The sequence below is a fragment of the Artibeus jamaicensis genome, unplaced genomic scaffold (genome assembly GCF_021234435.1).
Source record: "Artibeus jamaicensis isolate MK-2021 breed Jamaican fruit bat unplaced genomic scaffold, CSHL_Jam_final contig_432, whole genome shotgun sequence".
Lineage (NCBI taxonomy): Eukaryota > Metazoa > Chordata > Mammalia > Chiroptera > Phyllostomidae > Artibeus > Artibeus jamaicensis.
Window position 1 is genome coordinate 9575803 of NW_026521828.1, and position 63632 is coordinate 9639434.

Consider the following 63632-nt stretch of genomic DNA (forward strand, 5'->3'; position numbering starts at 1 on the left):
CAATCGAACAAGTCGCTATGTTCTTCTCCTGGAATTACCAAGAACTCACAGCCAGAATTTCCACCCAACTGCACAAACTCTTCCCTTCTGGAGTTCTGATTTGAACTTTTATCTTTCTGTTAATTGGCTTCTTGTAGATATCTTAAAGGCAGAGACTTTCAACCTTTTCCATCTTGTGGCACACCAACTAGTAAAATGCTGACAAAAAATAAGGTATAATTTTAATTCATTCACGTTGGACGAGTATTATCGCGTTAACTGTTGTCATTTATTTTATTTGACAATCTTATGGAAATGAGTTCTGTGCCCCTGATGAAATAGTCGGGTTTTGCACATTTTAAAAATTCTCGCTGCACATCAGAGTGCCCCAGCACACCGGTTGAAAATCGCTGTTTTAAAGAATCTCCAAAGCTAGCGAAGTGTCCAGGAACACAACGTTCAAAAAAATACTTGTTGGGACAGCATTAAACGGGGCCAAAGAATAAATCCGCAGTGCGGGAATATGACTCCACCAGTCATTTTGTACCTTGACTGTAGGAAGCAAGAACGCCTGAACCCGGGGCTGCGCTCAGGCAGCAACAGGTCCTGCTGCCCCAGGCGAGGTTGGGAGTAGAATGTTCCCAAGACTGTCGGGCTCATCAAAGCCCTGGGGCGGCGGGAGCAGCGTGCTCTGTGCGGCCTGGGCCTCCGCGCGCGCCGTAGCAGAGGGCCCGTGGAGGCGGGGCTCCGAGGTTAGGTCCCGCCCCCTTCCCGGCTACGGCGTGGGGCTGCAAACGGTCTGCCTCGGTGACTCCTTTCCTTTTCTCTAGTGGCCGGAGATCATGAGCCTGGAGCCGCGCACGCTACCGCCCTCTCCTAACTGGTACTGCACCCGATGTAGTGATGCCGTGCCCGGGGGCCTCTTCGGGTTCGCGGCGCGTACCTCCGTCTTCCTTGTCCGCGTGGGCCCAGGCGCGGGCGCGATCCCCGGGACGCCCCCATTTCGAGGTAACTCCCTCTTCTTGCCCCCACTTTTTCTGCACTTCTTACGTTCCCTGGAGGTACCAAGAGTACGTCTTCAGACGTGCTGAGGGCTCGAGGAGATAAAATGACTTATCTGAAAGCACATGGCAAAGCTAGTACCAGCATTGGAGATTTCTGATTGTGAGTTCCTGGATATTTTTGTTGTACCCTAAGTAAGATCCCTCTACAGATGGAGAAACTGAGGCCCAGGCAGAAGGAAGAGTCTGCTCACAACCCCTAAGCTGAGTCGCGTTCCGATCTCCCAATATTGAGCTACACAACGTTGTGGATGAGCTGTCCCGCCTCCTGGCGCTCTCACGTGGGGACTCCTCGCTTGTTAGAAAGTATCCCTGTGCAGACCCAAGTATTTTTAACATCTGCGGCCTCCCTCCCCCACCCAGTGCGCACAGACCCCTTATGATCCTTTCTTGCGTCTGGGAGCTGCCTACAGCACCAGGCCCTAAACAAGATCCTACGAATGTATGACACTTATTTCTGTAAAATGAATGAATCGAGCCAAGTGCTTTTAGGCTCCAAATGAGGTTTTGATTATACTTGGGATGCGGCATGGCAGATACCAAGCGCTCTCTGGCCAGATCTAAAGAAGAATCACAGTCTTCATTTGGGCTGCTCCTCACCCGTGTGAACTAGGCATATCACGGACTTTCAACAGCATTTTTTACTCTTGAGATGACTGAGGCTCAATGAGATAAAATGACTTAGCTGGGGTCTCATGGCAGAGCATTTGGGGTTGCTGACTGTGAGTTCCTGGACATTTTTGTTATACCACGGAATAAGAGAAATCCCATTCACCATCTAACATTAGTATGATTTGGCCAGAAATCTTAGGTAGCACTTTAACCTGGAGTCTGGTTCTGCTTGCAGTCATAGGGGAGCTGGTGGGACACACCGAAAGAGTCTCTGGCTTCACGTTTTCTCATCACCCTGGTCAGTACAACCTTTGTGCCACCAGCTCCGACGATGGGACTGTGAAAATCTGGGATGTAGAGACAAAAACAGTTGTGACGGAACATGCACTTCATCAGGTACCATGGCTTACTGGTTTCCCAGACTGTTGTTATAGATCTGTGCTGCAGTTTCTTTTGTTGTTATAGATCTGTGCCAAGTACAGTTTTGCTAGTTGAACTGTGCAAGGTAACTTTTATAATTGTGTCCATTAATTAGTTAATAAGCTCCATATTTTAGGAAACATTTTTGGAAGGCAACACTTATAAACCAATGTTCAGCAAACTACATTGTTGCCTCTTTTTTTGCAAGTTGTTTTAATGTAATATAGCCAGTCATTCATTTAAGTATTGGCCACAACTTAAGTATTGGTTGCTGGTGTGCTACATCCACAGAGCTGAATAGTTGCAACTGAGACAATGTGGCCCACAAAATCTAAAATATTTACTCTCTGGTTCTTTACATGACATAGATTCCTGATATAAACTATAAATCAGTAAATGAAACTTGCTTCTAAACCAGATTACCTGATAAACCTGCCTTTTGAGAGAATGTAGGAAAGGAAAAGACTTATTGACTCTAAGAACTTTTCCATTAAGCTATTAAAGGAAAAGAATATTGTAAATGGTTCTTTGATGCTCAATAGCCTAAATTCTCCTACCATTTTCTATACAAGTGGTGCTAACAGTATTTAGTAGGCATCTATAATGTGCCTAGTACTATACTGGTTAAAAACTAAGTAAAATTCAGCATTGACAAATGAGAAGCAAATGCATTTCTGTTTTGTTTTAAAGCACACAATATCAGCATTGCATTGGTCTCCTCGAGTAAAGGATTTAATAGTATCTGGAGATGAAAAAGGAGTAGTTTTCTGTTACTGGCTGAACAGAAGTGACAGCCAGCACCTCTTTATAGAACCCAGGACGATTTTCTGTCTTACTTGCTCACCTCATCATGAAGATTTAGTAGCCATTGGGTAAGTACCGGACTATCTGTGTTGATCATTTATTTTTGCTTAGGATCATGTTTTGCATTTGCTTTACCTTTTCCTGTCCCTTTATTCTTCAAAGGAAACCATTCGCAGGTGGTAAGCACTCCCCCTGAGCCCTTGGGATCATTTATTTATTCCTGTGCCCTCCAGGCCCTACTGTCTCTCTCACTGTTTTTAATTCCTTGGTTTCCATGGTATTATAGTTTCCTCATTCTTCACATCTCATTTCTCCAGTCAACCTCCCAATGTAGGAACCACCCTCTTTCACCATTTTCTCCCTCTTTGCTGGCCTCTGGATATAACTTTTACTCCAGGAGAGTCAAATGACCCAGCTCTGTCTCTGGTTTTCGGCTCTAGATTGGGAACGTGATCTGGTGTTGGGTTCTGTTTCCTTATTGATCACCAAGGTTGTTTCACAGGAGCTGCTCAAGTGGGCCTCCCCCTTGCCCACGCCACTCTATTTACTTCTGTCCCAAAGACGTCCCTTCCCTCCGGTTGAAGGATTGGATAAAAGAAGTCCGACTGGAGAGGATTTAGGAGGTGGGGTGGGGGAGATAAGGTAATGAGTATGTATGGACACAACTTTCTCACAAAGTTTGTTACAAAAAAAAATGTGCATAGACATGAAGCCAGGCAGTATCTGGGGGTCAAGAGAGTATTAAATGGGAGATAATAGGGTGTGTTTTTATGCTGAAGGAAATGAGGCAGGAGAGGGAGAGCTTCTTGTGGGAGTAACCCATGTAAGTGCAGGAGTGATGTGGAGAAGTCAAGAGGGGACTGAATCCAGATCACAAGTAGAAAGAACCCCTGAGACTATGGAAATGGGTGTGGATAGGTTTGTAGATCTGGTTGGGAGGAGGGTGCTTCATTATGATGGCTTCAGATTTTCTCTGAGGCATAAGTCAGAGAGGAGATGGAGTCAAGTTCAGGGTGGTGAAGGGCATGGATGCAGGAATAAGGTATGAAGACCGTCACCTTAGAGCATAGGAAAATGAACTTACTGAGGACAATTGTATGTCCAATGACCCCTGTTGAAGGCCAAGCTAAGGACGATCGTCATGACTTTATCCAAACTGGTTGAGAAAGGAGATTGTTGAATTCAACCAGGTTTGAGATTTTGTGGTACAAGGGAGAGGGGACAAGGAGATAAAGTTATATTTAAAGGAGCGATTATAATGATGGGTCATGAAATCTGTGCTGCACTAGGGGAAGGGTCGGAAGACAGGGGTGGGTGAGTAATGGTGAAGACGCAAGGGGCCTGGCGACTGGCCGTCTCTGTGCAGTGGGAGGGCTGCTGCAGTGGGGGGACTAGAGAGGGAGCGGGAAGGGTGCTGAGTAGGGGTCAGAGAACATGAAATCAAATTGACCTTGAAAGATGAGCTGCCATTCACAAGAAGAGAAGAGTCTCTCAGGTACGTTCAGACACAAGGTTAAATGAGAATGATTTGTATTCCAAGGATCTTCGAAATGGTGATTATTCCCTAAAAGCTCAATGGCCTGGGTCTTATACTGTGTAACGTGGTGATTTTCAAAGTCCATGTCTTCAAAGATGGATATATTCTATTATTTTAGTTTTTAGTAAAACTATAATGGAAAAAAATATTTACAAAAGGAGAAAACTAAATAAATAAAGCTGTCAATGGCATTTTCCCCTGCAGAATTGTGTAGCGTGTAGGAAATACAAAATACGGGAGAGCAGTTTTGCATTTTTCAGTAAAGTGAAGAGGTGTGTGCCTTACATCCTGACAGCTCCATTACTAGGCATCTGAAATTGTCTTGTGTGTGTAAGAACAATAATAGCAGCACTTTTTTGTTTGTGATAGCTAAAAATGTAAGCCCTTCAGAAGGGAAATGAACAAAGAGACGAGGTGTATTCACACAGTGGAGTCTGCACGGTAGTGTGAAGGGCTGGCCAGGAACTGGGGCCGGTTGCATTGTCAGCGTGGCCGACGTGCAAACAGCCGACGTGCAAACAGAATGAGTGAAAAAAGCAAGCCGCAGAGAAACAGACCATGTGATACCATTTATACAAAGTTTAAAAGCACACAAAATAATTCTGTATCTTATTTAGGAATATAAACAAAAAGGCTAGGAATGGTGAAACACAAAATTCACAATTATCAGTTTTCCTCTGGGGAAGAGAGGCACAGAGTTTGGTCAGGGTGAGATACACAGAGCACATCGACTGTATTAGTAATTATCTTAGGCTGGGTGGTAGATACTTTATGTCTAAAATACTTTATCACTCTAAAAAAGCTATTAGAATGTCTCAGTTTCTTCTGAATGCAATAAATGATAGCCTTGGAGCATCCAGGTCTACAATTTCGAGTTCTGCCGCTTTTGTTAACTTTATCATTAGAACGGCAGGATCCATTGGTAAAAAGGTGGTGTTTTCTGAGCATATTAGGAGAGTTCATCTCTAATTGGAGGAATTGCCGGGCGCCTATAAGAACTCAGAACTCAGGCGTGCTCCAGCTTGAGCTTTGTGCCGGGCAGCATGCACACTATTACGATGACAAGAGTGGGTCGTGGAAGAGGGTTTAAAAAAATCAGGGCGCGTGAAATGAACACTTTGGGAAAAGGACAAAGTTAATTAATGCTTTCTTCTTCCCTTCCCCCCAACCCCTAATGCGCTTAACTTTTAAAAATGCACATAACTCCTAAGACAAAATTTTTCCCGGAAAACAAAATATTTTTTAACTCTTGTTTTTCAGCTACAAGGATGGCATAGTGGTTATAATTGACATCAGCAAGAAAGGAGAAGTTATTCATAGGCTTCGGGGCCATGACGACGAGATCCACTCCATAGCTTGGTGTCCCCTGCCTGGTGAAGACTGTTTATCCATAAATCAAGAGGAAAATTCAGGTAGGGGTCGTTTAAGGGAGGGATCTATGGAGCTAAAGAACACAGTGGGTAGAACTGTATCATGTGAATTATATTTAAAACGTTAGGTTTTACAGATGAGGTCTATGAAAGGAGAGCTAAGTTTCGGGAACCCTTGCAAACTGTTTTCCTCTGAGATAAGTGCCCGTTCCATGTAAATTAAAAACAAAATTTCTATTTCTATCCTAGAAGAACCTGAAGTTCCTAATGGGAAAATTAGGGCACAAACTCCAGTGGCAAAAGGCTGCTACTTAGCCACTGGAAGCAAAGATCAGACCATTCGAATCTGGAGCTGCTCTAGAGGCCGAGGTAAGATTGATGTTCGATATTTCTTTTGCCTCATAACCTATATTGATCTGGTAGAAGCAGAAGGTTTTTTATTCTGCCTTGTTGTACTAAGAGTGTACCACCCATCAAAAGCAATTCATTAACTTTACTATCCACAGAGTTGTTTCCCAGCCTGGCCTGGACTAGAACTGTCTGTACTTAATATCTGGCTTTGGTGTTGGAGATGAAGTTTTCTGGTACATTCATAGAAGGATCTCTAGTTGGCAAAAAGCATAAAATGTTTGCCATGAGATTGGAAATACTGGAATTTGGCAAGGCCCAGATCAGAGGAATAGCAAAGACCACTAGAGCTAGAGTTTTTAATGCACCAATCAGAATAAATAATATATGCCCAATAGAGAAGTGCATGTTTAAACGCACTGTTTAAAAGTTCAGTTATCCAAATTACAAGACCCTCGGGGCATTCAGCCTTCCCAGTCATTTCTTTGAACAGCACTTTTGCCTTAAGATTGAGAGAAACTCCACGCAGAGTGGATGTTACCTGTATAGTACAAAATCTAGCCTTTCTCTTTATAGCAGTCTTCTTTCTCCACTTTATTTAAAACTATAGAAGTCTTGTCATCTTTGTCCAAATGAGTTAGTACATGTAAAGCAAGTAGCACATTTAGGGCTTAGTCAGTAGTAACTAGTAGCATAATTGTCTGTATTTTGGGGACACAGAATATTTTAAGGTTTGTGGATAGCTTTTAGACATACTTTGGCTGATTCTCCCAAGTGGGGACAACATCAGGATAAGAATCTGCCTAGACGGCCCTGGCTGGTGTAGCTCAGTGGATTGAGCACAGGTCTGTGAACCAAAGGATGGAGGTTGGATTCCTAGGCAGGGAGTCGGACTTCCCGCTCTTGTAATACCTGGGTCTCAGGCCAATTCCCAGCAGGGGACGCACGAGGGCAACCACACACTGACATCTCTCCCCCTCTCTTTCCCTTCCCCTCTAAAGATAAATAAATAAAATCTTAAAAAAAAAAAAAAGAATCTGTCTAGAAGGGTAACTTCTAAACTTACGGACAACAGTCTTCAAATTTACTAAATCAGAATCTCTAGGAGTCGGGCTCTGGCGCATGTATTTTTAGAAGTCCCACCAGGGTTCTGATACACCAGAGGAACTAAGAGGCTGGTTAAGTAGCAGGACAGGGGGGACTTCCCTGCCCCTGCAGGTTAGCAACCACATGCCCTCTGTGCCTTTTGTCGCATTTCTTGTCAACTAGAAGAAGGAATCCCACCTTCTGTCCCTCCGACTTTAGAGAATCAGATTGTGTTACCACCTGGGTAACCTGTTTTCCCAACCAGTATTCCTGATGTGTCTGAGTTGCCCAGACAGCCTGTAAAAGCTTGCTTGGCTTAGAGTAGCTAGGCTTGTATTAACCACTGTGCATAATAGTGTTACCATGAGAAAACGAGGCCTGAATTCTAAGTAACCAAACTAACAAACTTTGAAACCACAAACCCTACAGTAATCCCCTCTTATCTGACAGTAATATGTTCCAAGAGCCCCAGTGGATGCCTGAAACTGCATATGGCGCCGAACCCTATATATATGTATATATATATATATATATATATATATATATATATATATATATATATATTATGCCTTTTCCTATGTGTACCTACCTGTGATAAAGCTTAACTTATAAATTAGGCACGGTGAGAGATTAATAACAATAATGTTAATAATAAAATAGAGCCGTCATAACGATATACTGTAATAAGTTGTGTGAGTCACTTGGGGGGCATTATTAGGTAAAGCGTTACTTGAACACAAGCCCTGGGAGACCACAATAGTATAGCTGATGACCTAGATGGCTACTAAGTGACGAACAGGTGGGGAGCATGTACAACGTGGACACATTGGACAGAGGATGACTCGTGTCCGGAGCAGGACAGAGGAGCAGGATAGCACAAGGTTTCACCATGCTACTCAGAACAGTGTGCAATTCACAACTTGTGAATTGTTATCTGGGTTTTCCATTTAGTATTTGCAGACTATGACCAACCACAGGTAACTGAAACCACAGACAATGGGGTTACTCTATTGTGTCTGTATTTTGCTGTGTACGATGCGCGCCCACGTTTCTGTGCACATTATACACAGGGTTATTATGCCCACGGTATGTGGTCATTATACACAGCAAAATATAGTTGCCTCATTATCTTGAGTGCCCATGGACCTTCTTTAAACTGCAGGTGTGATGACTTTGAAACTGCCCTTCCTAAAGCGAAGAGGAGGTGTAGACCCCACTGTGAAAGAGCGCCTTTGGCTGACACTCCACTGGCCCAAGGATCAGCCGACACAGCTGGTATCTAGCTGTTTTGGGTAAGTCTTTTTCTGGTTCATGTTCTTTGACATATTTTTTCTTCTATAGGCTCAGGAATTCCTAGACTTCTTTTTCTAGACACAGAAGAAGATGGGGAAAGCAATGGCCGAGGCTTATGGCATGACAGGCCTTTTGTCATGGGAAAATCATGAGACCAGTATCTGTGTTGTCCAATAGCAGAGTTGTATGACGATCAAGTAAGCACAGGTGGTAAGAGTGGGACCTCTTAAGTCAGGTGGAACTGAATTTCCGAATCAGTCTGTGACTGACTGACCGGCTGTGTTGTTGAGTAAGACCCTTCAGTTACTTCACGTATAAAAAGGGGAGGTTACAGTATTTCCTATCTCTTAGGATGTTTATAGCCATTCATTAAATAAATTTGAGCACCAGCTTCTAGTTGCTTGAGATAATAAGTGAATTTAGCCCTGGCCGGTGTGGCTCAGTAGACTGAGTGCTGGCCTGCATACCAGAGGGTCGCCAGTTCAATTCCTGATTAGGGCACATGCCTGGGTTGCAGGCCGGATCCCCAGTGGAGGGTGCATGGGAGGCAATGACACATTGATGTTTCTTTCCATCTCTCCCTCCCTTCCCCTCTCTCTGAAAATAAATAAAATCTTTTTAAAAAAGTTAATTTAACAAAAAGGCCCCTGCCTGTAAATGAAATCATACAGGTAAAGCATATAAAACCAAACAATGGCCGTGACCCTTCACCACCCCCCAGTGACTCGGAAAGGAGATACTATGTCTTAAAGCTTCCGGGACTGGGTGGCATTTGCTCATTAAAGCTGTTGGGGAGATTTGTTCAAAGGGTAGTCTAGCACAGTCACTGGTCCCGGGAGAAGGAAGGACCTGGCAAAGTGCCCACTGCCTCTGGTCCCCCGAGCTGCCAGGCCCCCCCCCCCCGCAAGGGGTGGCTCTTTGTTTCTCTGCGTGCTTCCGGCGGTATTCTGTGCGTAGTTCAAAATACACGGTTTTTGTGCCCTTAAAGGAACATCGAACAGAGTTATTTTGTAACTGAGGGCCCATACTCCGTGCCCAGAATGTCTTCTTTCAGACTGTCTGTGAAAGAGCGCTGATGCATGTTGTTTCTTCGCAGAGGCGAACTGCTGTTGTGGGACCTCACTCAGTCTTGGAGACGGAAACACACGCTTTTTGGTGCTTCGTCAGAAGGGCAGAATCATTCGAGAATTGTGTTTAATTTGTGTCCTTTGCAGACTGAGGATGACGAACAGCTGCTGCTCTCCACATCAATGGACAGAGATGTAAGAACAGCTTACTGCACATTCAGCGCCCTTATGACTTAGATGGGATTAGAGGGTTTTTTCCAACCAATCGTCAGTTCTCATGCCGCACCTTGCCCCCAGTCCCAATTTCACAGCTACTGTTACTGATGGGCACTAAACACATTAATGGCAGAGAGGCAGGGGGAAAGCCAGGAGCCACCGAAGTGCCTGTTTGCTAAAGCAGACGCGATAAAGAAGAGTGGTTGGGCCTGCGGGAGGATGTGTGAGGTCATCGAGCTTCAAACCATTTGCTCTTGGTGGAATATCTTTAAGGCTGAACTGGCTGTAAGAGCCTATGGCCTTACTCTTGCAGTTAAGTTAGGCTCATCTGATAGACTTTTTCTCCCAAGTCCCTCTGTTAAACAAGTGACAATTAAAAACTTAGCACTGCCCTGGCCTATGTGGCTCAGTGTATTGAACGTGGGCCTGGGAACCAAACAACCATGGTTCGATTCCCAGTCAGGGCACATACCTGGGTTGCGGGCCAGTTCCCAGCAGGGGGCACACAAGAGGCAACCACGCAATGTTTCTCTCCCTCTCTCCTTCCCTTCCCTTCCCTTCCCTTCCCTTCCCTTCCCTTCCCTTCCCTTCCCCTCTATAGATAGATAGATACATAGATAGATAGATAGATTGATAGATAAAAACTTAGCACTGGTCTTGGCTGGTGTAGCTCAGTGGATTGAGCTCAGGCCTGCAAACCAAAAGGTTGCTGTTGGATTCCCAGTCAGGGCACATGCCTGGGTTGCAGGCCAGTTCCCAGCAGGGGGTGTACGAGAGACAACCATACATTGATACTTCTCTCCCTCTCTCCTTCCCTACCTCTGAAGATAAATAAATAAAATCTTTTAAAAACAAAAAACTTAGCACTGCTCTTCCACTTGGTATGAAAGGATATTTTGCTTTTTGAGATAACTCTGATTTTTCCGCTGTCCAGAGGCCATCTTTATTGCTTAGAGTTTGCCGAAAGAGGAAGTTGGCAGTGCCCTAATACAGGAGAGTGGAAGGGCCACTGAACTTGTGAATGGCAGGCCCGGGTTCCGGTTTATTAATTGTATGGCCCTGAGTTCACTTGGCATCTCTGGGAATGAATGCATGCCGAGAGATCTTTGAGCTCTACAGTCTACTAGCTGGTTTTTTCCCCAAGAGATGCTTTTCCAGTTCCTATTAGAATAGTTACATTACATTATAGTCTCTGAACCCATCTTGTTTGCAGTGTTGATTTTTTTCCCCCATTTCTCTGATCCTGTGTATATTTAGGCCCTAATCCTCCATCCTTTCAGGTAAAATGTTGGGACATGGCTACCCTGGAGTGCTGCTGGACCCTGCCCTCCCTCGGCGGCTTTGCCTACAGCCTGGCTTTCTCTCCCGTGGACACAGGCTGTTTGGCCATAGGCGTTGGGGATGGGATGATCCGCGTGTGGAACACACTCTCCATAAAGAACAACTATGATGTGAAAAGTTTTTGGCAGGGTGTCAAGTCCAAGGTTACGGCGGTAAGGATACTTTCTTTAAGCTTGCTGTGAACTTTTTTTCAAGTAACTAATTCTTTTAGAAAATACCTTTTCACTTAAATGAATTCTACTGAGAATCACAGATTGTTTAGTAGTATTTCCAATAAAGTTTGAAACTAGGAAAAGAGAAGGACCCTCTCTAACCAAACCCATTATCTCCAAATTTAGGATTTAAAATTAAAGCTTTGTTCAAGTCACCATGTTTTCTCATAGGAAGAAATTGGAAATAACCTGGATGTGCCTCATGGAAGATGCATTAAGTTAAAATATAACCACATGTCGGAGTGGTATCAAACTTTTCAAAATGATAATGCAGGTCTTTTTTTGATTGTTAGAAGCTCTTAATGACCCATGAAGAATGCAAATTACAAAAGAGAAAGCACATTACAAAACCATATGTATCATTTTTTTGTTTTTCTCCAAAGTGAGACATCTGTTGTAGCCAGTTAGTCTAAAAGCAATCTTTTTGGTTAAAAAAAGAAAACCAAATAGTACTGGAGGTTAGAAAGCAAAAACTTCTCCTGCTCTACTCTCCAGTCCATGCCCCACTCCCGTAATCCAGAGAACTGCTGTGGGCCATTTGTGACGTGTCCTTCCGAATGCTCTTAAGTACTAGTAGAATCATGTTTTCTGAATTGTCCTAGCATCTTTTCTCCCCACTCAGTAGTGTATCATGTCCGTCATTCACACGTTGGAACCTATTTTTTTCCATTGTATGTATCTTAAGTTTATTCACAAAAAATACTCTGGGAAAATATAATACTGGCAATAGGAGTTTTGGATGGTGAGATTACAGGTAACCTTTTCTTGCATTTAATACATCTGTGTTTCTTTCCTCAATAATGAGAATTTATAAAATTAGAGACCCTAAGAGCAAGGAAGTTTTCTTCCTTGAACGCCTGCAGGATAACCTGAGAGCCCCCTTAATGGTCCGCCCCTCACCCTGCCCTTTGCAGCTGTGCTGGCACCCGGCCAAGGAAGGCTGCCTGGCCTTCGGCACCGACGACGGGAAAGTGGGGCTGTACGACACCTACTCCAACAAGTAAGAGAACGGGTGGCTCTGGGGTCAGGCCGGGGACCGCGGTGTCAGTGACGAGGTCTGAGTTCAGAGACCCGGACATCATCGGAATTAGCCTGGGAAGCATCTTGAAGATTTTGGCTCAGAGTCTAAGGCTTAAAACTTGGAATTTAATTTAAAAAAATATTTTTCAGGTGATGGTGGTTCAGCCCATCTGACCTGTAGGAATAAAAGCTATTTGCTTTTCTTTTCCCTCAGCTTTTGTTTACAGAAGTTTTCGGGCATCCAGGAACACTGAAAGTCTAGCCCAAGGAACACCACTGTTCCTTCGAGGGAGATTCACCAGTTCACGTTTTGCTGTACTTGGCTTTATCTATGTAACTTAATAAAATTAACAGTAACTCCATAATATGATTTCATATCCAGCCATAAACAAATCAAACAGTTTTGTTGGGACCCTGCCACACTCGCCTGTTTTATATCTTATCTGGGGCTGCGTTCCGAGCTCCACAGCAGAGTGGACTAAGCGCAACACCAGCCACATATTGCAGAGGCTGGAAGTGTTGGGCGTCTGGGCTTCGAGGAGATAATCTAAAAATCTTGTCTTAGTTTAAGAATGCGATGTTAATGACAGGGTAAACTAAAAATAAGAGTCTTTTACTTGAATATGTGGTGAGTACATTTGCACGGTGCTGCTTAGCAGTAACAGCTCTGGACTGAGCAGTTTGTATTTTCTGTGTAGTCCTGTTTTTCTCTCATTGTGACAGCCTTTACACTGCTATATAGTAACCGCAGTGATCGTAGAATATTTGACATTTAAATAAAGTGGGCAACTCAGAGGGCGAGATAGGGGAAATGATTACAAATTGGCCAGATGAGTGGGTCGGGAAGAGGGAGGAAGATACCTTTTTTTTTTTCTGGGTAAAATGTGTTTGAGACTTACTCGTTTTGTTAGCAAATGTCATTACAGGGCATGTGATTTAAGTATTTGCTTCTTTACAATCAGCTGTTTGGAGAAGGGTACCATTAAACTGTTTTTCTCCAATATCAGCAAGTAAGTTTGTAATGGGGACCTTTTATGCAGGGGGGAAAAAGGCGTTTTTCCCACTATGCCTTTTTGTTTTAAATCTTTTTATTTGTAACCCCCATCTCCCCAGGCCACCACAGATTTCTAGCACTTACCATAAGAAGACTGTGTACAGTTTAGCCTGGGGGCCACCGATACCCTCCATGTCACTTGGTGAGTGTCTTATAAACTCTGGAGTATTCTCTTTGTTTCGTTTAACCCTAAGGTCTTCAATAGTCATAAATATTTCAGTGCGGTGACTGCTCGTGCTGTCTGCCATGTCCCCAGGGAACCGCGAGGGCAGCTGTGCTGGGCGATAAGTCGGGAACCATTCACCCATAAGTCTCCTTGAGCGCTAAAGCAAACCGAGAACTTCTCACATGACCCTGTTGCCTCTCGTATTCTGACGCCTTCCCTCTTGCAGCCCCTCAGCCTGATCGTTCTTACTCCTAAAGTGACAGTTCTTTCAAAGTATCTTTAAAATGTGTGTGTTCAGCAAAAATCTTTGGTAAACTTTCTTGGCCTACTATAAACTTCCACAGTAATTGTGTCGCCAAGGGAAGAGCGTGTGAATCCTCAGAACTCAAGCAGCACCGCGGCTGTAGTTCATTCATTCACTCAAGAGAGGTGGCCGGATCCCCGACTTGTGCCAGGCAGAGTTCTAACAGTGGTGAAAATAAACTTTGCCCGAACAGAAAACCATCGGAACTGCCGTTTGCTTCCTAAAAATCAACAGGAGGGTTATTATAACACTAAAGAAATCACTGCTTTGAGGGCAGCTCCTTCTAGTTAGTCATAGAAAGTCCTGCGGCTTCATATATTTAATTGCCCCACAGCAGAGAACTTACTTCCTAAAGGAAAGGTGAATTCTTAAAACCTCTGAAAACTTTTCTGATTCCAGCTTTGGCACTCCTACCTACTATCATGAATGAAGCAGAAGAATATTTAAAACAAACACGCTGCTTTATAAATATTAATGTAGAATTATTAGTATACTGATTGTACTCCTACTCCCAGCAACTAGTTTCAGATGTAAAGAACTGTGGCTTTATCACAACGTATTAATAGAATTCTATTAAAACAGTCGATAGTATGATATGGCTGTCCTGCAGCTGGCAGAGTGCAAAACAGACTGGCTTTCTTATCTCTCACAGGAGAAGGAGACAGGCCTTCCCTCACTTTATACAGCTGCGGAGGGGAAGGCCTTGTCTTACAGCATAACCCTTGGAAGCTGAACGGAGAGGCCTTCGACATCAACAAACTCATCAGAGACACCAATTCCATCAAAGTAAGTTCTTGCGGTCTGAACTCTCCTCTCCATCTCTGTATCTTGGTTTCCCATCTTACATAATAAATGTCATTATCAGAGCTATCCATTATGCTTAGTCAGATTTCTTAGACGTTCTTTCAAAACTCAGTGAGTTTATAAGTTATAACACATGTCTTAGAATTCTTTACCCTTGAGTAAAGGAAGGAACTTAATTTAAAAAATGTTTCAGTCGCAGTGGTGATTTAATAGAAACTTTCAGATCTTGGATATAAAAGCATCTTTTGCACTTCCTCCAGAGTCACACCTTGGCAAAAATAACCTTATAACGTGGTGTCCCGGTATGGCTGCAGGGTATGTTGCTCAAGAAAGAATTGTCATTTGTTTTTCATTTTTTAGTGAAGTAATTACATATTTACGCAAAAGCTACAAAAATAATACAGACAATTCCCTGTTGTCCTTGACCCGCATTCCTGCATTTAATCCCATTTGCTGTACGAGCCTATCAATATATCTGTACGCCAGAACTGTCTTTTGAAGTGAAATCATAAATGCAGCTATTTCCTTAGCCTTTCAAAAAGAGCATTTTACTGTTGCTCATTATTTTTGGTTTGCTGGCATAAAAATAACATTTAGTCATAAACTGAGTTTTTATTGACTACATTCCTCCATTGTCTTTCATTTTTAAGATTTTATTTATTTATTTTTAGAGAGGGGGGAAGACAGAAAAGGAAACATCGATCGGTTAAGAGGGGGAGAGAAGTCTCCATCGGTTGCCTCTCGAGGTCCCCAACTGGAGACCTGGCCTATAATACAGGCATGTTCCCTGACCGGGAATTGAACCAGTGACCTTATGGTTCGCAGGCTGGTGCTCAATCCACTGAACCACACCAGCCGGGGTCCTCCTTTGTCTTAAATATTACCTGAACACTAACATTCAGCAATGAATTTTAAGAGACCAAATTCCTGTTCCTGATGAGCTTCGAGCTTTGTGGCAGTTGAATGTGTGATCGGAAGCTCATACAAGGAGTTTGGGCTAGCAACAGAAGTTTAGAATCCCTTTACATGAATGGTAGTTGAAGCAGCCGTGGGCATGTTCAAGGTGATCTAAAGAGACAAGGGGAGGGCCCAGGCAGCCTCAGCGAACACCAACACAGAGAGTTTGGGGAAAGTGGAAAGAAACAAACGAGACAGGAAGAAAAAAGGACATTGCGTGTGGTTTCTGCTAAGGAGACCACGAACCCAGTGTTGGCAGAGCCAGCGGGCACATTTCATTCTTCATTGTGGGTTAAAAACTGTTTTGACGTAGGTCATTTCATGAAGTTAGACACGGTAGACTTTTAGCATTTACTGGCTTCATTTTGTTCCAATTAGGAAATTATAATTAGAACATTGTTCTTTGATTAATTTTGTAGATTATTTATAAGAATGGCTGTTGTATAATTTGAACATTTTTAAACTCTGGGGATTTATTTCCAATGCTGCCATCATTGATTTGTAAGATACATGGAGAGAACAATGTTTCTAGTCAAGATCGGTTTATTTTGCTTTCTAGTACAAATTGCCTGTACACACAGAGATCAGTTGGAAAGCAGATGGCAAAATCCTGGCTCTTGGCAATGAAGATGGGTATGTGTTTGTTTCTTTTTTAAAAAGACTTTGTAATTGTACATATATTTGGTCATAGGCCGGCTAATGCCATGTGTAATTTTAGTTGGGGAAGCCCAGTTGTAGTTGATACTCTGATTTATCCTTGATATCTGTGAATGATCCAGGAGCTCTCTGCATCTTTGAGAATTATAAAATCAGTTGGATGTTTTCATTCCAAAGAGAGCGTTTGCCTGCTCTGTGTGTGGCTGTTTTATGCTTCAACGGCGTCTACAGTGAACTGCCTACGTCTCCCTTCATTTTTCGACAGCGAGCCCAGGCACAGGTCCTCTGGAGGCCTCCCCATGCCGTCCCCACGTCGTTCATAGTGACATGGTCCTAATTCAGCCATTGGTCCGTTCATTCTTCTGTTAGCTTCTCCCTCGTACTGTTTATTACAAGAGCCTGATAAACACAACTTCCCAGAGATTTGGGGGATTTTTTAAGGCTGAAAATTTCTGTTTGAGAGACAACCTTTTGTGCCTGGTTCTTTGTAAGACACTGACCTTTGCAATAATAGGGTTATCCTGTGCCTTTTCACCTTTCACCTTTCCTTGGTGGCGGGATGAAGGAGATACCCATTTGCCGTGGCTGTAAATTGATTATCCGTCTTTCTTGTCTTGGTGTCTTTCCCGTTGTAGGTCAATCGAAATATTCCAGGTCCCCAACCTGAAGCTGATCTGCACCATCCAGCAGCACCACAAGCTTGTGAACGCCATTCGCTGGCATCACGAGCACGGCAGCCGGCCGGAGCTGAGCTGTCTGGTGGCCTCCGGGTCCAACAACGCTGTCATTTACGTGCACGACCTGAAGGCGGTCTTAGGTGACTTCGGTTCTTCTCTGCCCGGTGTGCTGTTGTGTGTGTAGCTGCTTTCCATTCCGATCTCTGAAGCTTGTGACTTTCGTTTGGCCACTAAAATAATGTTATTCTTACTCTTATTTTTTTCTGTTTTCAAAAGTAATATATCCATTTTATTTAAAATAAGCAAAATTTCAACTGTGACTGAAATGGTAACTGAGAAAGGAAAGTTCCACCTTGGCTGGTGTGGCTCAATACATTGAGTGCTGGCCTGTGAACCGAAAGGTCGCCAGTTCAATTCCAAGTCAGGGCACATGCCTGGGTTGCAGACCAGGTCCCCAGTAGAGGGGTGTGCGAGAGACACACCCACAGGTACATCAACAGATTGATGTATCTCTTGCACATCGATGTTTCTTTCCCCCTCTTCCTCCCTCCCTTCCCCCTCTCTAAAAATAAATACAATTAAATAAATATATGAATGAGAATTCCAAGAATGGTTTAAAAACAAAAAAGTAAAGTTCTTCCCATAATCTCATCCCTCAGTAATGAGTATTATCAGTTTGTTGCATGTTTTCTCTAGATTTTTTAAAGATTGGTTATTGCCTAGTGACCCTCCAAAAACACTGTTCCAGTTTGGACCCTCTTCCCTTAGTGCTCGGGTATTTACACACGACCCAGATCCCGTCCACACGTTTGACCGCAGTCTGCGTGGCAGGTTTTGTTATCCTCGTTCCCCCTTGTCTTTCAGAGAGTAATCCTGAATCTCCAGTGACCATTACAGAGCCCTTCCGGACCCTCTCAGGGCACACAGCCAAGATCACCAGCCTGGCATGGAGTCCGCATCACGACGGAAGGCTGGTGTCTGCCTCCTACGACGGAACTGCTCAGGTACGGCCGCGGCGCTGGGCTGTGGGCCCTCGAAAGGCGCTCTAACTGGAGCCCTTCCCTTCTCTCCCCGGCCGCGCCGCGCTCCTCCCCTCGCTGTTGCCTCCTGTGGAAAGGGCTGTTCAGGGGGCAGGAGGCATTTTACTTTCGTTCCCCATACCCGGGCCTTTGGCAGGCAAAGATTGGGTGTTTTTTTGTTTTTATTTACTTAGATGTAAAGTATAAATAGAAACTAGCTAAATTCTAATGTATTTCTTTAAGATTTCATTCTGACTTGCTGTCAGTCTGATGGACTTACAAATTGATGTGCAAAGTACTTGTTGCTGTTCCAACACAGAAATATGATTTCTTTAATAAGAAATATAATTTCTTATTAAACAATTTTTAATAAGAAGTTGCTAAGCCAGAAATCTCCAAGTCCTAAAAAACAAAGACGAGCTGCCATGCTGGAACTATGAGGTGAGAGTGTCGAGTATCAGACCAGAAGAGACCTTAGGACCTGGCGGCAAACCCCTGTGGTGGGCGTCTCTCCCAGTGCTGAGCTGCAGCTGAGCTGTCTGCACAAAGCTGAGAGCCAGGAAGCATGCCCTCTGTGAAGTGAGGACTGGTGTCATCCTGGTCAATTGCCCAGGCTTTACCAGGGGACACAAGAATCACCAGTGAGAAATTAGAGGCCTCTGCACACACCACACGTGCAGGGGCAGGCTGAGTCGGCCCCCCTTCGTGAATGACAAAGCACTACTTCAGGACTCAGAAACCCACAGGCTGCCCTTAGAAGCTCGCTCAAAGCCACCTCCACGGAAATAGCACTCTCTGGAATTGAGCTCCTTAGAGAAAATTACAAATCACAAGAGGAAATAAGTGTGCACAGATTTTTCTCACTTATCCCATAGGACAGCAGAATAACCGTAAATCATCTGTCTGTGGCTTTTGGTTTTAGGTGTGGGATACTCTGCAGGAAGAGCCTCTGTGCAATTTCCGAGGACATCGAGGGCGACTGCTGTGCGTGGCATGGTCCCCCTTGGATCCAGACTGCATCTACTCAGGGGCAGATGACTTCTGTGTGTACAAATGGCTCACTTCCATGCAAGAGCACTCCCGGCCTCCTCAAGGTCAGTCAGAACTTGGAGCCCGTGAACGCTTGCCCACCTCTCACTCTCCCTTCCTCACGTTGCCCAGGCTCAAGCAAGGAAGACATTCATGCGAGTCCTTAATCTATTCGTGAAAACATAGGGCAGGAATCAAAAGTTCCAAGTCAAGAAATCAAAGGAAGGAAATCAAAGGAAAACTGGGCTCGTTCCGAGCTGAAGGAAGCTAGGGAGATATGTGACTCCTGTCGCTCTGAGACTTTCTTGGTTAAAACTGATGAAACGTGAATGAAGTATGTGGAGTAGACGGTAGTAATGCATCGGTGTTAATTTCCTGATGTTAATGTGCTGTGATGATGGAGATCATTTGTAGGGCCCACACTAAAGTATTCAGGGGTAATTGGGATGGTATTTATGATTTAACAAAATCCCCAAAGGGTCTGGCTTTGTTCGGTTAACATTCTGATAACGTAACTAAAAATCATGAAGGAAGGGAAAGGGTAAGACTGCCATCCGAGGAGAATAATGAGGGACTGGAGGTTGTCTCCTGGAGTGGGGTATTAACAAAGAATATGTATGTTACTCTCTTCTTTGTTTTTCTTTCATTGCGATTCCAATAGGCAAGAAGAGTATTGAATTAGAGAAAAAAAGGCTCTCTCAGCCTAAACCCAAGCCCAAAAAGAAGAAAAGGCCCACCTCGAGAGTGCCCGTGAAGCAGGACCTGTCTGATGGGAATGACGAAGAAGGCCTGAGGGAGAGTGCGGGGCCTGCTGAGAACGGCAGCGTGTCCGACCAGGAGGGCGAGGAGGAAGCCCCGGAGCCAGAGTCACCCTGTGGTGTCCCCGCCGCCGCAGTGGGTACGTGCCACGTCACTAACTCTCTAGGACTGAACAGTCATGACCAGTAAACAAAGGCCCTTGTTTAGTGTGAAACTTACGCCTCTGACCTACCTGGCTTCCCAGTTCCTTAAGTGGCATTTCTAGTGCCCTTGGAAACTACATTAGGTTTTTTTCAAAGGGCTCCTTTAAGCCTCTAAATACCTTTAAGGCATTAAAAGGGATTTAGTGGATGATTGGGGCAGAAATAGTGTAGTTCAGTAGGGAAACTTCTGATCACTTTGGGCTGGGTAAGCCCGTGGGACAGAGCAGAGCTGGGACTATATGCAGAAACGTACGCAGGAAAACTCGAACAATTTGACATCATCACCCACGTTTGTTGGAAGAAACCACTGTTCCTGACAAACGTCTGACCTGGGAGCTGCTGCCACCTTGGGAGTTGGTAGGGCTTTGCCTTCCTACTTAGGTTTATGCCTGTTTGTTTATTTGTTTGTTTGTTTGTTTGTTTTCCTGGAAAGATGTGCTAATTATGATTAAGTTCTTTCAGTCTGTTAAGCTATAGTTGTTAAGCTATAGTGATAGTCTCCAGATTTCTCACAAAACTGTTTTTCACTGGCTGGTAGCTCAGTTGGTCCCGGTCAGCCAAGGCTGTGGGTCTGATCCCCAGTTAAGGCTCATACAGGAGTGAGGGGAACGATGAACCGATGTCTGTCTGTCTCTCTCCCCCTCCCTCTCTTCCCCTCCCCCTGCTCCTTCCCCCTTCTTCCCCCCTCCCCTTTCCTCTCTCTCCAAAAATTATAAATAAAAAAATAAAACATTTTAAAACTCTTTTTCAGTATTCCATCACTGACTTCTAATAAAGCAGTCTACTAATTTGAAGGGAAAAAATGTCAATCAATAAAATTCTAGTAACTTAATTCTTTTATGTATTTACCTTAAAGCTCTAGTGCCTATACCTTTAAAATGAATGACTAAATAGCGAATAATGTAAATAGAAGCAGTGACTCATGTTTAATTCTAAAACCATATGCCGACGAGACAACATTAAAGTGGCCAGAAAGCATGGCACGGTCTGTGGGACCCGTGGTTTGGGTAGCTTGATGGATTATTTTTTAGGTTCATCAAAACACCTTTTTATCACAAAATGGCTGCACAGAACACACCCTTTACTCTGTAGATCACAGCTTGTTTTGCTTTGTTTTGAAGTTCATGGTTTGGTATGTTTAGGATTGTGACTCTGTATCACATACCCTCAACCTTTTTTCTGTTAGCAAAGTTCTTCCTTGTTTGTGTAATTAAAATGTAGTCAGTACTTTGTCATCTAAATATGTTAAAAGTCCTTTGTCACCTGAGCAACATTTGGGAACTCCTGGGCGTCTGGTACAAAGCTGTGGAGGCTGGACACTTACAACTTCTCAGGTCAGTCAGTCAGTTATAAGCAATAAATTTTTACAGAACCCTGGAAGGATTATAGAAGTTTGTGAGGTGGGAAAGACAGGGTACCCATGCCTCCTTTCCAAAGCACTTTATCTCATATTTTGGGTAACAGATAAAATTGCACCATTAAGCCTAGTATAGATCTTAATTTTTTAAAAGAATTAGATTCTACACTGTTCTTATCCAAACTTTCTCTTTTTTTCCTCTATGATGTAGTTTCTAGAGAACCAGTTATCTGCCCTCCAGTTTCCTTAGGCTTAGAAAAGCCAAGAGTCATCGTTAATAATAAAGTCACTTTACCGAAAAAAGAGCCGCCTAAAGACAAGCCAGGTTTGTATCTAATCATGGAAGTACTTTACTAAAGCCTCCTCAAATGTACCTGCAACTCAAACTCAGAAGTGGGGGGGGGGGTGTTAAATATTTCTGTTTTGATTATATCTCCATTGTGGGTCATGTTTATTAAACATTTGTTAGTACTTGATAAAGTGGTGTCTGCAGTTGTTGGTGCTGCTTCGTGAGTGTTCGCAGGGTCATGTGTGTGTGTGTTTGTGTGTGTGGTGAACACCGCCTCGAGCTGACTGAATTTAGAGGCGTCTTTACAATACCAGAGACTTCCCATCTACGCGTAGCAGCGCCCCTCCAGCACGTTACAGTCACACACTGGGCGTCCGGGGCATGTTTCCGATCAGCTGTCCTTAGTCTGTACTTGTGTTACTTTGCAGAAGCCTTGCTCAAGAAGCGCAAAGCCCGTCTCATACTTCCACTGAGTGCGAGCCTGGACCACAGGTCCAAGGAGGAGCTTCATCAGGACTGTCTGGTGTTGGCAACTGCAAAATACTCCAAAGGTACAAAAAGACACTTCCTGGGCCCATCCGTAGTCTTCTGGGAACCGGCACACAAGAGGTGCTTGTTCATTTGTTGAACGAACGTGCAAACAAATATCCAAACTCGTTTGTCTTCCTCCATTCTTTCCCAGCCTTCCCTTCCCCACATCCCACCGCTGGACTCCCCTTCCTAACCCGCTGCAGCCCTCAGAGCCTTCGGTATCTAATGCTGCTACGGTTGTAGGTCAAGTTCTAGCAGCCACGTGTGCCCTGGGACTGGCATGAGGGCTCACTGTCTCAGCGCCACTCAACAGTGTCTTCGTGTAGAAACAAAATTACTTGCTTACCAGAAATATACCATAAATGGCAGTTTCTTTAAAGAAAATTAATAAAGTTTTAATTTACAGAGGTTTTTTTTGTTTTAAAGCTCTCATCTAATGCTTATTATTTTATATTGGAGCAATTATATTTTTTTAATTTGTAATTGATGTTGAAAAGGGATATACATGATGGAATGAAATTCGAACAGCATGAAAAGAGAGTAAAACCCTCCGAACACCCCCTCTTCCATTTCTCCCCCGAGGCCACACCACCATCAGTCTCCTGTCTTCCTCCAGAGATGCTCCACGCTCTTACGGACAGAGCCCTCTTCTTGGAACTTTGTGATGAGTTCTTATAACTTACACAGTTAACCGCATAGTTTTTACATTATGTCCCTTATTGGAAAATTACGCACTTGACTTTTATAAACAGAGAATGAATTTTGAATCCCTTTGTGGTAGATCCTAGTGAACATTAAGGGCATTTCTTTACTTGTCAGGGGGTTTTTTTGTTTGTTTTGGATTTTACTGCATGTAAATACATGTTAAATTTTGGATTAACTTTTTATGTTCCTTTTTTTCCCCCCTAAAAAAATCTTTCCTTGAGCAAACTATAAACTAAATTGTCTCATTGGGCTGGCCCAAGCTAAGCTTGACAAACAGGAGGCATTTTCATATTTTGCTGCCTTCACAACCAGCAGGGGTCTCTCTAAGAGCAAACAAAGGCACAGGACTCTTTCTCAGGATCTCAAACTGCTGTTCTGGGTGTAACTTTGGGAAGTAATTAGAAGACAGTAACGTATGTACTCACTTCATCTGATTACTCTGTCTTTTTGAATTAACAGAACTAAACGAGGGTGTGTCTGCTGATCTGGAGGAAAGAGTCCACCTGGGGCTGTTCACAGACAGGGCTGCCCTGTACAGAATGATGGAGGCTGAAGGTGAGGCAAGTCCCGTCCACACGGCCCCTCCATCTTTATGGTTCCCGAATGCGTTTATTTTTGTTGTTGACACTGTTGCAGCCGTCCCCATTCCCCGAAGCTCTGTACGTATGTCTTCTGTGGCTGCCATCCAGTGGCCTTGTGATGGTTAGTTGTGCATGTTGACTACCTAGGTTTTGAGCTCCCCAGTCTCATGCTCACAGATGCTCACAGATCCCTTGTTGTCTGTCACCGGACCTTAACCATACAGTGTCCACTCTGAGTGACCAAGTGCACAAGTGACTGAGTGGGCTTCGGGCCCCATTATGAACACTCTGGGAAGCGACTTGCCCAGCAGCGAGTGGCTACATATTGTAGGAATTTGGTCCTCTCTTTCATCCTACCTTTTTGTAGAAGTTAGCATAGACAGAAGTTTCTGAAGCACCTTCCAAACATTATCTCTCCTCCAAACAGGAAAGGGTCACTTGGAAAACGGCCACCCCGAGTTATTTCACCAGCTCATGCTTTGGAAAGGAGACCTAAAAGGTGTTCTCCAGACTGCGGCAGAAAGAGGGGAGCTGACGGACAGTCTCGTGGCCATGGCACCAGTCGGTATGTTCTTTTCAGCAAAATCCCTGTCATCGTCAGGATGTGCCCACTAATGGCAGACGATGTCTCAAAGGGTAATTCGGCCACACCTCATATATTAACCTGCACATGACCCTCGACTCAGCCATTCCAATTGTAGGGACTTCACTGCATTCACACGTGGAAAGTGACATATTTATCGACTACTGTTGCAGCATTATTTGTGATAGCAAAAGAGTGCAACAACCTCTGTGTCTGTCAGTGGGACACCACCTACTTCTACACAGTGGAAACTCAGGAGCTGCACACACCTTTGCGACCAGGACCCTTAACCGACAAACAGCACTGCCAGCACCCAGGGGGCTTCCCTCGTGCGCCACCTCATTCAGTGTCCACACACCCACACGGGCAGCTGCCCTCCTGATGTCCACACTTTTTATACCTTTTGAGTTTTGTGTGTGTTACATAATAAAAGAATTTATGTTTCAAAATGCTGGTGTCGGGGAGAGGTAGGTGAAGCAAATGATCTATAAAGGCAGTTGAGGTATCCAAATTTTCCACTTAATACAGTGACTGAAAAGGTGTTTCCAACCCAAATGTACCTATGTACATGTTTTTTCCCCTTAAACCTGCTTCTTATTTAACCACCATTTTTCTTTTCTTTTTTATTTAAAGCTGGCTACCATGTGTGGCTGTGGGCTGTGGAAGCTTTTGCCAAACAGTTATGTTTCCAGGATCAGTATGTCAAGGCTGCCTCTCACCTGCTTTCTGTCCACAAAGTATATGAAGCTGTGGAGCTGCTCAAGTCAAACCATTTCTACAGGTCTGTGAAGCCCCTACCGTAGCTGAGCCAACAGTTGGACACAATGTGAAATGAGTCTCCTTAACAGGTCTAACGTAAAACCTTGTGGTCAGTAAACATGTGAGATACACAGAAGCACAGGTATGCTAGCATAAGAAACATCGGTGTACCGACCACCTCTGCTTACCATCTGTTAACTATAATCAGTATCTGCCACTAATCTTTTTTTTATCTACTTTACTTTTGTAAACTGTGGGGGAGCTCTGCTTCCCCCGCCTGTATCAGCCACAGATGAGACTGAGTCTGCCAAGACGTGATCTGTTTGGGGAGGAAAGGTGGCCAATCTCTCAGAGAAGGGCCAGGAGCCTGTTCCTCAGTGGGCTTTTATTGGATTTATTTTGGATAGGAATACAGGGCATACACATAAAGCTCCTCAATCATTGTCAAACAGTAATGATCAAACAATAGATGACATTCAGAGAACTCTGAGGGCTTGTTCTGAGTCAGGGTCAGATAGTTAAAGGGCCATAAAACTTAGGGGAAACAAACTCATTTCCTAGTTGGACCTTTATTTAAATTGAGGGTATTAGCAAAGTAGGTTTCATAGGATTTTATGCATTCTTTCTTAGGCCTGATTGCCCCAGGGAACCCACCCTTTCCAGCACAGGGCCATACCCACTTCCACCATTGTTTCGGGTTTAAGGCATTGTTTCAGGTTTAAGTCAGGCAGGGGAAGTAAGGCAGCCAAGAGATTAGGAGACTCCTTGCAGACAGAATGAGGACTTAGGCTGTGTCAAAGCCAAGGGGCAAGGGTTCATCACCCCTTTTTTTCTCTAGGGCCACCCCCGCCCCGTCCTTCCCTGAGGGCCCCTTCATGACCATGCCTGTCTTAGGTCATCTCTCCTCTGAGGAATCTTGCCCATCGTTGGCTAACCAGTCATCCACCTGGGGCCAAGCAGGGTGAAGTGAAAGGGGGCAGAGGTGGTGCCCCTTCAAGGAAGATAAGCTTTGTCTCCTTAGTGGCTATGGTCCCAGGGTCTTTTTACTCAGCCTTAGCCAGAGGGGTTACAGCTTCTGAAACCAGGCAGGGTGCTTCCCAACAATAAATGTCTTAACCATGTCTATTACTTCAACACAAATAGAGAAGATAGTAAGAGACAAATGGAGAGCTTAGTGAATTATTAAAAGAGGAACTCCCGTTTTAAGTTGCACATCTGAAGAGACAGAATTTCCCAGCTACCCCAAAAGTTCTCCATATGCCCCAGCTGTTGGTTTTTTAAATATAACGCTCCAGATTTAGTTGACTTGATTTACCCAATTCTGTCCTCAACCCTTTTCTAGAGGTAACCAGTCTCCTGAGATTGGTAGAATCCTTCCTGTCCAAGTTACTATTCTTCCACAACAGTACAGTCATGTACTGCTTAACAACAGGGGAAATATTCTAAGAAACATGTCGTTGGGCAAGCTCATCGTTGTGGGAACATCATAAACGCATGCACACAAACCTAGGTGGTGTGGCCTACTACACACCTACTAAGGCTATGAGGTTCAGCCTATTGCTCCTAGGCTACAAATCTGTGTCACACATCACTGTACAAAACACAAGATTAGATCAAGCACAAGAAAAAGTGGTGCAAGGTAAGCACCAGATGTTGGAGACGGCACGTGTAACATGGCATACTGTTTTAAGTAGAACGAGCACACTTTAAAGTAGTAATAGGAAGAGCCGCGTAGTAAATACCTAAGCCGGTAACACAGTTGTTTACTTACCATCACTGTCAACTACTGTGCCCCGTACAGAACCGCGTCTGCTGCACTTCTGTGCAGCTGGCAGTGCCGCGGGCTTCTTCACAGCAGCGGGCCCTCGAACCTGGGAGGGATGCGCCGCGCTGTGGCTCCGTGACGGGTGTCTGTCTGCCCGCATACATGTCTCCGGCACTTTTCGTTCCCTCGCGTGGACCCAAGTTTCCAGTGGCTCTCAACTCCTTCGCCTAAACAACTTCAACAGTTTTTCTGCAGTGTAGTTCTGATGACACATGCCATCAGCCATTCTCTTTCGGCACCTCACAACTGTCTTTTCCTCTTGGTTTGCATCATTTTTTACTTGACTGCATTTGCCCTTTTTTTAATTCAATTCATTGGTTAATACTATTACGTGGTAATACAGCATCTGTGTACTCCATCGTGTACTCTGCTTCCGTGCATTTCCACGTGTTTGACCCACTTTGCCCTCTTCACACCCCCCCCATCTTTGTGACGCAGGAACTATGTCTTTTTTCTCTGTTTTTAGTACTTTCTCCCTCACTGATTTTCAGCCATTTTAGCCACTTGATATGATGGCTTTGGTGAGGCTCTTTTTGTTTATCCTCTTTCCATTTGAGTTCCTTTAGAGCACTGATCTTTTCATGGCTTGTTTGGAAGCTTTCCTAGGACAGGTTTAGACGAGTCCATACTCGGGGTTTAATTTGCCCTCCTGCCTTCTGGTGTCTTTCCTTGAATGTCCTGTATGCTGGGCTGGCGAAAACCTGAAAGTCCCCAAGCCCTGAGCAAGCTCTGGGAATCATTCCCCAACTGTTCTTTATCCAGCCTTAAGGAGTCTCCTCCACACGCAAAGATGGCGGCGTCCCCAAGCGGAGTTCTGGGGCTCCTTCTCTGGGCAGCCCCGTCCCTCCCCTCAAATCCCAGTCTCTGCTTCTCTCCTCCACGCAGAGAGACTACCGAGGCTCCGCGGGGGCTGCCTGCCCGTAGGTGAGTGGCTTTAAGAAGCCACGGCAGTGCTCGCATCATTGGCTCCCTTCTCACTGGATGACAGTCCCGCACTGCCTGGTGCCCAGTATCTGAAAACAGTTGTTTCACACGTGTTTTGTCCAGTTTTTTGTTTCATGGCTAGAGGGTTAAGCCTGGTCCCTGTTACTCCATCAGGGCTAGAAGTCGAGGCCTCAAAAGACCTCTTAAATGTTGCTCTGTCACCTTCATCTAAACTACCTGCAGCTGCAGGAGTTTTATGTCATTTGGAAAATATTGGTTCACTGAGTTATATGGTTCTCCAAATGTTAACATTTCATTACAAAATGTCAAAAAAGATCGCATTCCTTAATATCAATCTCGTCAGAAACGTCTTTAACTTTTAAGAAGCTGTCAAACCCACAGTGGCAGGCGCAAGTTTTTAAAGTTCTAATTTTCACTTGAAAGCTCACATTTTATCACTGGCAACAATACTTTTGGTTGTTCTCTCTGCGAAGGGACAGGCTTATTCAGTTCATTTTTGAGAAAAACCCCGTGAAATACCCAACACTGAATAACTATCCTTCGTTCAGTAGTGATTCTTTCAAGAAGTGATGAGGTTCCATGAAACAAAAGCAGGTAGTCCAGCCTCCAGTTCATTCATGCAAGTCTTTCCCAGAGTCACCCATCCTACTTTATAATGCAGGAAAGAACACAAAATGCCCCTCCCACTTTGTCACACAGAGTATCAGAAAGGCCTGGGCTTGCCCTGGTGTGGCTCAGCTGGTTGGAGCACCGTGCCATACACCAGAAATGTAGGGGGTCCGATCCCTGGTCAGGGCACATACAGGAGGCAGGTGACCAATGTTTCTCTCTTACTTCAATGTTTTTCTTTCTTCTCTCTGCCCTTCTTCCCCTTTCTCTCTAAAATCGATAAATATCCTCAGTGAGGATTTTTTTAATTGCTTGACGGACTTAATCAAAGGAATCATTTGTACTGCTTTGTCGAGGACCTCGGCCTTTCTGTTCTAAAGCTACAGAGGGCTGCCGCCCTGAGTCGTGCGCAGATGCCAGCACCTACCCACCACTGCACGTGCACAGTCAGTACAGATGTCAGCACAGTGAGAAACGGCTGGTAACCCCTTAGCGTCGTTATTAGCGTCTTTAAAATATTTATTTCTAGAGAGAGGGGAAGGGAAGGAGAAAGAGGGAGAGAAACATCAATCGGTTGCCCCTCACACGTCCCCAGCTGGGGATCTGGCCTGCAACCCAGGCACGTGCCCTGCCCAGGAATCAGACTCACGACCTTTTGTTTTTCGGGACGACGTCCAGCTCACTGAGCCACACCAGTCAGGGCTAAGATAGTTTTGGCCCCAATCCTCTGAAAGGGCCTCGAGGACCCCCAGAAATCCACAGCACTGCTGAGGGGAAGAACTTGAGCACAGCGTGTGGTTTTAGCTTCCCGTGTATGCAGGAACACCGTTTTTTACGAGAAGTTGGAACAACACAAAAGGGACAGCTTGTGCCATCCTGCAGCCCCTCCTAGGAACCCGTTACAAAGGAGCCTTTTCAGACTGGCCGATTGTGTGCTCTTTCCTCTAGAGAGGCCATTGCGGTGGCCAAGGCCCGCCTGCGCCCAGAGGACCCAGTCCTGAAGGACCTGTACCTCCGCTGGGGAGCCGTCCTTGAAAAGGACGGCCATTATGCCGTAGCAGCTAAATGGTAAGCCTCAGAGAGACAGGAGTGCACCCAGACACAGAAGAGCAGGATGAGAACAAAAGGGGTCAGCTTAGAGGTGGATGTAAAAGTGACTAGGAAATTAAAAAGCATGAGTATGAAGCCTAGTTGTGTAACACTCATTGAGATCTACCACCATAACTATTCAAGAAACCCCAGTATCAGTAAGAAATTAAACCTTTCTCCAGGGAGGTCTTGTACCATCAAGAAAAATGGGAGGGAGGGACTCGTTTGCTTGGGTTTGGTTCAGCAAGCATTGCGATCCCTGTATGTGCTTAACCCACATCATGCTCTCGTTCCCTGATGCGCTGGTCTCTAGTCAAAGGCAGACGCACGTGGGACCACAGGAAGGCACATGAGTTGAGAAAAAGCCAGTAGAAAGAAATCATTTGACCCTCTGGGGAGGAGTAAGAGATCTGTTTATGATACTTTGTTTGAGTTTTCTTTTGTTTTGTAGCTATTTAGGAGCTGCTTCTGCTTACGATGCAGCCAAGGTTTTGGCCAAAAAGGGGGATGCAGCATCACTTAGAACGGCCGCGGAGCTGGCTTCAGTCGTGGGAGAGGATGAGTTGTCTGCTTCCCTGGCTCTCAGATGTGCCCAGGAGCAGCTTCTGGCCAGGAACTGGGTGGGAGCCCAGGAAGCCCTGCAGCTCCATGAAAGTCTGAAGGTCAGTCTGTTGTGGCATCTCCTGATATTTAAGAAGGGCCCCAGATCGTTTTCTCCCTGAACTCCCAGTGAATAACCCCGTTGCACAAGCTGTACCGATTTGGCAGGTGTCCTGGATATACCGTCCCACGAAGGTACCGTGGCTTGTCAGTTGCTAGATGCAGAGTAGGAGATGATGTGGTCATTCCCAATGATTCCCATTGCTTAGCAGTTTGTGTACAACATCCATGAACAGACTGGCCAGCTCGGCCCCTCCCTGGGCTGGCAGTCTAGTGTTTGGTCACTGGTGCCACCGGCACATGGCCGAAGAGGGAGGGGACCGGCCTCCCACAGAAATCGCAGGCTCTGCCTGCAGCGCCCCTCTTCCGCTGCATGCCTTGAAGTGTGGTGAAATCGAAACATTCCGCTAAATGTTTTGTTCCCGTTTGGTGGAAAATGAGTAACTTCCTCTGCCATTTGACACCTCAAAACTGAGATGACTTTAGAAGCCACGGCACACTCACCTAGTTTCCAAAACGCAAAAACATTTGGTCCACGTTAGATGACTTTGCTTTGTCTGATACCAACATGAACTTTTCTTGGTTCCTCTTTCCCTTATGGAGTCACAGAGCCTAAAAATAGTTCCTAGCTGAATATTCCAAGCCCATGAAAAATGCTAGGTGAGGAAGTAGATTTCTGGGAACCACAAAATAAAAAAGGAAGCAAAAGTAACACACCCTCAAAGATAGTGTCGCTTGGTATATTATTTACAAAATGACCAAATCTAGAGAAATTTTAATTTATCCACAACAAAAAGTTTCCGGGATGGTCATTTAGCCATTTCTTATTCTGCTCCTAAACAACATCCTTAACAAACCAAGTAAACCTGTAAGTCTATGTGAAGTGTTCTGATAAGGACTATTTTGGTGGTATGGAATGGAGACTTTCCCAAGCTTAACTGAGAAAACAGTATTTATAGGGATACACAAGGAATCTCACGGCCAGTAAAAATCCAGCAAAAACAAAGATTTTTCCAGGCCTTGCACTGTGTTTCTCTTCTCTTTCAGCCAACTCCCTCTCTTAAACCTATTGGGACCTGGCCCCTAACTACCGCCCCAGCTCAGAGATGCACAGTCTGTTTGCTCCAGTGCCTTCTGCCCACTGGGCTCTTCTCTGTATTCCTTAATGTCGAGTTTGGGCAAGGGGAAGACAGATCCAGCACAAATCTTGGCTGATCTGTATGTGGCTTAAGTTGTGGTTGGTAGGGCTCTCTATCATTGGGGTTCCATGTTATAAAAACAGTTGTTTGGGCTCCAAGGGTATGGCTAGGAATTCTTCCAAAAGATATCTGGGAAAATGTCTGCTGGAGCACCTCTTTCCCCTTACACACGACTCCCCTAAGGGGAACTGTCTAGATAGCCGAGCACTTTCCCTGCATAACGGTTCCTCTGCTTTGTTGTCGGGTTCCAGGGTCAGAGACTGGTGTTTTGCCTTCTTGAGCTACTCTCTCAGCTCCAGGAGGAAAGGCAGCCATCTGAGGGCAGAAGCTCTTCCTCTTACAACGCCTGGTCCACGCACACCGAGGGGCCCCTCACAGACAGGGTGACTGCCATATGGAGGAACGCCTTCGGCCTGGACACCCCAGAGCAGTGTCAGGCGGCACTGCGGCAGCTGCAAAGTATCCAGTACCCATCTGCTACAAATAACACTCCCTCCAAACAGGTACCCATATGCGTGAGCTTTTGGTATTAGTCACTCACTTGTAAGAGTTCCTTAATCCGTGTCTAGTATAATAAGGAAAGAAGACCAACACCAGTCTGCATTTCAGAAAAGACTAAGGCAGGCCCAGGCAACCTGGAAAAATCCCTTTTAGACTAACTAAAGCCCTTTGGCTTTGAGTTAGATTTAAGTCAGCATTCCCTCTTAAAAGTGAAAAAGAAGTCTAAAAATACAGAAAAGCAAAGAACATCAGTACCTATCAACTAGAATTAACAGATGTTCATATTTTGTCACTTTTGCTTCATAGTATTTGGGGGTTAGTTTTTGTTTTTTTGTTGTTTTCTGGTAAAGGAAGTACAGCCCAGCGGACTGCCCCAGGCTGTCCCACCCCCTTTGCTTTGCCCAGGCACCAGAGGCAGCCGCGTCAGCCCGTGTGCGAGTTTGCACCTGGCTATTGCAGTGAGCGTTGTCTGTAAGATCTATGGGTGTTGATGCAAAGAGACCGAACTGATTCATTATAACTACTCAACCCATCCTATGAATTACCTCGATTTATCTACTTCTTCTTTGAAAATGAAGGAAATGAATTCATTATATTGATGAATGAGACTTCATCAAACAGTGTACCACTTTGGAAAATAGTTTGGCAGTTTCTTAAAAACATTCATGTACCCAATGACCCAGCAATCCCAAAAGAAACGAAATTGGGGTCCACACAGACTTGTGCACAGATGTTCATCATTACAGCTTAGTTCACAGTAGCCAGAAACTAGGAACAACCCAGATGTCCATCAGCTGGTGAGTGGGTGTGCAAGCTGTGGCACAGCGTGCAGTGGACTACTATACTGTGCCGCAATAAAAAGGAACAAATTCCTGGTGCACAAATATGTCAGTGAGTCCTGAAAGCACTGGAAGTGAAAGAACCAAGGCAAAAAGACACTCGACAGTTCCATTTATGTGCATCCTATAACAGACAAAACTACAGTGGGGAAGACCAGATCAGGGGCTGGGGGGAGGGCACTGTGACTACGAGGGAACAGAGGGGAATGTTGTACAATGGTGAAACGTCCTGTGTCTTGATTTTGGTTGTCGTTACAGCATATATATCAATCTAGTGTGTATTTGTGAAAACCTGTCAAATTCCTCACTAAAGTTGATAAAAACTTTTAAGTTATACCCCAGGTTTGCTTCTTGTTGTGGTTTTAAATTACAGCCTTTAGTTCCAGAAGCTCACTTTTTTGTTTTAGTTAAATGCAGATGTCAAAGTGTTTCTTACACAAGCAGACTTTAACTCGGACAGTGTGTGTTTGCAAAGCAACACGCTTTGCACTCAGCTATGAAAGTTGCAGATGGGGAAGCAAAAATGGACAGCGGAAGGAGACCTTTCTGAAATGTAGGCTGTGTGCACTTCTGTCCAAGTGCAGCTAACAGAAAGGTTTCTGGTGTTGTCCTGGTGCTTTCTGTGGGAGGCGGCTTAACTGAGGCTCTGGCTTCTCCCTCCAGCTCCTGCTTCACATCTGTCACGACCTGACCTTGGCAGTGCTGAGCCAGCAGATGGCCTCCTGGGACAAGGCTGTGGAAGCACTGCTCCGGGCTGTGGTCCGGAGCTACGACTCAGGGAACTTCACCGTCATGCAGGAAGTGCACTCAGCCTTTCTTCCTGAGGGTAAGTGGCCCCCACACCAATGAAGGGAGGGCACCGGAGTGCAGAGGTTACTGGCCAGTTGTGTCACTTAGTAGAAAGTATGAATTCCTCTACCTAGGCACTAAGAGGTAGCCAGAATGGCTGCGCTGTTTTCCTCTACCTGGCCCGACCTGCCTTACTGCCTCCTACTTACTTTCCTACACAGTGTAAGAGCAACAGAAGTAGCACTGTGCTCACGAGTCACCAAGACTGGAGGAGCGCAACAAAAGGTAGACATTCCTTGAGCTGCATCATTAGTCACTGAACTAAATCACAAACACATTAGGATCCCCAGAGCCTTCGGGAGGACAGATTGAATACTTTTCCTGTTGTGCTCTGACTGACTTGTAGCCTGTAGCAACAGGAACATTGTCCTAAGCCAGGAAGTGGCCGGCTTCGGGGGGACAGCACGTGGTCCCATGGACGGCGGCGGTCCTTTCCCTTGGAGTCTGCCTCTTAGGGGAAAGGAACCAACATGCAGGAAGGAAGGCAGAAATCCAGCAGAGACAGAAATGCACAACCCTGAGTCCTTTTCTTCTTTTCCCAGGCTGTGACCACCTAAGAGACAAGCTGGGTGACCATCAGTCCCCTGCCACGCCAGCTTTAAAGAGTTTGGAGGCCTTTTTTATATATGGACGTCTGTATGAGTTGTGGTGGTCTCTCTCCCAGCCTTGCCCCGAATCCAGTGTCTGGGTGAGGACAGCTCACAGAAGGACAAGCTCTACTGAACAGTGCCAGCCATCGGGCGACGCCAGCCCTGAAGCAGGTAGCCCCTCCGCTTCTCAGCCAGAGCCCAGCAGGCCTCCAGAACTAGACAGGGGACTCACTGAAGAAAGTGAGCGGGTGCTGAGCACTTGCAAGGAGCTCTTTTCAGAAAAGCACGCCAGTCTCCAAAACTCACAGAGAACTGTTGCTGAAGTTCAGGAGACCTTGGCAGAAATGATCCGACAACACCAAAAGAGTCAGCTCTGTAAATCCACAGCGAATGGTCCTGATAAAAATGACCCTGAACAGGCAGCAGAACAGTCTCTCTCTAGTCCTCAGAGCCAGGGGTGAGTACCGAGTCCCTACAAGATGGGGTAAAAATACCCTGCTGGCTTCTCCTACAACCAGGTGAAAATCCGTGTGTGAAGAGATGGGCCAAGACACTTGAAAGCAACATCACACAGTGATGAACGCACAGGCTTTGGAGCCAAATGGGGGTTCTCATCCTCGCCTCTCAGTGACCTCAGGCAGGAGTCAGTACCTGTGCGCGGCAGTTCCCTCACCTGCGAGTGGAGGCCCAGCTCCTGCCCTGCTTGTCTGAGAGTTAAACGAAATTTCAAATGTTATTAATAATGGTAATATAGTAAATCCTACCTTTGTACAATAAGGAGATTCCAGAAAAGCCCACTCATGTAAAATGAGTTGTATTATTGCATCATTCATGAAAACCACTGTTTTTCAGTTGTTCTGTACTATCACAAAAAAGACACACAGAGAGTGGTGTACAGAACACCTCGCTGAAGTGAGATATCCAAGTGACTGGAATGTTGTAGAACCCTAACCACTTCCACTGAAAACAGGGACCAATGGATGGCAGGAGCCCGTCCCCGGGCTCTGTAGATAGAGCGCTCAGGATCACAGGGCACTCTGCCACGGTGTTTGCAGTGACTGGCAGCTACTGATTGGTTATTGTGATGAGAGCCTTTTACCTTATGTCCCCCATCAGAGGGCCTAAAATAGAGTCACTAAAACAATGGATAAACTTACAGCTGTTACTACTAACTTTATAGAATCCAAATTAAGCTTTGAAGCCTTTATATTACTTGCTCTAAAAATACTCCCACTGAAATTTTGAGTCAGAGTTTTGAGTTACTTCTCCAACAAGCGTCCACACTCTAAGCAGCTTTAAGTTTGGTTTTAACAAGAAAAACACTGGGAAGTTCTCTCACCCAGCAGCTCTTAACCTTTGGATCACAGGACCTGAGAAGCTTAACACACTCTTCCCAGAAAAACATGCATCTGTACACTCCCTGGGTCAGAGCCCCGGCTCTGTCTGACCATTCCCCAAATAAACCTAGGTCACCTAGGCCGTCTGCTCTTGGCTGCAGGTTGAATCACTAGGGTCCTATATTTTCATGGGAGCTCTGTTTCTAAGAGGTGGGGATTTTGAAGATGATAGGGAATAATACTGCATTTTGAAAGCTTCATGTCATTTCACATTAAAGTGCCTTCTGTTGAACTTCATACTTAAAGATGGGAGATAAAGACCCAGGTGACCAAGGAGTTTTATTTATAGATAATAGTTAAAAGTTACCCAAGGAAAGATATAGTGACTTACTCTTTTTATTATTATTTACTAGTAAAGAAGCAAAGAATGAGCCAGTTTCTCTGCCTGAATTAACCAAAAGGCTTACGGAGGCGAATGAGAGAATAGCTAAGTTTCCCGAGAGTGTGAAGGTAAGATTTATAGCAATTCATTTGGTAACACATTACTTTGTGTATTATCAGCGACTGTACCAAATTCTTGAAGGTCATCTACTTTTCTGTTCATTTTCTGAAATCTTTACGCATTTGTGTGTGTGCTTAAAATGTTAGGGTCCAGTGGTCTTTGGTTAGCTAAAACGTCTTGTGAGAGTAGAATTATTGACAACGCAAGCAATTTTGAGAAATGTAACAAATTCTGTAATTGGGAGGTAGTAGAAATAAAGTTGCTGCCTTGTATTTGACAGCAGTATTCAGATGGATGGGTATATTTGGATGCGGCCCTAGTAATAATAGAAACAGGGCCTTTTCAATGAATTGGCGTCAAGCTCTAGAAGAAGGTTAGGTTGTATTTGTTGGAGAAGGACGTCCCAGCAGCCAGCCCAGGTTGGAGTGCCCTCTCTCTGCAGAGAACAAGACATTGCTCCAGGAATGGTTCACCTGTGCCTGAGAAGTGTCAGTAGATGAGGCGTTGAGTTACAAGTGCCTGCTGGGCAGGTGTCTGTGGCTCTTCTGCAAATGCTTCCTTGTTTCATTTTTGTGTCATCTTTCAGACCTGGCCCTTCCCAGATGTGCTGGAGTGCTGCCTCGTCCTGCTGCACATCGGGTCCCAGTGTCCCGGCCACGTGACCCAGGAAATGCAACAACAGGCCCAAGAGCTCCTTCAGAAATACGGCAACACTAAAGTTTACCAAAGACACTGCCAGACCTTCTGCACGTGAACTTTCAAGGACCTTTAAGATAAACTGTGCCAAATTCAAAACGTCTGACACCTTCCCGTTCTGCCAGACATTCGCTCTGATCCCTAGATGTTTTTGTAATGACCCAAATAATACAAGATGAGAGTCAAGTTTGAATCAACTGTACACTTAAGACACAGTAGAATCTGACTTTGGACTCACTTATGGTTTCCTACTGAAGGACGTTGAAAGCCAGCAGCAGTTATTTGAACTAATACCTGCAAGAGTGATTGTTGATCATCTCTAAAGCCTTATGTAGGTTTCACCCAAAGAGGAGAAACTTGTAATCACCCAAAGCATTATGTTCTTACACACAAGCTACCTTTACAAATGCTCCCCAATCGTAAACATGCCATTCTTGTTCGAGATAGAACTGCTGCAGTTTTTGACTACTGGTATCATCTTTTCAATTGTGTTTAACTTGGGCTCTCCCCTCTACTGCTACTCGTACTCATTGTGAAATAGGCCTTACCCATCATGTTGACTCTTTACCCTCTGTCTGAACTTGAGGTCAAAAATTTGGTTTTCTTGTTTCACTTACTAAAGTGTTAGAAGAACAAATAATTCAAATATGTCTTATCCCTTAGGTTTTACTGGTGATCAAAATAGCTCAGGAAGAAATGACTGTTGCAGTTTTTCTTAATGTTTTTGGGATCACAGGACCCTTTGAGATTAGATTGAAGCCACAGATGATCTTTGAAGAAAAATGCACATTGCTTCCTAATTTTGTACATGTAAGTTTTGGATCATTGGACTCTGACTTTTGGATCACTGTGTAATGGGACCCTACATACTGTTTAATTACAAGTCCTTGTTTTGGTGGGTTTTTGTTTTGTTTTTTGGCTAATAAGCATTCTTTTGAGGTCTGTTCTTCTCTTTGGTTATGTAAATAGTGGTTATACGAAGTCAGAAACAGACATTCCCATAACATCGCAGTGGCTAGGACTTACTTATTAGTTTGGCGGGGGTGAGAGGGAGCGCGTTTTCCCAATGATGGGAAGTATTTTCTTTTGTAATTCATTGTGAAGGCTTTTCTATTTAAGTGTCCAGTTTATTTTTCAGTTTTTTCCCTAGGGTTGGGATTACTGTGGGCAGCACTAATGAAATTCACTAACAGGAACTCTCTAGGAAGGAAAAGGTTTAAGAGGCAGCTGTAAAGAATGTGACTTACTGGTTGGTTGTTTTAGACCTAGCTTTAGAATTTCAAAATTCTAAACTCAAAAGTGAAAATACTGATCGATCCTCATAGTTCTTTATGGAGTTAAATCTGCTCTAGGAAGAAGATGGTTGTTAGTAGGGGCTAGAGAACCTTCTTGATAGCAAAGATATAAATAGACATGACGAAGCAGACAACCAGCTACTAGTGCTACAGTCTTTGCTAAAATGGACAAATGCTTCTCTTGCAGAGATGTAAAAACATTCCCTTTCACTTGAGTAAAGAGCAGTACATATTCTTCAAGTAGAAATTCTAACCTTTGTGGTTTACCAAAACCACCACCTGTCTGTTTTATCCTTGGCTGTTACTGCCTTGGTGAGAACAAGAATTAATACTTGACAACTAAGCAATAAAACTACCCAACAGCATAAAATAATAAATCTCACAATTCTATTTCCTTTCAAACTCCTCTCTTTCCAATACTATGTAATATACTCAAGCTACTCTAATTTAAATAAATGGTTTTTATTTCTATCTCTATAATTATCAGAACCCCAAAAAGCCAAAGTACTGAGTTCATTCAAACTTTCTGAGTGGATAAAATATATCATCAACTAAAGAAAAAGTTTTGGTCCTTTACCCCATCCAAAGTAAATTTTCTTTTAAGGATGTTATTTTCAGAGAAAGAAGGGAGGGAGAGAAACATCGACCAGTTGCCCCAGCCCACGACCCAGGCATGTGCCCAGACGGAATTGAACTGGCGACCCCTTCGTTCACAGGCCGGCGTCCAATCCACAGAGCCACGCCAGCCAGGTCCATCCAAAGTAATTTTAAAGGCCTCTAATACAAACCACCATCTTACCCAGATGACTACATTCACCTCCCAATACGCTACATATGTACTTGCCTAATAATTCTCCGTTTTTTAATATACCAATGACTTCTAAATTGCACACCAAATCTTGTCAATACCATTTGAGGGGGGGCGGGCAGGGAAGTACTTTCCCACTGCTCCTGGGGGGAAAAAGGTCACCTTGAATGTGGCTTATGAGGTCCTGCTGGATACCAACCTTCATGTCTTGGACATCTGTCAAGATACTCTCATCCTTGCTCTAAGTTATAGCCACACTGGTCTCCTAATTGCTAAAACCCACCAAGTAAGTTCTCTCGTCATCTCGGGTTTTGCCCCAACCCACTCTTACTGATAATCTCTTTGGTCTCAGCTTCAATGGCCTTTCTCCAAAAAAACTGTCCCTGAACCTCAAACTCAAGAACATCAGTGTCCTATATTTCACAGCTCACAAACTGTATTTTTGGTAACTATTTACAATCTGGTAACACAGGTAGACTGCCAACTCCAGTGAGGATACAGACATGTTTTCTACGTGCTGTTTTATCTCTAGCGCCTACTTACAATATCTAGTGGAAACTTGTTAAATGAGTAAATTATGAAATTGAAAGAAAACTCATTAATAGCCTGTACTTTGAAGTCTCTGAACTGAGCTCATTCACACCAGCACTAGCTGACGAGGCTTGTGGTTGGTATTGAACTTTGCTGGGTTAGCCAAACTTCAAGAACCTCTGGCAGTGTATGTGGAGGAGTAGTTACACCCACAGTTAACATTCTCCCAGCTCATCTTCAGGAGCATCCTTCAGGAGGATGCTTCAGGAGCATCCTGCACATAACCACTCACACAGCCCTGCACACATCCATACACAAGGCAAAGTTCCTGCCAGTTCCAATGTACTTGTGCCCTTTCTTTAGCACTTTAATAAGCTCTTATCTCTACAAAGCAACACTGAATTACTCAACACTTCATCTGAAAGTTTCTCCTGACAAGTCAGCAAGTCGGCCCTCAACTGTGGCAAAGACGATTCCTATTTTAATTCCCATCTGGAAAGACATCTGTTCAGAAATCAGTCACCCACATACCAAAGCACCTTGGCTGAAAGCCACCAATCTATGCTGCTTTTACCGCAAATCTTAGTAAAAAATATCTCACATTCTGTAAGTGAACATGCCAGTCAACATCCTGGATCTCCTGTACCTCACTTCTTACAACCCCCCATTTTTTTGTGCCAATAGAAAGGGCTAGAAACTAAGTTCTGAGGATATCAGAAGTTCAATTTGTATACAAGAATTCCACTAATTAACAAGCTAATTCACCATACATAACGAACTGGTCATCCCAAATAGTTAAAGCTGGTTTCCAAGAAGGTCCAACAATAAGCGGTGAATGTGAAGCGATGATTCCATTTACACAGCTGCTCATTAAAAGTTTCCCTTTGGGAAATGGAGGCAAGAGTTTGGGGGCAGACAAAACACTTCTGACAAAACACTTCTGTTACTGACAGCAAACGTCTATTTCTAAAGCCGGAAATTCACAGCTATGAAAGACCAAACCTTCATGCCAATGGTTAAAAAGAAATCTTTATTATACAAAATTAAAAACATAAATATATTTACAAGCATCTTAAATACCAGCTTATAATACTTGACATTTTTTTAATCATCTCAAATTGAGTTTTCTATAAGCGTTTAAAATGCAAGACATCCACTTCAATGAGTTACCAGTTTTCATTTCCACCAACATTGCAAATGGGTTTGTTTTTTTTTGGTTTTTCAAAATTGTCCATACTGTAGTCATTCAAAAGAAAATACAGTGTACTTTTTAAATGACTAGTTTAGGGGGGAAAATTACCATCCTGAGCTTTCTACCCCAGTTGTGTGATATTACTCCAAGAGAACTCTATAAACCAAATCCCTTACTGCCCTGTTTATCTGAACCACTAAAACTTTTTAAAGACTCCGATCCCTGGTACTCACATTAATCCATCTCCCTAACTTCTCATCAGGTTTGCTGGCAGGAAAAGCAGGGAAAACAGAGGAGAGGTGGGAGAATACAAATGGCCATCTGAAATCACAACAGATTTATAATCCAAAAATCGGATCTTAACTGATTTCCTTCAGGATCAAACCCATGATTTTATTATATGAAAACATAAAATGATTTCAAATGATGCACATGTAATAGCAAATCTCAGTGGCACAACAGCACATAAAGACACTCAAGTGGTTAACTTAATACCCACTCATGAACAGAGTAGACAGATTCAGTAGAATTTTAAGGAAAGTTTTCATTATCTAGTCTTCAAATTTCAGCACTGAGTGTGTAATTTATTTCCATATAATAGTATATAAAAAGAAAAGACTAACAAAGTATGAGGAAAGCAAATGTCCTCAAGAAGTCTCAAAATAAAAAAGATGCAAAAAAAAAAAAGATGCAATACCTATCCCCCACACTTAATAAGAATACCATTTTGTTCCACTTTTCCCGGAAACCCTCAGCTCAGCTGAGAATCACAGCGAGAAGTCTTTATCGTCAGAGATTAGCAACAAGTTTAAAAGAAAAAGAATGACAACAGGTTAGAGTTATATACATTTTACTAGTTTGGTTCTCACTCATCCTGGATATTTTAAAAGGTGTCAGATGAGCCATGGATGCTGGTGGCAGGAGGCAACTGGAGAAGAGGCCTGGGGATGAGGAATAGGTAAGACTTGTTTACAAGTGCAGAGCAAACTCCCCTCTTCTGGATCTAAAAGACTTCTCCTGTCTTCAGTAAAATCAAATTGTCTTTCTGCTCAATGCAGATGGCAGTTTGCTCAAAAGAAGCGTTTCTCTCGGGGAGGGAGGTCAGTGTTCAGTGAGCACCACTCCGGGGTCAGCCCTGCTGCAGAGCCTCGGGCCATCACTGCTGCATGTTGTTGATGATCGCCAGGATGCTCATCTTCTCCTGGGCAGAGTCCACATCCTCATTCTGCTTCTGGGCCACTCCTGTGCCCAGGCCATAGAGCCGCCCACAGTACTTGGCATCATCAATACTGTCCTCAAAAAATAACTGCAGAATGGGACAGAGAACCCGTGGTAAGAATTACGCCGAGTCACACTGAGAATCATGTCAAATCTAAATACTGTGACATCAACACCTCCCAGCTCTCTTAGAGTCCTGAAAAATCTAGCCAACTAGAAACTATTCCATAAAGAAAGGTGCCAAACCTCTTCATGCTCCTTTCTGAACAGACGTCTATTTCTCCATGAAATAGATGAAGAACTAGGTCTTTTACTGCCAGGATCCCCGTGCTGCAGCTACAACCGCTGCTGTTCAGTATAAATGTCCCATTTTGTTTCTTCATATTGGGGAATGGAGTATAAAGATTTTGTTTTTAGAGAGATGGAAATAGAGGGAGAGAAACATCGATGTGGGAGAAACACATTAACTGGCTGCCTCTCACACGCCCCCAACCAGGGACCTGGCCCGCAACCCAGGCATGTCCTTGACCAGGAATTTGCTACACCAGCCAGGGCATGTCCCTTCTCTTTTTTAACACTCAGTGTAACTTAAGAGGTTAACAGCTTGGGCTCTACAGACTGACTCACCATGTGACCTTACAAAGATCACTTCAACTCTCCTTAAGCCCTGTTCCCTGTCTAAAACAGAGTACTATATAATACGTTGTCTGTCATGGACATGAAGCATCTCAGCCCTGGAACTACTGGGCAGGATAAGTCTTTGATGGGGTGGCAGGTAGCTTGTCCAATGCAGTGTGGTACCACAGGGTGTTTAGCAGCATCCTTGGCCAGTGGCATATTGCCCCCCAAACCCCCCCAGGATGTGACAACCAAAAGTGCCTCCAGACACTGCCAAAAGTATTGTACTTCAAGGGGCCAACTCAGGAAGAATGACGCCTCCAGCTTTGTTCTTTCTCAAGATTGCTCTATTGGAGTCTTTTGTGGTTCCACACAAATTTTAGGATTGCTCTGTTTCTGTGAAAAACACCACTGAAATTTTACAGGGATTGCACTGAATCTACTTTGGATTGGAACTGGATTTTAACAATATCGATTCTTCTACTCCATGAGCGCAGACCATTTTCCCACTCATTTGTGTCCTCTTCACCCCTTCCATCCATGGCTTCTAGTTCCACGTCCACGTCTCTGGTTAAATGTATTCCAAGGTATTGTGTACTCATTTTGTTGCAACTATAAATGCGTTTTCTTAATTTCTCTTTCTCAAAGTTCATTATTAGTATAAAAAAACAACAGAATTCTGTATATTGATTTTGTATCCTGCAACTGTACTGAATTTATTAGTCCTAATGTTTTTTTGTCAGTCTTTAAGGTTTCCACATATAACAACATGTCATCTGGAAATAGTGACAGTTTACTTCCTCTTTTTTGGTCTGGATGCCTTTTAGTTTCTTTTTCTTGCCTAAATGTTCTGGCTAGAACTTCAATATCATGTTGAATAAAACTGGTGAGAGTGAACATCCTCGTCTTGTTCTCACCTTAGCAGAAAAGCTGCTGAATATGATCTTAGCTGTGGGATAAGTGGGTGGTCTAGCAAATGTGTTCACATTATAGAAATTAGAAGAGAAACAAGTAAGTACAACAATCAGAGCTGGGAGGACACCAGATACACTTCTAGATTGTGTGTGCTGCGTGGTCTCCATCTCAGAATGCTTCTCTGCTTCCCAAACTACATTTAATATATTGAATATCCTAATTAACCAAAAAACAAACAAAAACAACTACTTCCAAGGTGATCATCAGTTTCCAACAGAAACTGTAAACCTCAGCCCACAAAGGTCGGGTAAGCTCCTAAACCTCACCTCTTTCATTCTGAAGAATGCCATTCCTGTCAGCAGTGAGTCTGAGCCGGCCTGATGCTGCCTTCCAATTCTCTGCAAATCCAACTGATCAGCGACTTCCTGAAGACCTCCCTGGAGACGGGTGTTAGGAGAGCAAAGATAACATTACAGACCCGACACTCCTCTACTGGAATCAACTAAGTCCATTCTGGAGTTTCTTTGGGGGATGAGAAGTGGGAACAGGCCATTTACCTATCAGGCCTTTCCCCAGCCCTTCAAATAATACATTGTATTATATTCCACTTTTCATTTTCTTTATTATTAGTTTTTTCAGATTTCTACCCCATAAAGTCCCAACTGCTATAAAACAAGGCTTAAGCAACAGTAAATGCCAATCTAATTCAAGAGAGCAAACCTCTTATGTCAATGATTTAATAGGGTAGTGAGTTCTTACGCTGTTTAGGGGAGCAATGTTCAACTTTTTCATCTCATGGCACACACAAATAATTACTAAAATTCTGTGACACACCAAAAAATATTAATAATAAAATTACCTACCTTACTGCTCCAAAGTGACTTTAAAAAAAAAATCAGGTGCCTGTCTTTCTATATAAGGATATCTGGTACTAAGAATAAACCAATCAAACAAAGCCTAACTATGCAATGTAATCAATATGACGTAACTCTTACTATATGACATATATTTATGGTTCAAGACAAGGAATTCACACTGCATGGCTACTGTTGTGTTGGTTAATGTACTTTTTTTTTTTAATTTACTGATTTTAGAGAAGGGGGAAGGGCAGGGAGGGAGGGAAGGAGAAACACTGATTTGTTGTCCCACTTATTTATACATTCATGGGTTGCTTCTTGTATGTGCCCTGACCAGAGATTGAATCTGCAACCTTACTGTATCAGGACGATGCTCTATTCAAATGAGCTACCCAGCCAGGGCATAATTTTTTTTATTTGACAATCTAAGGGAAAAGAGGTCAGTGTCCCTGACTAAATAATCAGGTATTTCACTTTCTAAAAATTCTTAAGGCACACTGGTTGAAAACAGTTGGTCTAGGGTGGAGAATTCCTCTGATCTGAGAATCTAGTACGCGACAGACCTCATTCCTCACAAAAGGCACATACTCCACAAGTTACCAAATTTCATGTGCTTCGTGGACCTTAAGTAAAGAAAGCTTTGTCTTAAGATGAGAGAAGCAGAGGGGCTCCCTTCATGCCCAGGTTAAAGCCAGTAACCATGCAAATTCCTGTGCCAATCAGCTCTATACACAACCTGTCTAGCACAATGCTGGCACCTAGCAGACACACAAGAATATATGCTGAACAAGTAACAAAGCAAAATGACAAGTTTGCTTTTTTGGCTTTTTGTTGTTATTGTTACCAGTATTAAGAAAAAAATTGTACCTTAAGATTTTTGCAACTCTTCATTAGGTATTTCACGTCATAAATAGATGGGAAGAAAAGGTTCAGAATATGAAAAAACTCATGTTCCTCTTCCGGCAAGCGAGAATCTGTAAGTAACTTTACCATGTAGCCGAAATCATAGCCACTGCAAGGAAAGAAGGAGGCACGAAGGTGAAAAAAAGCAGCAGTTATTAGGCCCCAGTGTTCAACCACTTTATTTCTCATTGATTACGACGCTACCTTTCAGTTTTCCAAAGCACTTTGTCCTACTATAATCTGAACTTTCCATTAAAAAATAACAGACTAATATGGGAGATATATAAGAATACCTAAGGGTTTATAAATGTGAGTTTTTATTCAACAAAACTTTTAAAAGTACTGAAAAGAATAACGTCTAAGGGGAGTCTGGCTTTCAAGTACATAGGAAACTCCAGGCCAGCCACTTAAAAGATAAGAAAAAGACAACCAAGTGCTTCACCCTCCCCACCCTCCAACTCTCCACTTGGAAAATACCCACAGACTGCCACATGACAGAGCCCAATACTGTGTGACACAAACCAGTATGAGCTCCAAAGTGTTTTTTGAAAAACAAACACGAGTTAACAGGTACCATTCCAACTTCATAATTGCTAGTGACCAACAGAAAAGAGCCAGTAAGACTTGAAAAATAACGTAAGAATTCAACTGCCTGCTCCCAAATCTAGAGACACACACTCTCTGGGGCTGACCTGTGAAATGAAAGCCATTTGACGTTGTCACAGAGAACGACCCCTGATGTCATAAGCAGCTCTGCAAAGTGCAATGTGTCAATCCCTTCCTCTTCGTGCTTCTGAAACTGCAGTCCTGAGTTAGCAAGGAGATCGATGGAGTCCTGGGAGTACATGTCCTCTCTAGAAAAGAAGGGATTCGCTTCTTAGTGGGTAGAGAATGTAACAGAAGCAGTGAGCATTTGTAACTCTGGCATAACAGTTCACTGTAAAGATGCATCACTTAATTTAAACAAGGAATATTTAGAATAACACAAAAGTAGGGAAATAACTCCTTTTCCACTAGGTTTCACTGTTTTCCTTTTGTTTTTCATGTAAACCTGGGTGAGACTAGAAAGAAAACCACCACAACTTTAATTTTTTCTACTAAATTAAGAACAGCCTTCTATTCCACCTCAAACATTATTTTGCCCTGGCTGGTGTAACTCAGTGGACTGAGGGCTGGCCTGTGAACCAGAGGGTCGCCAGATTGATTCCCAGTCCGGGCACATGCCTGGGTTGCAGGCAGGTCCCAGCAGGGGGCATGTGAGAGGCAACCACACACTGGTGTTTCCCCCTCTTTCTCCTCTTCTTCCCTTCTCTCCAAAAATAAATAAATAAAATCTTTGGGAAAAAAACACATTATTTTAAACTCATACACAAACTCTGCAATAAAAACATAACATTATTTTGCATATTATGTTAACATCAGGCTTTGTTACAAATATCAGGCTTTGGCAATGGACTGAAATAATCCAGTTAAAGATCCGGATTACGTCCCAAAATTATTCTTTGAAACTCAAGGAAGTCTCTCAGACACATGGACAATAATCAAAAAATTATCCCTGAGCTATCAAATGCCCCTGGTGCCTAGTTAAACAAAGCAGTATTAAAGAACTGGAGCCCAATAAGAAATGCACTAATATTACTTCAGACAATCAGCAAAATAAGTCTCCTGCCAATTTTTCCCTTAAAAAGTATATCATCCTCAAAAACTTAAAAACAATTACGATATGATCCAGTAATCTCATTTCTGGGCACACAACCAAAAGAACTGCAAACAGGGTCTCAAAATGGTACATGCACCTCCATGTATATAGCAGCACTATTTTCGATAGTCAAGAGGTGGATCAACCCAAATGTCCATCAACAAGTGAATGGACAAAGAAAATATGGTCTATACACACAACTGATTTTAGGAAGGAAATTCTGCCATGTGCTATGACATGGATGAACCCTGATGACTTTATACTGAAATAAGTCCTTCATAAAATAACAGATACTGTAAAATTCCACCCAAACAGAAAGTAGAATGGTAGTTACCAAGATCTTGGGGGAGAGGAAAAAGGGACTTGTTATTTAATGGGTGTAAAGTTTCAGATTTGCACAATGAAAAAATTCTGAAGGTCTGTTTCACAACAGTGCAAAGACAGATTTTATTTTTTTACAATTTTTTTAAAAATTACATCAAAATTTTCCCACTACCAGACAGACTTCAGTTTCAACTACCTTGATTAGCACCCACTCTATACCTTATTTTTACTATGAAAGACACTAACGACCCTCTTTTACAGATAAGAAAACTGAATTACAAAAGGGAAGATAACTGACCCAAAGTCAACCAGTGAAGAAACAGCAGGCCCTGGCTGGTGTGGCTCAGTGGACTAAGTGCCAGCCTGCTAACCAAAGAGTCGCTGGTGCAGTTCCCAGTCAGGCCGCATGCCTGGGTTGTGGGCCAGGTCCCCAGTAAGGGGTGCGCGAGAGGCAACCACACACTGATGTTTCCCTTTCTCCTTCTCTTCCCCTCTCTAAACTCTAAATAAATGAAATCTTAAAAAAAAGAAGAAGAAGAAAGAAATGGCAAAAGAACTTCAATGCAAACACTAATGTCTTAACTAGAAAACTGACTTAATTTTAAATAGCCTTTTTGAGATATAATTCACATACTAAACAATTCACTCATTTAAAGTATACAACTCAATAGTTTTTAGTAAAGCACAGATATGCAACCACGAATTATAAATTATTTCAGCACCTCAAAAAGAAAAATACTGTTGCCGTTAAGCAATCCCTCCCCATTACCCCATAACCTTCCCAACCCCTGCTCTAGAAACCACCAATCTATTTCCTCTCTCTGTAGCTATGCCTACTTCAGACAGTTCAAATAAATAGAATCATATATGGGACCTTTGCATCTGGCTTCTTTTCCTTAGCATGTTTTCGAAGTTCATCCATGTATAGCATATATCAGCACTTCATTCCTTTTTACTGCTCCATAACATTCAATTCTGTGGATATGCTGTTTAATTTATTCATTTGACAGTTCATATATTTTTGTGTTGCTTCAACTTTTGGGTCCTTACGAACAATGCTGCTATGAATACTAGCATACAAGTTTTTACATGGACATGTTTTCGTTTCTCTGAGACATGAGTGAAAGTGCTGGGTCATATGGTAACTCTACATTTAACCTGCTGAGGATCAGCCAAACTGTTTTCCAAAGAGGCTGTACCATTTTACATTCCCAGTAACAACGTATGAGTATTCTAATTTCTCCACATCCTCGTCAGCATTTGTTACTGTCTTTTGTATTACAGCCACGTAGTGGGTGTGAAGTGGTATCTCACTGCAGTTTTGATTTGCATTTCTCTAATGACATGATTGAGCATCTTTTCATGGGCTTATTGGCCATTTGCATATTTTCTTTGGAGATAATGTCTATTCAGACCTTTTACCCATTTTTAATTGATTATTTCTCTTTTTATTGTTAACTTGTAACAGTTCTTTAAGAGAAACTTTCTCAGATTCTCTAGTCCATTCTCTGCTTGACTGCTTCATGGAACCCTTACCTGGCTTCGGTGGAAACAAAACTTAAAATTGAATTCAGTTAGAAATCAGTCTACACAAATGTAGCACTTCTAAGAACAACACTCAAAACTGTCTCAGACACTTACGTAAGGTTGAATTTGAAGTTGAACTGCCAAGTGTTGATTCCAGAAGGATATTCTCCCTTCTCATTTGTGAATGTAAGGCCCAGCTGGATAATTTTTAAAAGGTCAACATTGCACCGTAAAAGCTGATACTGGTAATCTATGGAACTACGAAATTCACCGATTGGTCGTACCACAACACCTGGAAACTCTGTGTCCTGGAAAAGGAAAAGTCTCTCATCATTGGGTTTCACAAAATACAGGATGCTGAAATGGTCAATCATAAAATTTTTACCTCAATTTATAAAAGTTAGGTGACAAGTCCCAAGGCTGGGCAGAAAAAAATGTATCTTAAAATACAAATATTGATCTTGCCCTGACTGATGTCGCTCAGTGGATGCTCATAGCATCAGCCTGTGAGCTGAAAGGTTGTCGGTTCAATTCCCAGTCAAAGCACATGCTAGGGTTGTAGGCCAGGTCCCCAGGTGGGGGCATGTGAGAGGCAACCCATCAATGTTTCTCTCCCTTTCTCCCTCTCTTCCCCTCTCTCTAAAAATAAATGAATAAATCTTTTTTAAAAATGCTGATCCTGTTGACACCTACAGAAGCGCTAAAATCATGAAGCTCTGCACAACATGTGCAGGACAGCAGTAGAAGCAGGCGGCTAACAACAGGTAGACACACAGGAGTTAAGAACACTCTAGCCCCGGCTGGTGTGGCTCAGTTGGTTGGGTGTCATCCTATAAACCCAAAGGTCGCTGGTTTGATTCCCAGTCAGGGTACATGCCTGGGTTGTGGGTATGGTCCCCAGTTGGGGCATGTACAAAAGGTAACTGATCAATGTAGCTCTCTCACACTGATGATTCTCTCTCCTTCCCTTCCCCTCTCTAAAATCAATTTAAAAAAATTTTTAATATTCTAAGTTGAGAACAATATATGAATAAAAACACAAAATGGGGAAGTGAAAATGCCATTCATAAAAAACAATAGCCATATTCAGCTTGAAAGAACAAGATCATAGAGAACACTAAATACCAACCTAAAGACTTAATTCTATAATCTCTACAGCAGAAGTCCCAAACTCCAAGCAGCTCATGTAAAGGAATAAAGCAAAGTAGGTACAAAAATGGTTACATGTCAGGGCTGCTGGAGCAAACCAGAGCACGTATCTCCTCTAAAAAAGGCAGGCCCTCGACATCGCCATAATACACAGCCACACAATGTCAGGCAGGAATGTGCCAGATCATCCCAATTTTTCCAGAAATGGCAAAAATCTGGAGTTTAAGTAAGGTCTCTTGATTTTTAAATGCTGGCAAATAATTTTTAAAAATCATTTTTAAAACTATACAAATTCACCATATCTAAGGGACGGATGCGCTCTACTGCTGATATACTTCTGCCTTGAAGACTTTCAAACACACAGTAACGTTACAAAAATATCTAGAGGTTACATCCTTCTCAGATATACTGGCTACCGTCACGTTTCATGAAAGCAATATGACCTCCTATCATGTTTAATTTACCATCACTTTAGTGTAATCATTTATTTCAAAATCTCACATTAAATATTCCCTAAGTCCATACCAGAAGGTGGGTCAAACAGAGTAAAGCTCTTTACCATCGCAATGTAACTGTAACTGAGCACAATTTCTCGGATCTTCCTCATCTCTTCTTCTAGGTTGCTGGCCCAGACTTCACAGATAACCTGGCTGTTCTCCACGAGTGCTGCAGGCATCCTGAAGAAGCTCGGAAGGCACCTTCAGCGGACTGTGACAGAGGGCAAGCCAATGGTTGATCTGATCTAGATTCAAAAACACATTTTGTAATCCCATAAATTTAGACATTGTCATAGCAACAAAACAAAGGCACTGAAACAATATTGTATCATGTCACCAACTTAAACTAAAATATTAAGGCTATTACAGTATTTATTCTCCACACACACTCACAATTCTTTAACCAAAAGAAACTAAAATTATTAAGAAACTTTTGCCCAAGCTTCCCTTTAGCAGAGAAGTAAACTCACCACCCCCCCCCCAGCCAGTTTTCTGCCCTCTCTAAAATACCTAAAGACTAAGAATCCCGGGACCACAAATATGCCCTTATCTGTAACTTTCACAGCTTCACAGAACTTTGCTCAGAGCCCAAATCATGGAAACGTTTCTAAAGGAACCACTGTAGCCAGTTTAAATTTACCTAGGGTCTCTGAAAGCCTGAAAGAACGTGGACCTAAACTCTTACACTTAAGTCTTTATACCTATAACATGGATATGGGTGTGGGACTCCCCTCTCCATTCTCCAAATAAGAGAAATTCTTTTTCCCTGCAATTCAAAAGTCAAATAGAACTAGAGGCAATGGACGAACTTAATATAGTGTCTCCTTAGATTAGTGCAAATAGGGATTTAAGTGGTAAAACACTAATTTCAACCCTAACAGCCACAAGAAATATGTGAATCTGAGTTACTACTGTCTACTTTTAAACACATAATATTGTAAAGAAACCAAGCAGCAATTCAACAATCAAGATACAGAAGGCAGCAGGTATGAAAAGCAGAATGACTGCCCTGACTGCTGTGGCTCAGTGGGTTGGGAGTTGCACCAACCACATGCCTGTGTTGCAGCCAGGTCCCCAGCAGGGGTGCGCCCCCCCCCAAGAGGCAGCCAAACACTGATGTTTCTCTCCATCTTTCTCCCTCCCCCTCTCTAAAAATAAACAAAGACTTTGAAAAAAAAATTTTAACAGAATGACGGATGGTATATATTCTGGGAGGAAGCAGGAGGAGATAGTATTCTGCAAGATAAAAACTCAACCTGGTTTAGCCTCGGAGTAATGCTGTTATTTTAGCAGACTCAACCTGAGATGCTCAGTCACGAAAACACTAAAAGGAAGTCACCATAAGGGCATTTACTTAAAAGGCAACCCCACCACACGCATCCTCAACACAGTGTAAGTGTGGGTACCAGTGCACATACCCAGGGAAATCCCTAGGAACAGTACAATGAACGTTTAAAATGTCCTTCCAAAAGACAGAGCAAGGAAAATCTTTGCTTTCCACTTTTCAGTCACAATCAAGAAAACAAAATTGGCATTTCCAAGTGTGACCATTTCTCTCAGAAACTTTTTATCTTTTTACTGTTGAGACTAATTTAAGTTTTGCTCCTCTTTGTAAGTTTTCTAGTCAGAATTATGTCCTTGTGGATGGTACTTTGCTTTGAAAATTTTGTTTGATCATTGCTGAAGTCTCTAAGTTTGTAGAGAATACCAAATACGATTTCAGCATTGTGTACTTTTTCTTACTGAATAGTAGGACCATTTGCAGTTTTTAGAGCAGTCTGACCATGAAATAATTCGAAGAGGAGGAAAGGACTATTTCTTCTTCAAAACAAAGACAGGCAGGGGGCTGCATTTATGATAGAGATGAAATATACAAGTCAATATGGTATTTTATAAAACTTCATAAATATTGAGTTACTCCCGTTATTGGACAGAAAATTTCATCCTGTGACTGCTGTTTGTATTACTCTTAAAAGTGGTCATGAGCCCTGGCTGGTATAGCTCAGTGGACTGAACGTTGGCCCGAGAACCAAAGGGTCGCCAGTTCAATTCCCAGTCAGGACACATGCCTGGGTTGCAGGCCAGATGGCCAGTAGGAGGCGCGTGACAGGCAACCACACACTGATGTTTCCCTTCCTCTCTTTCTCCTTCCCTTCCCATCTCTAAATATAAATAAATAAATAAAACATTTTTTAATGTGGCCACAGACTTATTTAATAATTTCTATTTATCAAAGAGCAACAAACAAGCCATGCATTGTTCACTGTCCTAGTGTTAAAAAACAACTGTGACGGTAACGTGGAGTGTGCCTGAGTTCCCAGTGGCTCTCTTCAGTGTGGTTCTGAGACTCATGATCCTCATGTTGCTGGTCTTTGTTGACTTTAGCCCACCAGGAGGTCAGTATTAAGGGGAAAAAAATTATTTTTGTTAGCAGATGAGATGTGGGTGCAGTTCGGTTCTTCTAAATCCAGGAGAGTGTAGTTGAGTGCTAAAAGATCCTTAGTTCGGTTCCCTAATTGGAAGCCCTAATTAAGCTCTGATAAAATCTCTCTGTTGATGCTTTGACGCCATCCCTATTGACCTCTTTGTTCAGAGATCATTGAGCAGCTAAAGAGACAAATGTGGGCAATGACTACCAATTTATGTTACAAGTGCCAAAGATACAACCGTCGAGGGCAAAGAGTCACCAGTGTGGAGTCAGACCAGACCTTAGTCCAGCAACCTCTGCACTTGAGTTCTGGCTAAGAAAGAATTCAGAGCCAAGACTCAAACACAAGGAAAAGTTTATTTAGAAAGTCACAGGAGTAGAAGTGGGCAGCAGAAGAAGTGGGTTAAGGAAACTAGTTACTGAGGCAAAAGAAGGGCCTTTGGAACTTATGAGAAAGAGAGAGGCAGGAAAACGCATTGGGGGAGGGCATGGGGGAAAAGCATAAGCGCCGCTTCAGAGAGAGCAGCTTTGCTGAAAAACTTCTAAGAAACCAATCTGTCAGTCTGTAAGCAACCTCTGAAGATTCCATTTATTTAAGGCACTCTACACTTCGACATATGTTTCCCTGAAATCACAGCCGACTTTCTATGATTACTCTGAAATTAAAGTAGACTGTGGTATCTTACTAACAAATATAGTTGGACATTCCTTAAAGGCAGAGTCCATTTGCTCAATCTGTACACAACAGGCATGAATGAAAAGCTTGCAAATGAACAAATAAAGAACATCAGAAAAAAGGCAGAACTTCAGACTGAGTGTGGACTTTACTACCTGACCATAATTAAGAAAATGTTGGGACTCAGAATTTTTAGGTTCTAAACCTAAACCAGCAAAAGGGCCTTAAACCATTCCTATACCCATTAATGTTAAATTGGTAGCACTCAGCTTCCTTATTTCCCTAACTGAAACAATGTACTTCTTTTGGGGGTTCATTTAAAACACAACCATAAATTACTTTAGGAGAAGTGAGTATCATTCCTGGAGATGTTTCCATAAAAGCAAAAGCAAAAGCAACAAAAGGGACCCAAGCAAAAAATGCCTTTGGCCTCCAAGCAGCAAAAAACAGCTAAAAAGGGGGAGAATTAGATTACCCTTAGAACCAGATTCCCCAGCTAAGAAGACAATGTTACAGTCTGGTCAAAGACAGCATGAACAACCATTACGGATAATTACTACAGTGTATTAAAACTTCTCATCCCTGGCTGGTATGGCTCAGTGGACTGAGTGCCTGCCTGCGAACCAGACAGTCACTGGTTCAATTCCCAATTAGGGCACATGCCTGGGTTGTGGGCCAGGTCCTCACTGAAAGGCATGTGACAGGCAACCACACATTGATGTTTCTCTCCCTCTCTCTCTTTCCCCACTGTTTAAAATAAATTGAAAAAATCTTTAAAAAAAAAAAAAAAAACACTCAGGCCTTGGCCAGTGTGGCTCAGTCAGTTGGAGTCAGTTGGAGCACTGTCCCATAACTGAAAGGTTGCAGGTTTGATTTCTGGTCACAGCACATAGCTACTAGATTTTAGGTTCAATTCCCAGTCCAAGTGCTTATGGAAGACAACTGATTAATACATCTCTCTCTCTCTCTCTCTCTCTCTCTCTCTCTCTCTCTCTCTCTCTCTCTCTCTCTCTCCAATGAAAGCAATGAAAAAATGTCATTGGGTGAAGATTTTTTTTAAATTTAACTTCTCAAGATAGTTTTAAATCCATGAGTTCATAGCAAACTAAGAAAATAAACTTAACTGGTCACCTCAGGAGAATGCCAGTGAATCAAGTTAGTATTTTTTAAATCATATCTTATCTTTCCTATGTAAACTGTACCTTGAAGTAATCAAATAGCTGGGGCTTTTTCTTCAGAAGTTATACAGCTAATAAATGAATATGCAATGACAGAATATCACCATTTTGTGATTCCTAATGAATAATCACAATGGCATTTACATGGAATAAGCAGAAAAGGTAAATCTATAAAGACAAAAAGCAGACGACAGCAGTGGGATGGGGACAGGAATGGGGATGAACAGAAAACGGGCAAGAATCAGCTTATTGAGGTGACAGAGATGTTCCCAAACTCAATTACAGTAACTGCAAAACTCATTAAATTTACCGGAAATCACTGAATTCTACGTTAACATAGGCAAGTTTTATAATATTCAAATTGTACTTCAATAAAGCTGTTAAAATAATCACAACGGCTGTTACCGTAACAAAAAGGAGATGACCAGGTAGTATGTGCCACTTAAAAGAATACATTCTGAGAAATACAAACGCATCATTAGGCAATTTCGTAGTTGTGCAAATATCACAGAACACACTTAAACAAACCTAAAGGGCACAGCCAACTTCAACACCTGGCTACACAGTAGAGCTTATTGTTCCCAGGCTATAAACCTGTGCATGTGTTAAAGTACAAAACACCACAAGATTGAGTCAAGTGCAAGAAAAACTGATACGATCAAGATAGCCTGTAAACACCAGATGCAGGAGGCTGCTGTAGGAGGCTGCTGCAGGTATAACATGGAATACTATTTTATAGCAAGATTTTTCTTATAAGTTGAAAGAGTTCCCTCTAAATAACAATAAAAAGTATAGTACATATAGTATGTGAGTACATAAACCAGTGGCATAATCAATTATTGTCATTATCAAGTACTATGTAATGTACGTAAATGTGTATGGTACGCTTTACATGACCAGCAGTGCAGGAGGTTTTCCACCAGCATCGCCTCAAACTCAAGTAATGCGTTTCACTCAATGTAAGGACAGCCATGACAGCACTGGCTGCAGGCATTCTCAGCTCCCTTACCACCCCTGGGGCCACTGTAACACACACTCCAACGTCACCCAAAATGTTACCCTGCATGTGAATGGAGTTTTGCCCCCCCCACACACAAAAATGTGATTTGAATCTGACCACACCTCCAAATTTAACTGTCAATTTACAAGAAATGTAGAGGACCTAGGGACATGTGAAATGATAGCACAGTGATACAATTAGCAAACCCCAAAAACTACAGAACCACCCAGCTTCTTCAACAAGTTGTGAGAAATCAAACCAAAAGACTTTTTGGAGACATATCAACCAATCAAAATGTATAGACTTTACTTGGGTCCTACTTTAACAAATAGTTATTAGCAGGGACAAAAAAGCTATTACATTTTTGAGCCCATTAGAAGTCTGAACAGTAAATGCAGTTTTACCTTTTTTGTTTTGGGTCTTTGGGAGGATTTCCCTCACTCCCGTTTTGGGTGTTATTTTCTATTGTGGTTATGGTTTTTTAAAGTGTTTATCATTTAGAGATAATGCAAAGTATGTGGCTAGTATGCAATGTGGGGTTTTGCTTCAAAATAACATGGAGAAAACTCACAACTTTGTACAATGCTGTCTTCCTCTACGTTTTATAGGCAAAAAAAAACCCCCTGAAAATCAGAGACATTAATTTAAAAAGGTAGCATCATGACTTCCATTTCCAAGATAATTTTTTTAAAAAGTTAACCATAGTTATACATATCCAACAAATGGGGAACACAAAAGCAAACTATTGGCAAAAAAATGTATGACATTCTTGCACCAAACTCTTATCTAGGAAAACTGTTAAGAAACAGACAATAGCTTGCAAGCCCCTAATGTAGTGCCCCTCAAAAACTGAAGAGGAGTCATAGGATACGCATTTACCTTAGCATAAACTACTGAATATGCTAGCCAAAAAGTGAAATAACAATAATAATGCCAGCAATTCTTTGGCCACTTTCCATTCAGTGAGCATATGTCCCAGAATAAGACTGAGATGGGAATTACACACTGTTCTCCTTGGTTAGTTCTACTTAGTTCTCCTTGGTTCCTCCTTTCAAGCCTCCCAGTGCTTGCATCTCAGAGTACCTCACAGTGCAGAACGACTACGCCCTTCCAATATGTGTATTTGTGTAACACAGTCCCTAAAGGTAACCTAAGTGCTTTATCTGGGTTACAAACAAAGAAACAGTAACGAGTCTCAAAGCTGAAGGAAAAACTGAGCCTGTGGATCCACTGAGAAAAGATCTGTCATCTCCTAAGGAATTTTTAAGGATGAATTTGATCACATGCAATGTTTGCCTCACAGGCTGACTTTAAAACGACTCCACATGAGCTACTTCTCCCCAAACGAAAGCAAAAGGCAAGTACTAATTGATACCTGTTGTTTCCCAGCACTAGACTATGCCGGAAGGAAAGGTCCCTCTCTCTCACACACACCACCCCCCCTAGGAGTTACTGAGGTCCCTGCCTTGTGCTGATCTCCAGTACAATCTGTTCGGATCGTTCCCGATTACTACTGTAAAACAACTCCAAAACAAAGCTCCTTGCTTACCCAAGAAATCTCTAAAAGGGCACCTAATGATACAGCCACGTGAAAATTTCTTCACAAGCAGTCCTGAGCAAGCTTGGGGAAAAAAATGGATTTTCTGGTTTTGTTTTAAACCTAAGTGTGCAAGAAAACAGAAAACATCACATCCCCCTCTGGAGAGCTGAACAAAGGCTTTGCAGCGCATGCACAAGATGGGAAAGGAAGTAGAAGCACATCAGAAGAAATGGCAGCAAATCGGTGGAGGGTCCGCTCTACGGACCGACCACGGACCGCAATCACCGCCGCTGTCTTCCCGGGTACCCCAAACCACACAGTTGTCGGAAGACACTACCTTGGACTGAACCGCAGTAAAACCACCCCTCGGGCCCAGGCCTGTGTTGGCTCCTCCAAAGCAACAGCTCAAGTTCATAAAGCCACAGAACAGCAGGGAAAAGTTGCGGGCCCACAAGAACGAAGAAGGGGGAAGACTGCGAGGTTCCAAACTCACGTCAGCATTCTCCTCGCGTTCTGGATTACCCACTCCCTTCTCACTCATCCCTCCCCAACCGCCCCCAGCCACCCTTTGTGAAAAACAATGAAAATTACAGGCCTTGGGGCCAGAAAGACCTAAATTCGAAGCCAAACTTGAGACTAGCTATGGCACTTTGTATAAATTACTTAACCTCTCTCGTGCCTCAGTTTTCCTACCGTATAAAATGGGTTTGATAACAGCAATACACCCCGGAAGACTGCAGTGTAAGTTAAATACAATGAAGCATATTTAAGTATTACGTAAAGTCTTGGCACACACCACTAGGATACTATTACCCTGTGGTAGAGGTTGTTATATTACCACTTCTCCATTGGCCTTTCTCGTCTCACACACGCTGACTCTCAACACGCCCCACTCCCCTTCCTCCCACAGGCCCAGATGGCCTCCCACACTCTCTCGTCTTACGTCCTCTCTGGTAAGCGCGAGCCCGCTTACCCTGACAGGCGGGGCCCGCGAGAGCGGGCGGGCGGGCTGGCGGGCAGACTCCGCGGAGCGGGAGCTACGGCCCCTGACCCTGCGCTCTCTTCCCTCTGCCCCGGATCTGCTCCTAGGATCAAGCGGGCCAGTGAGATGGGCGCCCTCGTACCCAGAGCGGCCTTACGCACCGCTCACCAAACAACACGGCTGCACCACTCTACCCAGCCGATCCTCCCAACTCGCCTGCTTCTTTACGTCACTCCCAACGCGCGCGCGCCTGATCATGCCTACTCCTCCCCTTCTGCGCGTCCCAGCGGTTCTATGCGTGTTCGCCCAACCGGTGAGCTTGCGGGAGCTATCGCGCAGGCGCAAAACAAAGAGGGCGCCGCGCAAATGGCGGGGTGGCCTCAAAGGACGCATGCGGAACACGGCCCGCCCTAGCCCTTCGCGAGATTAGTCGCGCTGACTCAATTTAATCTAGACCCCTATTCCTCCATTTTGGTTCTCTCTCGGGCGCCGGGAAAGGGGCGTGGTCTAGAATTAGCCCCTCCTGAGTGGGCGTGGCCTGGGTGGGCTACGGAAAGTGGCCGGTCAGACCAAATTCCAAATTACTACTGCTTGTCCCCCCTGCTTGGAGGGACTTTAAAATCTTTGGTACGAGAGGACTTGCGGGGAGGTTGGCGGGACGTGATGCTGATGATTCACTCTGTACTAGTGCGCCCCCCTGACCCCTTCACTTACAAAGCATCTACCTCACGGCTTTCTTCCAGGCAAACAGTTATTTACAGGTGGGGACAGCACCCCCAAACCGAGTGTGGGTGACGTCCGCCAAGGCCCGCCTCCTTCCTCCGGGCCTATAGGAGCCGGGTGAGCATCGTTACCATAGCAACCGGCCCACCGGGATCTGCTCGAGTTACAAGAAGGACGCGGGCTCCCGTGGGCGAAGCATCCGGCGACTACAGGCACCGCCCAGCCTTCGGAGGAGCTCCGAGACTTGACTGACGCTAAGTAGGCTCGGCAGATTTTCCGTGAGAGAGCCACGGGGCCCAAGCCTAGCCTAGGAGGACCCTAAGACCCCCTAACCCTCGTTAATAAGGCTCTTTGCCAGCGCCTGCCCTTGGCATCATTTAACCGGGCTGGGATGCTTCTCCGCCTCGTGGCCTCCAGCAGTACGAAAGAAGACAAAGCACTGAGCTGCATGCGGCTACCAACTCCCGGTCCCGGAAAGAAAATGTGGACGTCCCAAAGCACGATGCTAGTCCTAGAGGCTCTCACCCCAAGTCACTGGGCCTTCTTACTTTTAAAAATTTCCCTCTAAGGGGAGTCTCCAAAATCCTACTTCCATTTCCAAAGCTGGATTCAGAGCTGGCCGTAAGCAGCAGTTTCAAACTGGTTCCCAAAAGCTATTTTCCAGGGGATGACCCCCTCACCCTGGCCCCCAGGATACAGTATCAAATGCACTCTCTGAACTCCTGTCCCCGACAAATGAGGGTCTCTCTGTTTATCTGTAACATAGAGATGTAAACTATATCACAAAGTGGCTGCATTAATAAGTGGAAAAAATACCCCACACTGAGGAAAATACATGTGCATTCAATAAATAATTGTTGCTGGCGGTCTCAGTTTGTCATCCCTGAGATGTTCAAACTTTGTTAGTGCTCTGCTGCAGACTTGTCATTCCTTTAAGCAATGCTGTGGCAGAGAAGGCAGGCAAGACGCTCCCCCTTGTCCTGTGAGTCTCTAATATCCTTTCACCCACTTATAATTAGGTTCAGGGAGGGACAGTCCTATCAGGAGCTAGTCACATGAAGAACAGCCCCCACAACCCTTTCTTGGAATTTTGTTATTTCCTGCAGCACTCAGGCCTGGTATGCACTGAAACAATCAAACAGGAAACATCTCCATCTCCCCAGCCCCTTCACTCAGAATATGGTGTTTATTTCTCAGGTTATTGAAGATAAATGTAAAACAGAGATGGTTTGCATCTCAGGAGGTGTTGGAGTGTTTCTTGTAAAGCCGGGATTTTATACTGCACTCAGGTCAAAATTAGAACAAAGTCGCTGGCTATCCATGCATGGGAGGAAGGCCCCAAATGAGAGGGTAGCTGAAGAATATATTAAATAATGTACTTCATATTTACTTTTTAAAACTATTGTTTTTGAACTACAAAGTATTGAAAGTACTTAAACATATCTTCTCAGCTGGGAGCATACAGGTTTAAAAAAATTAATACTAGTTGTAAAATGGATCTCCTTAAGAATCAGTCAGGGTGATATCCTTAGCCAGCCAGGCCTTTCTGTTATTTCCAATTTTAAATAAATCTAACAGGGTGCATTTCTTAAAATATAAGATATGCACAAAGATAAAATGGAATACAAATATTGGGGTTTTAAATAGTCTGAAAATGGGGGAGGTAAATAACTCCAGGCACATAGCACCACGGCAGATCACCCTGTGGGCCCAAGTCTCACACACCTTTGTAGCCTTTAGAGCAGGTCCTCGGCCTGTTAGGGACCGGGCTGCAGGGGAAGCTAGCCTGAGCTCCGCCTCCTATCCCGCCCCCGCCCCCTCCTGAGCTCCGCCTGCTGTCAAACCCCGTCCTTGGAAAAAAAACGGTCCCTGGTGCCAAAAAGATTGGCGACCACTGCCTCAGAGTGCTGACACACTTGGAGTGCTCCCTCCCCGCCCAAAGTAGCCAAGATCTGTCACTTTGTGTAATGTTCTTTTATCAGAGTATATATTTATCTTTACATTCAACTAAAGAATGCACCCAGCTGGCTTTTTTTCTTGCTATAGCTGGGATTAACTCTCTCCTTTCTCAGTGCTTTTTCTACATAATGGAAAACCTTGTGACTCTTGAAAATCATCAACAGGTTGTCAAACTTCTAAGAATAAAGAGAATATCAGATGTCATGACTATGTATTTCAGAATTATTTTGAGCTTTCAATGACAGCCTGAAAAACCTGATCTCTGAGGAGCTCAGAGCTCATTTTTTAAAATCCAGAACTAGATAACAAATCTATTTTATTTGTACTTCATTTGATTTGATTTGATTTTCCTTCTCCCTTGGAGTCTGCTGAAGTAATATTTAAAAATCCACCAATAATAATGAGACCTTAAGACTTCCAAAGCTGAGAGGGTCTGTAAAGATGTTCTAAATGAGTCATTCCCCTACTTTCACAGAAAATCATAAAGTAACTTAAGGTCGCCCAGCTCCCAGAGGTAAAACCGGGATTTGAGTCTCCTAACATGAGATTAGGTGTTTAACCAGTGTTGCTTATGGGCCATTTGCCCTGGGCGGGGCCCTGGGCGGGGCCCTGGGGTGACCCTGGAAGACGCCCCGCCCGGCGAAAGAAACAGGCAGGGTTTTTGGCCTCCTGCAGCTTAACACTTGGTGTCAGGGACTGACGACAAAACAAGTAAACAAGCACCGAGTAAAAAATAAAAAAAGAATGAGAAACTTGGATAACTATCGTGAAGGAAACGAATGGGGTAAAGTGGCAGAGAATAACTGGACTGGGGACACATGGGGGGAAATTGCTTAGGTCCAAGAAGGCCTCTCTAGGAAGGTGCATGTAGGCAGACATGAGGACAGGAGGAGAGGCATGAGGAATGGGGAGCGCTATAGTTCAGGCAGAGGAAAAAGAGCTTTGCGTGTAAGAGGCAGTACCAGAAGGCCAGGGCAGCTTTGCAGAGGTGGGGCAGAGGCAAAGTGATCCAAGATGACGCCAGGGAGGAAAACAGAGAGGCCAGATGAGCCAAGGTCTGAGAGGTATCAACGTAAGAAACATTCAAAGCTGTAAAGAATTTCTGGTGAGTTTATTTGAGCCAAACTGACGAAAATTGCCGGGATGCAACAACTCAGCAGACTGAGAAATGCTCTGGAGAAGGCAGTTCCAGCACCTTATTGCATACAGCAGAATCAAAGGAGGAGCCAGAGGGAGTTACACTAAATCTGTTAGTGATAGATTGGGGGAGGCTGGAAAAGCAAAGCAGGGAAACCTCTGGGATTATATAAAAAGTAAAGTGATAGACACAGACTTCTTTTACATAGGTGGGCACAGGATAGTTAACAATCAACAATGCACAATAACAAGGAGGGGATCTGTGGTCTTGGCTTGTGCGCAAGGGGGTTGGGAAAATGAGATGTTACCTTGACATTCCAAGGGTATATTATCAGAGATGCAAAGAAGACAATAGACTTAGCTAAGGTAACGAGTGACCTTTGTTAGGTCAAAATACTGGCCTAGGAGATGACTGCCTGCCTTGACCCGCTTTTAGTTAGTAAGTTGTCATTTTAGACCATCCTTTGTGGTTACTTTAGTTCTCCACGTTTGTAAGGCTGCCTCGAAGGCCTCTCCTGAGTTTGTCAGGTTAATACAGGCTGCAGCAAAAATAACACCCCTGGTTTATTATAAAATATTTTATAACAAAATTATAAACATGGGTTTTTTTTTAGTAAAAATCATAAGGATGTAATTCTGTAACATAAAAAATATCACACTCAAGCACACCGTGTGACATTTTAGGTGAAAGTGTTCAAATTAAAACTATAAACTACTACCCCCTACTATTAACCTACCAATAAGGTTGCTTACTGGTAACCTTACATTCGAGCAGGCCTTACTTCTGCCGGACCCTGTATGTGGCCCCTTTTCTTCTACGGAGACTTTAAAATTGTACTCCGTTCCAAATACCCGGAAGGATTTTCCTCACTGGATGATCCGAACTGACTTCTATTTTTAAAGATTACTTTGACTCCCATAGACAGAGAATGGAGTAAAGGCAGGGACATTTTACTTTGTCTATTGACTTACACTAAATTTGATAAGAAAAGAAAGCTAGCTCCCCCCCCCCCAGGCATGGTAAATGTGGCCTATGGAAATGTTAGGCAACAATTTAGGTAATTTTACTAGGTGACTCTGATTGAGAATTAATTGCCACTACATCTTTTTGATTGTTATTATTGTGAAAATCTCCAAGGCTGCCGAATGAATATTCCGTACTTTACAAAGAAGTAGATCCCTGCTATAGATCTCTTCCTATAAGTAGGCAAATAAACACATAGGCCAGTGGAAAGAGATGAAGCTAACACTCGTCTTTGCGGACTCTCTAGTCAGTTCCAACCCCCTCTTCTCCCCTTCTCTCCCTCTCCGTACATACGACAAATCCAGCATCTCTCATGTTACTGCCAGATGTCAAAAATCTGATTTTTTTTTTTTAGTGTGGCCAGTATTGAGTATCTTCTTTGAACTTCTGTAACAGTCTGCAATGTTCCAGGAGCAATGGGACCCGAAGGCCTCAGAATATCTCGGAAGTTTCCAAGCAGCTGTGTCTGTTTGGGGTGTGGGGTAGGGAGTGTATTGCAGAAAAATCTAAACAGAGTTATCAATCTCGACGGTAGATTATCAGACTTTTGAACTGGGAGGGGCCTCAGAGGTCCTCTAATCCATCTCGCTCATACAAATGAGGAAACTGAGACTGGGAGAGGCCAAGTTCACAGAGCTGATGGGGGGCAGCTCTCAGTTGAACCCAAACCTGCCTTCTCCCAGGATCTCGGGCCCCCTCAGGAGCACTTCCTTTAAAGGAGACCAACCGAGAAAGCCGAACACTTCCTCAAAGATGGGATGGAGAGATTCTCATTTAGGCAGGCTCTGGTGAGGACCCGTGTGCCAGAGTTATTAGTGGCAGGGAGACACACAAAGCTCCTATTTGAAATGATTCTAGAAAACATTACCTGCTCCTCCAGGGAGTGTTGACCATATAATAAGCTAAAAGGAAAAAAGTTCAGAAAGAAAAGAACTGAGGGCAGAAGAGTGGACGGAAACAGGAAGAAGGAAATACCGGGTGGGAAGATCATCAGAACCAATGACACGGAGG

General features: G+C 43.5%; 2 protein-coding genes across 4 annotated transcripts; one reads left to right on the forward strand and one right to left on the reverse strand.

Moving 5' to 3' along the window:
* The first annotated feature begins 755 nt into the window (after positions 1 to 755).
* GEMIN5 (gem nuclear organelle associated protein 5) lies at positions 756 to 38207 on the forward strand. The gene is made up of 28 exons (XM_037152245.2): positions 756 to 987; positions 1888 to 2048; positions 2763 to 2944; positions 5674 to 5825; positions 6033 to 6152; positions 8380 to 8509; positions 9607 to 9772; positions 11074 to 11286; positions 12261 to 12346; positions 13480 to 13562; positions 14543 to 14676; positions 16211 to 16284; positions 16944 to 17125; positions 17850 to 17989; positions 18927 to 19098; positions 19695 to 19931; positions 21564 to 21677; positions 22070 to 22192; positions 23337 to 23432; positions 23886 to 24023; positions 24675 to 24822; positions 29128 to 29247; positions 29720 to 29930; positions 31379 to 31630; positions 33131 to 33293; positions 33859 to 34363; positions 35657 to 35753; positions 36332 to 38207. Exons 1-28 carry the CDS (start codon positions 822 to 824, stop codon positions 36497 to 36499), a joined length of 4533 nt encoding a protein of 1510 aa, XP_037008140.2. The 5' UTR covers positions 756 to 821; the 3' UTR covers positions 36500 to 38207.
* Positions 38208 to 40086: 1879 nt separating this feature from the next.
* On the reverse strand, positions 40087 to 58136 carry CNOT8 (CCR4-NOT transcription complex subunit 8). 3 transcript variants are annotated; one of them, XM_053665875.1, is made up of 7 exons: positions 57995 to 58136; positions 50037 to 50219; positions 48443 to 48636; positions 45471 to 45632; positions 44743 to 44887; positions 43345 to 43455; positions 40087 to 41573 (listed from the first exon to the last, which is right to left on the reverse strand). In XM_053665875.1, the coding sequence occupies exons 2-7, from the start codon at positions 50151 to 50153 to the stop codon at positions 41424 to 41426; spliced, it is 879 nt and encodes a 292-aa protein (XP_053521850.1). In that variant the 5' UTR covers positions 50154 to 50219; positions 57995 to 58136; the 3' UTR covers positions 40087 to 41423. The 3 variants fall into 3 exon arrangements, with proteins under 3 accessions (XP_053521850.1, XP_037008158.1, XP_053521849.1); XM_037152263.2 differs by lacking the exon at positions 57995 to 58136 and adding an exon at positions 57770 to 57871; XM_053665874.1 differs by lacking the exon at positions 57995 to 58136 and adding an exon at positions 57740 to 57866.
* Between the last annotated feature and the right edge of the window lie 5496 nt (positions 58137 to 63632).

What these genes read in the sequence shown, in the direction of transcription:
- GEMIN5 (XM_037152245.2), top strand. Translation starts at nt 822, where the DNA reads ATGAGCCTGGAGCCGCGCACGCTACCGCCCTCTCCTAACTGGTACTGC. An exon ending in CCACATCAATGGACAGAGAT is followed by an intron (nt 9,773 to 11,073) that starts GTAAGAACAGCT and finishes CCATCCTTTCAG; the next exon opens with GTAAAATGTTGGGACATGGC. An exon ending in AGCTCCATGAAAGTCTGAAG is followed by an intron (nt 29,931 to 31,378) that starts GTCAGTCTGTTG and finishes GTCGGGTTCCAG; the next exon opens with GGTCAGAGACTGGTGTTTTG.
- CNOT8 (XM_053665875.1), bottom strand. Translation starts at nt 50,153, where the DNA reads ATGCCTGCAGCACTCGTGGAGAACAGCCAGGTTATCTGTGAAGTCTGG. An exon ending in GTTACAGTTACATTGCGATG is followed by an intron (nt 48,637 to 50,036) that starts GTAAAGAGCTTT and finishes TTCCTTTTCCAG; the next exon opens with GACACAGAGTTTCCAGGTGT. An exon ending in AAATGGCTTTCATTTCACAG is followed by an intron (nt 44,888 to 45,470) that starts GTCAGCCCCAGA and finishes CTTTCCTTGCAG; the next exon opens with TGGCTATGATTTCGGCTACA.